Here is a 72,089-nt window from a genome sequence, read left to right as displayed (position 1 = left end):
ATTCCCCAAACCGAAAATGGCCATGGCGAAGTCATATTGTATAGCTTCGACGGTGGAATGTTCATGCGGTTTGCATGGATCTGACATTTGTGGCATCGCCAAACAAAGCTGATACAATCCTCTTCCATGGTAGACCAGTAGTAACCCTGTCTAAGGATCATCCGAGCCAACATCACCCCGTTCATGTGTGCACCACATTCCCCCCCATGAATGGCCACCATCAGGCGCTTCGATTCTTTGTCTTCAACGCACAGCTTATACATTTCCAAATGACCTCTTTTATACAATTTACCTCCGCAGATGATGAACTGAACGGCCATTCTTCTAATTGCCCTTTTATCTTTGGCATTTACCCCTGGTAGAAATGCTTCCTTCTCCAAGAAATTCCAAATATCGTAATACCAGGGGTTTTCATCCTGAACCTCATCTATAGCGGCAATCGACTTGTAAGCCGGCACAAATTTCTGGTCAATGATGACTAGACGCATCTGGACTCCAAAAGGGATGTCTATCATGGAAGATAGAGTTGCTAGTGAATCTGTGAACCTGTTGTTTTCTCTTAGTAGATAAGTGAAGTTTAGCTTTTCAAATCGAGGAATTAGCAAGTCCAAGTTCTGGTGGTACATTATCATCTTTTTCTCTTTGACTTTCCAGTCTCCTTTTGCTTGAGACACAACAAGGTTTGAGTCCCCGATGACGTCCAACCGTTTTGCCCCTAGTTCCAGGGCTGCTTCTAGACCGACAATGCATGCCTCATATTCTGCTTCGTTGTTCGAGACTTTGAATCGGAGTTTAAATGCTAAAGGGATACGGGAATTGTCGGGTGCTATCGGCAATACCCTTATCCCATATCCATACTGGTTCGATGCTCCGTCAAAGTACATCGTCCAAGACTCATCTTCAATATGCAAAATGGCCTCATCTGGGAATAAATACTCAACTGCTTCCCCTCCTTCCACGGGATGATCGGCCAAGAATTCTGCTACTGTCCTTCCCTTGACTGACTTGCGCGTCACATATTTCAGCTCGAATTCGGAAAGTAACAGTAACCAATGAGTGTAGACACCCCATTTTTGACCGACCTTGAGACTCAGACGTCACCAGTTGAGCACTTGGTGATATTGCATAATGTGCTCGTTCAGAAGTTTCAGAGTCTTGGCTGCGAGCCCCGCCTCCGGATTTCCGAACCCTCTTCTGTGCCTTGTCTCGGTTTGCGAACCAGACTCGGTTTTCTCTGTTTCTTTTCCTGAGGGAAGGGAGAGGTCCCGTAGACTATCTCTCAGTGCCCGTGGGCTACATTTGGTGGCCGTAGGCCATTTTTCCCATTTCGGAGCCCGGTTTCCGGTTTCCGGTTTTCGGAGCCGTCAGGCCGTGTGCCTCGGTTCGGGACCGCCTAACCATCTCCGTTTGCTCTGATTTTTGGCATACATCTTATTTTCTCCCTTTTGAGGGACACTGGGGTCTGAGAAACCCACTTCGTGGCCGAACGCCACTTTCGGTGTTTAACGGGCAGTTTCCGGGGCCCCGAACTGCGTGTTTTGGCCCCCGAACATTCGTTTTGCATCGGTTTTCGTTCATTTTTGGCAGGTACCTCTGTTTTATCACCAGGAAGGTCACTGAAGGGTGGGAGGCTAGTAATTGTTGCAGCAACCAGTTATCTCTCCTCCGGAGCCTCCCGGCGCCCGTTTTTCCAACTTCCGGGCTAATGTTGAACACCCTAGGGGTAGTGTTGCCAACTTTCAACCACATAACTGTGATCTACACACCTTGGAGGACCCAAAAAAGTCATGGCCGGCCATTAATTGTTATTTCCATTTTTGTCCCTCCTCTTCCGGGCCAATGTTGAACACCTTGGGCCCACTTTCTTGAACTTTGAACCAGATATATGTGATGTACACACTTGGGAGGACCCTAAACGTTTATGGCCGGCCATTAATTTTTCTTTCCATTTTTGCCCCTCCTCTTCAAATGCAATGTTGAACACCCTGGAGTCACTGTTGCCAACCCCAAACCACATATATGTGATCTACACACATGAGAGGACACCAAAAGTTGGTGGGAGGCTAGTAATTTTGCCGAAAAGCCAACTCCTTTTTGGTCAAAAGTGGTTCAGCATGAATCCGGGAAGGAGAAAAAGCTGCGCGGCTTCACCGAAACGGGCGTAACTCTTTGCACAAGAGGAATTAAGATATGAGGCCACCACCATTGGAAATCTTACTTCCGGGGCTTCATTTTGCACTCAAGAATCTCCCAAGTCCAAGTCCGGGGGGGAGAGATGTGGTTGGTTGAAGTCCGCTTGGACTGAATCTGCGCGGCTTCACGGAAAGGAGCATAACTTTTTCTACAGGAGGAATTTTAATGCAAGGTTTGCGCCATTGGAAAGCTAACTTCTGGGGCTTCATCCTAGGGGTTGACCGGCCATTTTTTCTGGCCGGCCGGCCATTTTTTTCTTTGACCTAGCCGGCCGGCTATGTTAAGTGGCCGGCCGGCCACCTGCAACAAAAGTGATAGGCCGGCCTGCTTCTTCAGGTTGAGTGCATTCCAGCTGTGCCTTGGTTTTCTCCCAAAAAATATCTACATCCGGGGGGACCCTTTTGGGGGAATTTTGCTCTCCTTTATGCCCCACCTTTACACCCTCCTTTTGGTCCATATAACCAGCTGCCAACATGCATTAGAGGGGTTAGAAAAACTCTCCTTCAAGCTTCCATAGCCAACTCCATCTTCTTCCTTCTCAATTCTTCAAAAAACCCTAAGCCCCTAACCATCATTCCTTCTACACCACCAAGCTCTACCACCACCATCTCATTTCCAGCAACAAGGAAGGATTCTTGAAGGCTAAAGAAGCTGCAAATCCATCCAAGAAGCAACAAAAGTTTGAATCTTCAAGGGTAAGTTACACTTTTAACCTTTTGACCCTTTTCCTTGATCTATTTCTAAGCCCCACTTCTTTTTGGTTTCAAGCTCCAGCCCTAACTGAAAAAGGCCATATTTTGAGCTCATCTTCACTTCTCATTAAGGGCTCAACCCTGTTTGAGCCCTCCATAATACACTTGCTTCATTGATCATCTTGTATGTCATGTTTTTGCATGCTATTTTTGGCCCATGAGCAATTTATTTTCGAGCATGTTGTAAACTGATATAAGGCTTATTTTGAGCCCCTCTTCAACATTGGAGAAGGGCTCAACATTGTTTGGTGACTCCATGTGTCACTTGTAGTTATACTCCTCTTTTCTTTCCCTTTCTTACATGCAATGGCAGCCTACCATGCTTAGGTTTTTGGCCATTTTACAGTTCTGAAAAGGTCCTTTTTTTGGCCCATTCTTCATGTTTTGTTTAGGGTCTTTCATGTTTTGGGACCTCCATAAGCCACTTCATGTTATATCTCACTTTCGGTTCGTTTTCTTGCATGTTTTGTTAGCCTACCATGCTTAGGTTTTTGGCCATTTTACAGTTCTGGAAAAGTTCTTATTTTGGTCCATTCTACATAGTTTATCAAGGGTCTTTGGCTGTTTGGTGATTATTTTGCATACTTCATGTTATGGCACCTTTTGAGCCTTGTTTTGCATCATATTTTTAGCATATTTTTATACTGATTTTGAGGCTGCCATATACTGTAAATGTTCATATTTTTGGTCCATCTTTAGTGTTGTAGAAGGAAATTTTCCAGTTTGGGTTTTGTTTATATCACTTGCTTCATTACCTCTTGAAAATACCGTATTCTTGCATGCTATTTTTCCCTACCTATATTTGCTGTTTGGCCATGTTTATAATTGTGAAAGTGCATCTTTTGGGACTGTCTAGCTTCTGTCTTTGCATTGCATGTCCATATTGTGCATGTTTGGCATAGCTATAGGCCATTTCGGGTGCCTAATGTCGCATTTCGGGACATTTCCTTTCATTTCATGTCATTTCGCTTCATTTCGGGACTGTTTTCCCCCATATTTTGTTGCTGAAATTCCATTAGTATGCTTGCATATCATTTTTGCCACATTTCATCACATTTTAGCATCGCCTCGGTTTGCGTGCCCGTGTGCACGCACTTCGAGGCACTTCATTTTCTGCCATCGGCATCTTATGTGAGTGTGGCTGAGGCCCTCTCATGTTAGTATAAGTCCATGTTGCATTTTCCATGTCATTCGCATCGCTTTTAGCATCGCCTCGGTTTGCGTGCCCGTGTGCACGCACTTCGAGGCACTTCATTTTCTGCCATCGGCATCTTATGTGAGTGTGGCTGAGGCCCTCTCATGTTAGTATAAGTCCATGTTGCATTTTCCATGTCATTCGCATCGCTTTTAGCGTCGCCTCAGTTTGCGTGCCCGTGTGCACGCATTTCGAGGCACTTCATTTTCTGCCATCGGCATCTTATGTGAGTGTGGCTGAGGCCCTCTCATGTTAGTATAAGTCCATGTTGCATTTTCCATGTCATTCGCATCGCTTTTAGCGTCGCCTCGGTTTGCGTGCCCGTGTGCACGCATTTCGAGGCACTTCATTTTTTGCCATCGGCATCTTATGTGAGCGTGGCTGAGACCCTCTCATGTTAGTATAAGTCCATGTTGCATTTTCCATGTCATTTCATCACATTTTATCATTGCCTCGGTTTGCGCGCCCGCGTGCACGCGTTTCGAGGCACTCCTTTTTTATCCGCCGGCATCCGATGTGAGTGTGGCTGAGGCTCACTCATGTTGGTATAAGCCCACTTGTCATTTCCATGTCATTACATTGCATTCCGCCATCGCCTCGGTTTGCGTGCCCGCGTGCACGCATTTCGAGACACATATCATCGCCTCGGTTTGTGTGCCCACGTGCACGCATTTCGAGACACATATCATCGCCTCAGTTTGCGTGCCCCTGTGCACGCATTTTGAGACACATATCATCGCCTCGGTTTGCGTGCCCCCGTGCACGCATTTCGAGACACATATCATCGCCTCGGTTTGCGTGCCCGCGTGCACGCATTTCGAGACACATATCATTTTTTCGGTTTGCGTGTCCGTGTGCGCGCACTTCGAGGCACTTCATTTTCATTGCATTCGTGTATTTTCTCGGTTTGTGTGCCCGTGTGCACGCACTTCGAGGCATCTCATTTTCATAGCATTATGTATGTTAGGATTGCATCTTGGTTGCATTTCATGCATATCATGCATATTGCATTATGTCCGGAGTAGGAGTTAGCCCGGGCACGGGAAACGAGGTACATTTCGTACTCCGAGTGACGGAATGTGTCTCAATTCCCCAGTCGCCGACACTCCGGATTATCCATGATGGAGTTAGGTTTTAGCTGTAGTTTCATGTGCATTCATCCTATATTGAGTTGTGCATTTCGACTCCTCTGCCATCATGCCTCGGTATGCGTGATTGGTGGCACGAGGATCGAGACATGCATATATTTGTGCAAATACATTGCTATGCCCCTTTCCTGCTCTCTGTTGCAGCAAAACCAGGAATCAGCAACTTTCCGGGACTTGGCACGCTTTTCAAGAATAACAGGTGTAAACATAGGCTAATTGGGGCATTCCGGTGGATTTCCGCGCAAGACAGTCCGGACATGCATCATCCACCAGAAGCAAGGCAGTCCCTGGCTTGCACGCCAGTTTATTTGCTTTCTAGTTAATTCATTAATTAATTAGAATTCTGTAATATTTTGGACTGTAATATTCTTTTATTTTGGGGACTGTAATATTTGGACTGTATTATTTATTCGGACCCTCCGAGTGAGGGCACAACTGTAATAAGTGTGCGTGAGTGTGTTGTATGTCTTCCAACCCCACGTCTTTCTCCCTTTTATTTATCCGCTTATGATGGTTAGATTAGGGCATGTTTAAATTAGCATACAGTATGACAGCATGTTTGCATTCATTCATCTGTATCACATGCACCAGGCTCGGCGCATCACACTAACTGCATCGTACTTTCAATTTCAAAGTTGAATACATGATAGTTGTAACATTTCATATGCCATCTTAGAATAGCCGAGCCTGCTATAAATTGCATTTTGCATGTGTTGCATTAGGCATTTCTGTACAGTTAGGATCATGCATGATTTCTAATGAATTCCTATTTTGGCTTGGAGTACTCGGTAAGTTTTATGCTTTAGCATCCTTACATGTGTGTGAGTGACTGCCATGAATAGCATGCTTACCATGAGGCTATGTGCTTATGTGAAATATCTGCCTGAATGCCTGTGGATGAAGGTTGGGTTACTTGAATTGGGACAATTCATCAAATGTTTGTTTTAAGCCCACTAGATAGTGGCAAAACCATCTTTTCCAAAAGCCCACCTGAGGGTGGCAAATCCGTGTCTTAGCCTACCTGCGGGTAGCACCATCAAAGCATTCTCAAATAAACAAGCATGAAATGTTTTGTTCCAATTCGGACGACCCAGTCTATATTTATATGCTGCGAGCATCACATAGTAACCTAGGCTAATAACCGAAATAAGAACTCACAATGTTTTCAAAAATTGATATCATGGTTAGTAGAGGCCGGTCTATGACCGGGCGAGCGGGGGTGCTCACGAAGTGACCTTCCCCAATCGTACCCAAGTTCCCGAGCCGAGGCAACTTTGGTAATGACGGACACGTGGCCTTTTGGCACCGAGTCAGGGTTTCCTAAATTTCCCAAAATAAAATATTTAGGTGGCGACTCTGTATCTGGCAAAGCAGTCCATGTTTGGCACTTCTTTCAAAAATCTGTTTTCTTAAAACGATTTGCCGGATTTGGACTCTTTGGTTCAGATTTAGAACCGTGACTACAAAGTCGAGTCCGAGCTGTAGCGAGGTCCCCCGCGGGCTTGTTACAATGAGCTAGCCTACCCGTAAGCGCCGGTTTCTAGAAAAGATATTTGATGGGATCCAGTTGTGAAACCAACATTACGGAGTGAGCTAACAGGTAGTGCCCGCTGCTTCCTGGTAGCCCATACCAAAGCTAAACAAGCTTTCTCCAACGATGTGTAGCAAGTCTCATACTCTAGCATCTTCTTGCTCAGATAGTAGATGGCTCTCTCCACTTTGTCCTTTGATTCTTGCGCGAGCATGCAGCCCATTATAGTCTCTGTTACTGAAAGGTACAACATCAACGGTCTCCCCGGTTCTGGCGGTGACAACACGGGTGGGTTCTGTAAGTATTATTTGATCTGTTCAAAAGAAGCTTGGCATCAGCCGTCCCACTGGAATTTCTTTCCTTTCTTCAGGAGGCCAAAAAGTGGTTCACAAGTCAAGGTTAATTTTGAGATAAACCGTTTTATGAATTGCACTTTACCCAGAAAGCCTCGCACCTCCTTTTCAGTCCTTGGTGGTGGCATTTCTAAGATGGCCTTGATTTTGGAAGGGTCAACTTCGATACCTCTCTGTGTAATCAGAAACCCCAGCATTTTTCCCGCTGTAACACCAAACATACACTTCTGAGGATTCAACCGCAACCGAAATTTTCTGATCCTTTGAAAGAACTTTTGTAAGGCAGTGTAGTGGCCCTCTCTTTCTTTGGATTTGACAATCATGTCATCCACGTACACCTCAACCTCTTTGTGGATCATGTCATGCAATATTGTGGTCGCAGCCCGTTGATATGTAGCTCCAGCATCCTTCAACCCAAACGGCATTACTCTGTAGCAGTAAGTCCCCCACGGGGTAGTGAAAGCAGTTGTAGACATCCCCGAACGCCCCGGGAGGGTGAGTCCCGTTCTGTTCATTTGGGGTCACTATAGCTCGGACTCGATTTGTGTCACGGTTCTTAATCTTGAACCAAAGAGTCCAAATTTGGCAAATCGTTTTGAGAAATAGATTTTTGGAAAGAAGTGCCAAACATGGACTGCTTTTCCAGATACAGAATCGCCACCTAAATATTTTTTATGGGGGAATTTAGGAAACCCTGACTCGGTGCCGAAGGCCACATGTCCGTCATCACCGGAGTTTCTCGGCTCGGGAGCTAGGGTATGATTGGGGAAGGTCAGCTATGAGCACCCCCTCTCGCCCGATCCGAAGATCGGCCTCTACTAACCGTGATATCCGTTTTTGAAAACATTATGTGTTCTTATTCCAATTGTTAGCCTAGAATTACTATGTTATGCGCACAGCAAACAAGTATAGACTAGATTGCCTAATTTGGAAAGAAACATTGCATATCCGTTTGTTTTGGAAAATGTTTTGGAATTTGCTACTCGCAAGTAGGCTAAAATGCGGATTTCAACGAGTTTTTCCAACTCAAACAATCCAACCTTCACCCATAGGCATTCAAACAGTTTATCACATAAGCATCTAGCCACATGGTAAGCATACTGTCATGATAGCATTCATACGCATGCGATGATGCTAAAGCGTAAATACTTACATCGTACTCCAAGCCAAAACAATAAACTGGTTAGCAAACATGCGTGATCCTAGTTCATGTTAAATTGACTAATGCAGCACATACAGGATGCAATTAGATAGGCTCGGCTAACCTAAACATGGTATGTGAAATGCTACAACTATCACGTATTCAATTTGAAATTGAAGTACAAATGCAGTTAGCGTGATGCGCCAAGCCCGGTGCATGCAAGGCAAATGTATGAATGCACGCATGCATTGCATAAGGTATGCTAAATTTAAAGATGCCCTAGTCTACCATCAAAAGCGGGTAAATAAAAGGGAAGAAAGACGTGGGGTTGGAAGACATACACCCACTCACGCACAGTTATTACACAATTGCCCTTACTCGGAGGGTACAAATAAATATTACGGTCCGAACAACAAATACATTAATTATTACAGAATTTCTAATTAATAGAAAGAATGCAAAAAAAGAAGGAAGGTGGCCACAGCCTCCGCCTCGGGATGCGCGAATGATGCATGCTCGAAACCCGGCTCGCCTGGAAAGCCCGTACCATACCACTGCCGCCTCTGTTTATACTGCCCTGTCTCTCTGAAAATTGCCAAAGCCCTAGGATAGGTTCCTTGCATGCTGCAGAATACCACCGGCTGGAGGAAATTCCCACCGGCCAAATGTAATTTCCATCGGCTGCTGTTGGAGTTATCGGCCATTCATACATGGCCGGTCGGCATTGGATGCTGCCGGTCGGCAGAAGATTCCTGCAGAGGACAGTTTTGACAGCAACAGAAGACAGACAGTATATGGCATGGGATTTCAGGCACATGTGAGCATGGTCATGTTTCCCATCACGCTTTGAACTCAGGGAAGCATGGCCCTCGATCCTCGAGCCATCAATGGTGCATGATAGCCCAAGAGATCAAGCTTGCCACTTGATGTAAAAATGCATGCAATCACACAAATGAGGACCAAGACCCTATCATACCGAAGTCAAGGACCCCGGTGACCGAGAGTCAAGGCACATTACATCACTTATAGTATGAATGCTCCTTGACCCTCACACTTGGTTTGACACCCCAAACCAAGTAATGCAATGCATGTTATGGGAACAATGACTCAAAGGTACAACATGAGATTGAAAATGCAAGGCATGCCAAATGTCATGCAACTAATATGGCAAGTATGCAATGCTAGGCATGCAAGATGCAAATGCAAATGCAATGCAAACATGGATAATTTAAGCAATAGGATCAACATATTACAACACTTAATGAAGCAATTATGCAATGGACATGAGACAAGCATGCAAAGGGGCCTTAAACCATAGAAGTGCAGACCTTGATCCACCCCAAAATAGTGGCCAAAAGTGCCCGAAAAGATGGACAAATACTCATGCCAACAAGCAAGCCAATGGTCCTAAGATTAAGGCACAAAAAGGGGCAATTTACTTCCACCAACATGACCACTCATGGCATGAATTAGGCAAGTAAAAACAGAAACTTAACATGCAAAAATAGACCCCAAAACCTACAAACATGGCAGCTAAAGTGGCTCCAATGAGATGCATGCACCAAAGCTCATTTCTAGGCATAAAAGGCACACCCTCAAAGCATGAAAGAGGTCACTTATGTACACATACAAACATGATTTATGGGCTGAAATATGATCCTAAATGATGCCAAATCATAAGGATGGTCATAGCTACGCATGCAAAATGCTCAAAGCTTACAAGCCAAAACATAAAGAGAGGACACCAAATAAGGCAAGCATGACTGAAATAGATGGCCAACAGACCTTAAACATGGTAAAATAATGCCAACACCTTCATGGGACTAAGCCAACACATGCAAGAATCATGGCCTAAACATGAGATGCATTTCTAAGCCAAATAGGGGGATGTAAAGCAAGTATGTTAAGCATGCAAAGGGGCACAAATCCGACCAAAAACAGAGATTACATATGACCTAAAAACACCCAAAAACCTCTGAAAAAGGGCCAAAACCAATCAAGCATGCATGTTACCCTTTAAGCCAAAATGCAAAGAAATAAGACAATAAAGGAAGAGGGGTGTCCCTCCCCTATGCAAGACTTCAAACCACCTTCTCACCACTGAAAATCCACTGGTTTTCAGTGGTGAAAAGACCAAAACACTCAAGCAAACAAGGCCTTACCAAGGAGGCAACAAAAGAGGCCAAATAAGGCCTAAGAGGGTGAGTTTGAACTCAAACCACAAAAGACCCTTAATGAAAGTTCTTAAGCATGAAAATATAAGCCTTTTTTATGTTATGCACAAAAACTAAATCAGCAAGCAAGATAGGTAAAAGACTAGTACAAGTTTGGAAAAACTAAAGCAAAGTGCTCACCCTTGAAGCACACCTCAAGAACAGCCAATGCAGCCCTCTTCTTTTGATCAAAAACAGCCCCAAAACTCAAGAATCAACCCTCAAAAGCCCTCAATCTCGGAGCAAGGTGTAATAGTGTGTGTATTAGTGCAAAAGTAAGGTAAAAACACACTTTTAGGCCAAGAAACACACACAAGGGAGGAGAGAGAGGGAAATATAGAGAGAGAGTGTATCTATATATATAAGCTCTAGTTTTTGCCTTCAAACTTGCTAACCTAGAACAAGGAGAAGACCTCTCCTCTTATAGAAGTCCCTCTTGCAAAGCTTACACAACAAGCTTGCTTAGAGGGAAATCCCTCCATACACGTGTATGGAGGGAAGCAGAGTTGGTGCCAGCTATCACAGCTGGCACAAAATATTTACATAAAGTAGATGAACAGTAGTCGGCTACTCAAAATTGCCATTTTGACAAAAAGGAGTGCCGACCGGCAATATATATTGCCGACGGAGACAAAAACTAGCCGGTGGCCTCTGGCCATGGCCGGTGGTGTGTGGGGATGCCTCACAAGGCATTCCCTGCCCCTCCAAGGCAAAATACAAGTGTTCGGTGCAAAACCAGACACTAAACAGTCGAGTTCGGAGATCCTGAGGCAAGGCGCATAGCCGAGACCTCCGGGAACTCCAAACGAACACAAACATGGATGATCACCGGGTGTTCAAATGGTAACGTCCAACTCTTGAGGACGGTCAAAAATGGGGTGTCTACAGCAGTCTTCTCCCGATCTTCAGGTGCCATCACTATCTGATTGTAGCCTGAGAAGCCATCCATGAACAAAAGCAAAGCATGCCCCGCTGTGAAGTCCACTAACTCATCGATATGCAGTAACGGAAAGTCGTCCTTCGGACTAGCTCTATTCAAATCCCTGAAATCCACGCATACCCTAATCCTACCATCCTTTTTTGGCACCGGAACGATGTTGGCCAACCAAGTCGGGTATTCGGAAACCAGTAGGAACCCTACGTCAATTTGCTTAGTGACCTTTTCCTTAATCGTGAGGGCCCAGTTCGGGCGGATCCTTCTGAGTTTCTGTTTGATGGGTTGGGCCTCGAGGTCAAAAGGGATCCGGTGCTGTACAATCTCAAGATCGATTCCAGGCATGTCTTCGTAGGACCACACGAAAACATCTTTGAAATCTTTTAATAAAGCGACTAAGCGCTCACGTTCCTCTGAAGACAACTTGGACCCGATCTGGACCAGTCGCGGGTCCTTCTCAGTACCAATATTCACAGTAGTGATTTCATCCACTAAAGGTTTAACAAATCTTTCCTACTCTTGATCAATTAATCGTTGCAAAACTGAAGGAATTTCTTCCTCGTCGTTTTTGTCAAAATTTTGAAAGTCCTGATTCAAGCAATAAATCAAAGGTATAGAAAAGTACTCAGAAACCACATCCACATCATTCTCATTAAGCACGTCCAAACCGTCCGATTCTTCTGTTACAACAGACTCAAAAGAGAAAGAAAAAGACGACCTGGACAGGACTGTGGCATCCTGGTTGTCACCCCCAGGAATACCGAACTCAGACTCAGTTGAGCTGGAACCTGATTCCAACTCACAAGACTTGGTGGAATCAGATTCCGGCTCACTACCTGACCCGTGCTGCTTGATAAAAATCCCCCTTCATACTGCCAAATGAGAGAGGGTGCGATGTATGCATCCAAAATGTTTCCTGGTAGGCCCGCAGCCATTTCATTCCCGATCATGGACACCGAGAAGTTTCCCCCAAGCACTTCTGTTCAATCGGAGGATCTGAAAGTAGACAAGCCAGTGCTACCCCCATTTCGATTTCAACATCCTCAGACTCCACTTTCTTGTTCTGCTCAGCCTCAGCTAATGGGTCTGTCTGCTCTTCGGTAACGTCACTCCCAGATAACTGCAGGTCGAAGAAGATCTCAAACCCCAGCACGTGCTTCCTCTCCGCATTCAACCATGGCTCTGGGAAGCCACAAAATGGAAAGTCCTCTCCTTCCCGGACGAAGCGTCCGTTTAGGGTACCCTGGATGGGTCGGTGCATTAACTCAAAAGGTTTCCCTGCCTGCTTTGCTCTGGCTCTCCCAGCCATCTCCTTGCCTTTCCTTATCCAATCCTCTTTAGTGGATGGATAATCCAAACCAAAGGTATGTGGCTTGTGTGGCACTTCGGCCAATGCTGCGATGCCCTGCCGGCCACTCTTTCCTAATCCCATCCCGGGGATGTGTTGAAGCTTATTCATGAGGTATACTGATTGAGCATTGACATACACCCCCTCATTAATAGCCAAAATGTTCTGCATGACCCGGGCCTCAGCCAGAGTGAAACCGGATAAGAACACATCCTCCATACCGTGCTCAATTTCTAGGACTGGTGTAGACACCTCCGGCGGTGGATGGATCGATGAATTTCCAAAAACAATGGCTACTCCCTTTCCATGGGGATATTTCACCATCTGATGCAAGGTAGAAGAAACTGCCTTCACTTGATGCAGCCACGGCGGCCCCAAGAGTAGATTGAAAGTGGCAGGAACCTCTAGGACGTGAAAGTCAATTTCATGTTGCCCCGGCCCAACCTTGGTCTGAATTTTCACTATCCCTATGACTTCTCTGCTTGTGTTGTCATATGCCCGAATCACCTGGGCTGTCGGCACAAAGTCCGCGGTCTTTAAACCGATTACATAGGCAGTCCTTGCTAGATACACATTGATGGCGGACCCTGTGTCGACAAGCACCACGGGTATCCATTTGTTTTTGCACTCCACAGGGATGTAGAGTGGCTTGTTATGGTTCGCACCCTCAGGTGGCAGTTCTTTGTCGGAGAAAGTTAACATTGGGGTAGCTCCTCCCGAAAAAACTAAGCCCACCAGCTGTTCGGGCGTGGTGTCTATTGAAAGCTTGGCCTTGTCCATGGCCGATAAGATAGCTTGTCGATGCACTCACGATGCCATAAGCAGTCCCCAAATAGAGATGTCTGCATGTATCTTTTTAAGCTGTTTGAGCACAGCCTCATCTTCAAGTAGCTTCTCCTTCTGTTTTTCAGCTTCCTTATCCTTCCCAGACACCTTTGGCTGATCTAGATGTGAAGGCTTGAAATATCGTCCACTCCTTGTTATATGATCAACCTCGCCGATGTACCAGGTATCATCCGGCTGGTTACTTCCCCAATCCTCATTCGTGTGGGCAAGACATAGATCGTCGTCTTCCCACCATATTCCATCGGCAGCCGACAGACACCTGTCCGGCTCTGGTATGATCACACTCGCAGTACTTTCCGTCCACATGCTCACAGCATTCTCCGTCCTTGTACACACAGCACTTTCAGTTCCCACATGGGCTTTAGCTTTCCTGATTCTCTCAAAATCCTCAAACCTTTCCTGTTCCGACTGTGTCAGTACAGCTGGCTATCCAATAATTCCCGTATTCAAAATGCTCCGATCCTGAGCGAAATTCTCGACACCGGTGCTCTCCGGCGATGTACTCTGCTCTTCGGCCCTTCCGGCCGTCACTAACATTCTCGCCCCTGTCGGGCCTCGTTCTGGTTGGAATTCTCCCACAACATCCGATTGATCATCCAACCACCCGGTAGCCTCTGCCGATTCCTCATAATCAAACCAGTTGACTGCTGCGTCCCTTGGGTCTTGGTCATTGAAAAACTGGAGGTTGGCAAGGTCCTCTTCCATAGCCGTCAAATTATCTGTCTCCTGCTCAAATCCATCCCCTCGGATCATACACAGCTCTGCCCTCTTCAGTAATTCTACAATGGGCCGAACCTGGCCTACTGACAGAATATAATCACTCGAATTGTAGGCTTCCTCAGTAGAATTCCCAGATTCCTCAAATTCTGGCTCAACAATCCCATTCTCCTCTGAAATCATCCCTGTCCCATCTTTGATGGTCATCACCGTTGGCTCTGGTTGGGTTTTGGAGATGTCCAACATGCACAAGTCAGTGCAGTCAGGAAAGAACACCTCCGGCTTAGGTAGATAGGAAGGAGTGATATATATGCTAGGATCGTAAGACACGACCCCAGTCTGGATAAAATTGATTCTTTTGGGAGGTGGAGCTTGGTTGTGTGGTGGGAGAGGGTTTGTTGTAACATTAGGTTTCTCGGGAGGCAAAATCACCCCGTTATCGATGAGATCTTGAACCTCATGACGTAATCGGAAGCACTGGTCGGTGTCATGACCATGCTGTTGGTGAAATGCGCAATATTTGGCTAGGTTGTGGGTAGGGGGAAGTCTTTCTGGTAATGGCCGCAGCTCTAGGGGCTTCAAGTGCCCTTTTCTAATTAAAACCCCCAGAGCTTTGGACAGGGGCATATATAGTGGAGCAAAGGTTCTTTGGTTTTTGGGTGGGTATCTGGCTGTTTGTGTATTGCTTCCAGACGCACCGGAGAAAGGCGTAGCTGCCATGGGTCTTGGAGGGGGAGGGGGGATAGTGGTGACCATGCTCACTTCTGGGGCTCTTGCAGTTGTAACGCCGCTCGGGCCTGCATTGGTGTTACGATTGAAAGTTCTTCTGGGTTGCTCCCGATCATTATCAATTAAGCCTTGCTTCAAGGCATCCTCAATCTGTACTCCCATCTCATACAGATCAACAAAGGTAGGGAAGGGGAGCACGATCATTTTCTGCATCAGCTTAGGCTGTAGATTGCACACAATCATCCGAATTTGATCTTTATCTGTGGGCCTTAGGGTCATCATTGAGGCCTTAGCCCTCCATCTGGTCACGAACTCCGAAAAGCTCTCTTTAGGCTCCTGTCTCGTTGTCTCAAGATCATGGGTCATAATCTCGATTTGCGTGTTATACGAGTATTGCGCAACGAAGGCCTCAACCATCTCGTCCCAGTTTCTCTTGACATCATCTTCTAATTTGGCATACCAGATGGCCGCCACACCCGATAGGGTCCAGCCGAATAGAGACAGCTTCTGCAGTCTGGTGAGGCCCATCGGCCTTAAGATGTCTGAAAACAAACGTAGGTGTACCATAGGATCCCGGGATCCATCAAACCGGTCAATGTGCGGCATCTTGAATCGGTCCGGCAACGTCACAGCTGCGTCGGTGTACCCATCTTCAATATCAGGGATGGTCTTGACTCCCTGGGATCTCTTGAACAGCTTTTCAAGCTTGCTCAACTTCAATGCGGTGGGATCTGTCTCAAACTCAAAGGGAGAGTCCGGTAGGTTGGTGGGTGTTTTGGATAACTTGGGTAGGATCTGGGGTAGGATTGGGGGCGGAGGTGGCCCTGTGGGAATGTCCGTATCATTCTGAACATTAGCTGTCTCCCCGAGTATTGGAACTCCTGGCGGGGGAGGAGCTTGATGCGAAGCAGATGCTCCGGCTTGCTGTTGTAGCCTCACGATAACTCTGCTTGTTCAGTCATAACCGTGGCCTATTGCTTGGCGAACTCCACCTATCGGACAGCGTCTTGCTGCATAGTTTTCATGCTCTCTTGGAGCTGGCGCACCGTCTCCTCTAAGCTTTCCATACTGCTCTGATCTGATTGAATTACTGGTATATATTCCCTCTCTGCGGGAGAAACAGAACCCTGATCTCTACTGTATTCAGGTGGGGTAGATAAAGCCCTCTGTACTGATCGCTGAACTGATATTCTCTGTCTGACTGCCCTCCGTCTATGAACCGGTGGTAATGAGTAGTACACTGGTTGTCCGTCTACCAGATCCTCAGATCGATGGAGTCGGTGACCTCTAATCCAGGGTGCTTGGGGAATATCTACTGGGTCAGAAGCAATCGTGCTACACTACCTAGCAAAAAGATAAATAAAGCATATAAGGAAATAAATAAACAGACAAACGGACAGCATAACGGCTTAAATAAACACACGACATGCAGTTGGGCACAACAACACGTAGTCGATAAGCTGAAAAGACTATTCTCAAATGCTAATTATTATCCCCCCCCAAGTCACTGTCCCTGAAAAAACTGAATCTGATACCCGCAGATAACTGATTCTCAAACACTGGTGTCCACAGATCTGATTCTCAAACTTGCAAACTGATTCGCGCATTCCCTGTAGAGATACACTCTAAAAGCACATAGCAAGTAAATGAGAGCCAATACGCCCCTATGTTGGGGTAGGGTGTCCCTGTCATATTTTGTCATGAGATAGGGTTTCACTACACACGCAGCGGTTTCAAACAACTTAACACCAGGTAAACAACCTGTCCTAGTTTGGAATGGTCACTGCGGATTCCAAATATGCACTAGGTCGAATGGTCAACAAGGTGCCCCGATAAAAACCGGGGTTTGTGTTCCCATACTGGCAGAGCCCGCAACCGGTCAGCCTTATGGTCATGCCTTGACAAGGCAAGCCTCCGGTAAACTGTTCAGGAATAGCAGATGGCCAACACGGTATCCTAGGCGCACCAATGCACATGCAATGCAAAGAAACACATAAGTGTAGTTAAAACAAGATATCATGAGTCCAAGTCAAGTTCTCTAAATCCCCAGCAGAGTCGCCAGAAACTGTAGACGTCCCCGAACGCCCCGGGAGGATGAGTCCCGTTCTGTTCGTTTTGGGCTCACTACAGTTCGGACTCTAATTGTCACGGTACTTAATCTAAACCAAAGAGTCCAAATCCGGCAAATCGTTTTGAAAAAAAAGATTTTTGTAAAGAAATGCCAAACATGGACTGCTTTGCCAAATACAGAGTCGCCACCTAAATATTTTATTCTAGGAGAATTTAGGAAACCCTGACTCGTTTGCCTAAGGCCACGTGTCCATCATCACCAGATTTGCCTCGGCTCGGGAACTTGGGTACGATTGGGGAAGGTCAACTATGAGCACCCCCTCTCATCCGATCCGAAGATCGGCCTCTACTAATCATGATATCTTGTTTTGAAAACATTATGCGTTCTTATTCTGGTTATTAGCCTAGATTTACTATGTGATGCGCACAGCATACAAGTATAGACTGAATCGCCTGAGTTAGAACAAAACATTTCATGTTTGTTTTCAAAAGCAGTTTGCTACTCGTAAGTAGGCTAAAATGCAAGTTTTTCCACCCTCAAGTGGGCTTTAGAAAAGATGGTTTTTGCCACTATCAAGTGGGCTTAAAACTCACGGTTTTAATGCATTATTCTAATTCGGGTAATTCAACCTCCATCCACAGGCATTCAAGTAGTTGTATCACATAAACAAATAGCCTCATGGTAATCATGCTGTCATGGCAACACTCACACGCATGCCAGGATGCTAAAGCGTAAAAGCTTACTGAGTACTCCAAGCCAAAACAAAAGCTATGTTAGAAATCCATGCATGATCCTAACTATATAGAACTGCCTAATGCAACACATGCAAGAATGTGAATACAATAGGCTCGACTATTCTAAAATGACATGCGAAATGCTACAACTAACACGTATTCAATTTGGAATTGAAACACGAATGCAGTTAGTATGATGCGCCGAGCCCGGTGCATGCAAGACAAATGTATGAATGCACGCATGCATAACATAAGGTATGCTAATTTAAATATGTCCTAATACTAACCATCAAAAGCTAGTAAATAAAAAGGAAGAAAGAAGTGGGGTTAGAAGACATACACACACTCACACACACTTATTACACAATTGCCCCCGCTCTGAGGGTCCAAAAGAATAATACAGTCCGAATAATGAATCAACTATCCTAGCTAATTAATTATTACAGACCCTCTTAATTAATCAACAAATTAATCACAAAAATAATTTAAATGTGAAGCTAAAGAGACTGCCGCAGCTCTACCTCGGAATGCGCGAATGATGCATGCTTGACTCGTTCCGCTCGAAAATTCACTGCCATAGCACTATTGCCTCTGTTTACACTGCCCTACTCCTCTGAAAATTTGCACAAGTCCCAAAGATGCTTCTCTAAACACTGGGGAGCGTCACTGACCAAGTGGGAACACCATCGGCCGAAGGGAATGGTCATTGACCACTGGTTGAGCCACCGGCTAATTGTATTTGGTCGGTCGGCACTCCAAGTAGCCAGCCGGCTATTTCTTCTTGCAGAATCCTGCAGTTGACAGCAACAAAGGGCAAGCAGTGTATGGCATGGAATTTTCAAGCAAATGTGAGGATGGCTACACTCCCCATCATGCAATGGACTCAAGGGAGCATGACCCTCGGCCTTCGGGCCATCAATTATGCATTTTGATGCATGATGGCCTAAGAGGCCAAGTTTGCCATTCAATGTAAAATGCATGCAACAAAAGAGATGAATGCCAACACCCTATCATATTGAGATCAAGGGCGTCGGCGACCGAGGATTGAGATGTGTTACGTCACTTGGAGTACGAATACTCTCAATCCTCATGCTTGGTTTGACACCCCAAACCAAGCAATGCAATGCATGTATACAAACATGGCTCAAGAATGCAACATGAGGCTAAGATGCAAAACATGCCAAATGCAATGCAATCTATTATGCAAGCATGCAATGTGCTAATTATGCAAGAAACAATACAATGCAATTTAACATGTGATGCAAACATGGTACAATGCAAGCATGCAACGAGAGGCAACAAGTCAAACATACAACTATGTACGAGAATGGACTTAGACTGAAATGGGCGGCCTCAGCCACACCCTAAAACAGTGGCCAAAGATGGTGTAAATGGTGGACAAATGTTCATGCAAACATGCACATCAATGAGCCTAAGACTAAGGCACAAAAAAAAGAGCATTCTACCACCACTATCATGACCACACATGGTACGAATTAAACAACCAAAAACAGAATTTCAACATGCAAAATGAGCCCCTAAAATCCACTGATATGGCAGCCCCAAAGATTTAAACACTTAAGCATGCACAATGCTCATTTCAAGGCACAACAAAACAACTCTTCAAGGCATGAAAGGGATGATAAATGCAATCATACGAGCATGGGTTATGGACTGAAATAGCATGGGAAATGACTCCAAACCACTGAAACGACCCAACTCAAGCATGCTCATGACTCACACCCTCAAGGCTCACAAGCCAAAATGCAAAGAGGCTATACCAAACATGGCAAATATGATCAAAATAGCACCCAACAAGCCTCAAGCATGGTAAGATATGGCTAAGAACTTCACAAAGTTAGGCCAAAACATGAGAGCATGGTAGGTTAAATGCATGATGCACTTCTAGGCTAAAGAGAGGAATGCAAAGCAAGTATATTAAAAATGAAAGGGACCATTAATCTGACCAAAAATAGAGGCATAATATGACCCAAAAACACCCAAAAAACTCTTAAATGAAGCCAAGAACAACTAATCATGCATGCTACCCTTATGAGCCAAAAACAAGGACAAAAGAAAGACAAAGGGAGAGGGGTGTCCCTCCCCTATGAAAGACCTCGAAACCCCTTCTTCACCACTGAAAATTCAATAGATTTTAGTGGTGAGAAGGCCAATACACAAAAGTCCCCAAAGCTTAACAAAGAGAGTACAAAAAGGGCCAAACAAGGCCTAAGAGGGAGAGATCGACCCCAAACAACAAAATGGCCTTAATGAAGTATCTTAAGCATGAAAATACAAGACTTTTTTCAGTTATACACGAAGCTCAAATCAATATGCAAAGCAGGTCAAAAGCTAGTACAAGATTGGGGAATCTAAAGCAAAAGTGTTACCCTTGAAGAACACCTCAAGAACAGCAAGTCCAGCCACCTTCTTCTGATCAAAACTAGCTCAAAACCTCAAGAATAAACCCTCAACACCTCCCAAAGTCAAAGTATGGTGTAATGGTGTGTGTTTTAGTGCAAAAGTAAGAACAAATCACCCTTTTAAGCCCTCAAACACACACAAATGAAGAGAGAGAGGGAGATATAGAGAGAGAAGATGTATATCAGATATATATATATGTATTTTGCTCTGGTTTTGCTGAACCTCAAACAAGGAGAGGGTTGGTCTCCTTATATAGACAAGGCAAAGGCTTGAAGCTTCTTAGAGAAGCTAAGTGAAAGGGTCAAAGGGACCAAGCTTCTAAGAGAAGCTATCCCAAAGGTCCAAGCTTCTTGAGGAAGCTTAGACAAAGGGTCAAGCTTCCTCAAGAAGCTTGAGAAAAGGGTGCAATCTTCTAGAAGAAGTTTGGATCAAAAAGGGTGCAAAGGGGCCAAAACAGCCACACACGTGTGTGGGGGTAGGGTCTGTGGCACAGCTGGCATGCACCATGCCTGAAAAAGGCAAAAAGGTGGTACCGGCCAGAAAAGGAGTCCATCGGGCAAACAGGTGGTCGGCCGGCTACACAAAATGCCGACCGGCCATTGGACTATTTCACCAATGGCCTGTAGCCTCAAAACACAGCCAATGGCCTCAAGGCATGGCCGGTGGGTATCAGGGGTAGCTAGCAAGCTATTCTCTACCCTTAGGTGCAAAAACAAACAAGTCCTTGGTGTAAAACCAAGCACAGAACAAGCAAGTCGAGAGATCCTGAGGCAAGGCGCGTAGCCAAGACCTCCGGGAACTCAAAACAAACATGAACATGGATGATCACCGAGTGCTCAAGCGGTGATGTCCAAGTCTTGAGGACGGTCAAAAATGGGGTGTCTACACTAAGAAATTAAATCTCCTACTCATTTAGTCACATAAGCATGTTATCTTATAGTATACTAGGTTTACTTCGAATATCATCTAGCCAGATAACCCATTGTGATAAAAACCACATCTCATGATCGCAAAGTATTCAATCCCGGTAGCTCTGATACCAAGTTGTAACGTCCCAAAATAATAGCAATAGCCCATCTCATAACATTCCTTACAACTGATCAATAACATCATATCTTATATTTCATTTATAAACTTGATAATAAAAAGATGACATATATGGTATACATTCATAAATCCTAGATCCTTAATCTATAACATATGGCATGGATACACGAATTAAAATAAATGAAAATTTCAAGTAGTTATATGCCCTAATGGCTACATCTTTCCAAGACAATACTTGGTTACATCAAAATGAGTTCAACTCAATACAATTAAAGCCCAAGGCTTATACAAAAATAAATACATCAAATTACAAAATGAAGCCCTTAGCTCCAAGTCCTCCTAAGCTATGTCTTTGATGGAAGCATATCATCATCATCTGAAAGTTGTTTTCCATATAGGGTGAAACAAAGCCCAGTAGAGATACTTTAACGCAATATATGAGTCTTATCGAAGTCATATGGTGAATGCACATGTATGCCATTTGTCAAACATTTTACATTTTCCATCTCAAAACAATGCAATGCCTGATTATATATAAATTCATGAAAATAATCATTTTATAACAGAAAATTAGGCAATGGATGCAAAACACTGGGAATTTATTGATACGTGCCTACCAATAGGCTATACAAACACTACCAAAGTCATTTTACTGGTATTAACTAAAAGGATCGGCACTTAATCATGCAAGTTTCTAGACTTTCACCAAGGACACATGCCAAGATAACAACCACAACCACAACCACACTCCCTAACTAGATTCACCAATATATTTACCCATTTTTCTTAAAATGAAACATTTTCAATGTTTAAGTATACAACAATGCTCAATGCAAGATGTATGAGTGATTAGTTTTAATTCACCTGATCCTCAAGCAATTTCTACAACAATCAAAGTTATCCTCCACTAATAGCCCAAAACAAATATTTCTATACAACAGATAATTTTCAACAAAAGATATGTTTGGTTTGGTTTTGAGAGAATAGTTTTTAAAAATTGTTTTGGGAAGAGAGTTTAGAAATTTTTTTGGTTTGTTTGGTTGTGTATTTTGAAAGTAGTTTTAAAGTTTGGGAATTTGGAATGATTTGATATTTTGTTGTAATTGAGTACATGTGTGTGAGAGAAAAAGTGATTGAGAAGGAGAGAAGGAGAGAGAGAAAAAGTGATTGATTGATGTGTAAGAGAGAAAAAGTGATTTTGGAAATTATTTTGGAAAAATTATAAACCAAACAAGTTTTTTAGAAAAATTTTCCAAAAACACTCTACAAATCCAAACCAAACATACCTATAATCTCTTCATTTTCAAAATGAGAGTGATATTTCATATCTAACTCTATCATCATCATCAACATATACATTGTTCCATTTTTCACAAAACATAACATCATTTCCATTCTGTTTCATAACCAATGTCAATGATTTTAGAACAAACCCCTTTTACTTTCAAAAAATCAATTTTAGGTAAAGAAATTCACTATTTCAACATATCTCAATCAACTCAAGAACCCATTTAGAAAACCCCTCTTTTCAATTCAAAATCAACCCTAGGTTCAACACAAAATTCCCAAATCACTCTATTCTACCAATAAGCAAATAACTAAAGTAAAAATCATACCAAATGTTGAAGTAATCCCTAACTCAAAGTAGAAGACAAAAAAGGACAAGCGTTGAGGTTGGAAGGAGCCAAAAAATAATAAGTCCTCCAATTAAAATGAAGCCCTCGACGTGCTCTACTTTTTTCTCCAAAGGGCTAGGGTATAGAAATCAATAGGTTGAGAGTTTTTTGGGCTTGAATGCAAGAATTAGAAAGAGAGAGAGAGAGAGAGAGAGAGAGAGAGAGAGAAGATTTAGGGCTTTTGAAATGTTTATAGAGGGAGAGAGAGAGAGAGGAATGAAAAAGTAACTCAAAATACACTTTTCTCGGATTGATATATACGTAGACCGTTCAAGTGACCAAAACACTGCTCGAGCATCAGACATAATAAGTGACACCGCTCAAGCAACCAAAAACACCACTCGGGTGTAGAATGACCCCCTTCCAGAAGTTTAGATTTGCAAAAGACTGCTCGAGCACAGATACCACACTTCCAAAAATTTTGTAGATTGTAAAAGATTGCTCGAGCTAACAGAAAAAAATTTGGGCAACAATTCTTTTCAAAAACTAACTCCAAACTTGTTGCAAACACAACCATAACTCCCAAATAATCAAACTTAACTAGCAACAAGAGAAAAAAAAAATGAGATGAACAATAGTTAAGGATATGGATTCCCAGATTCAAAAGGAAGAAATTGGTCGGGTCTAAACTGGAATCGTTATATTTTTAGTCAATTTAGTTTTTTGCCTTAGAGAGGCTGAGCAAGTCTTTCTTCTAATGACAGGACAGAAAGGTGTTCCATAGCATTAGGAGAAAACGAAAGAAGCAATCCAGTAAAAAATGTAGCAAACCTTAGATTTAAAAAAAAAATGCCAAAATTAACTTCGTTTTTTTTGGATAGGGTAAATGCCAAAATTAACTTGGTGGCTTGGTAATCAACTTTAGACTCAATTTAGGGGGGGGGAGGGAAACTTAATGAGTCTGTATTGGAAAATAAGTGTGCTTGGTTTGAGTTTTTTTGATTAAATTTTTTGAAAATTGAGTTTTTTGGTTTTCGTGTTTTTTTGTTTTTAGTGAATATTTTTCAAATTTTAAACATTTTTTTACTTTTTTAGATGCACCTTACTTAAATGTATTTAAAAAGTAAAAAATTTGTAAAAAAATATTTTCAAAAATTAATAAATACATCAAAATGCAAAAAAAAAAAAAATGTACTGAATTCTCGTGTTTTTTTGTACTTTTGGTATTTAGTGAATTTTTAAAAGGTTTTTTTTCACAATTTTTTTACTTTTTAAGTATATTTATGTTAGGTGTGTCTAAAAATTATAAAAAAAAAAAATTGCTTAAAATATTTTTAAAAATTCAGTAAAAACAAAAAACATGAAAAACAAGAAAGTAAAATTTTCTGAAAAGTGTTTTCTGAAAAACCTAACCAAGCAAGCTATACAATCCATATTAGCATTGTAACTAATTTTTAATTTATTATAAGAAAACACAAGAAAAAATTGAATGTGTAAGTTATCTATAACTATATTTTTAATTTTTTATAGCTTTTGTTTTACAAAATTTTTATCTTAATCAAATATTTGCAAGAAAATATATTTTTCTTTTATATTTCTTTTCTTTCACTTTCATCTTCTATCAAAACTTTTTTAAAACAAACGGAGCTTAATAAACTTTTAATCTTGGGTCTTGACATATTCATTTTGAGTTATGTTGGGGATTCTAAATAATCTATCAAATTTTTTACCAAACCTCTCATATGGGTGTGGGACCCACAAACATGTGAGTTTGTATGGGTCTTATACCCATGTGAAAGATTTGATAAAAAATTTAATAAATTATTTGAGATCTGTAACATTTTCTATTCATTTTAGCTTTGAAAGGCAATTGGTTGACAGCCCTTAAGTTACTTCATCTTTACGGACTTTGAAGGCTTGGGTTGAAAATGCATTATGTTTTGGGCCTTTGAAACAAAGTAGTAGGCTATAAAAAAAAAGAATAAATAAATAAATAAAAAAAGAGGCACTGACCGGTAGGTCCTATCTACACTGTTTAAAGCCCATCTAATTCTAAAATAAAGTATATGCTCTAATTAGTCCTATATATTTTTAATTATTATCAAAAAAAAATCTATTTTTTTTTAAATTTAAGGACGCTGCACATCTCACCGCCCTCGGACTTCCGCAAAAATTCCGTCAAATAGTCATTGGAGGCATGCCGGAATGTTCAACATCATCAGGAAGTCATCAGAGTATCGCCAAAGTGTTCTGAATGTCACCGGAAGTCATCAGAATGTCCATAATGTTGCTAGATGTCGAGAACATTATCAGAGACTCACCGAAATATCCAGAATATTGTTAGAAAAAAGAAGAAGAAAAAAGAATAAATTGAGAAATTAGAGTGAAAGCACATAACAAAATGTGCTAAATATTGACAATATGAAAAAAAAAATAGTAACAACAAGAAACAACAACAATAGGGAAAAAAATTAATTATTTTTCAATTTTTGTAGGGTTTAAGCAAATAATCTCATATATTGATCACATTGAAAAGCATTTCTCCTTATTAATCAAACAGAAAAATAAGTTATGAAACTGCAAAATTTTTCGAGAAAAACATGTTATGAAAATGTAAAATTTTACAATTTTAAAGCATGTTATGAAACTACACAAATTTTGCAATTTTAAAACATGATTCATTTCAGCATCTAAAAAAACTAAAACTGATAAATTTAACTGCCTGTGACTAAAAGTCAAAAAAAATTGTTTAGAATTTGAAAAAATTTTCCATTAAAACAAGAAAAGAGAAGTGTATAGCAGAGAAAAATAATAAAAACTGAGAGATTGGAGGAGAGAGATAGATATAGAGAGAGAATTGTACTCCGGTAACCATTTTTAGTTTAGATTTGGTCAAATTTGATATAGATCTACTCCAAATCTAAACATTCCAGTGAATTTTGTCATGTGATCTTGGCTAGATCTGAGTAGATCTATGTTAAGAACATCGCTGAAAACTCATCTCTTTCGTCATTGTTGAAGGCGAAGCAAGGAGACGGTGGTTGCCAGTGAACCTTAATCGATGATGGTCGTCAGTCATCGGTGAGTGTAGAAAGAGAAAGAGAAGAAGGAAGACGTGTAACACCCCAACTTTCAAGCTGTTAACAAATCAAATCAATCTCAAATTTAAAATTTTAGATAATTAATAACCTCAAAAATACAAATTGTCTCCAAAATAATTACACGAATGTCTACAATTTATACAAATCTCCCAAAAAAATATATAGTGATGGCCCCCAAATCTCTAACTTAATAAGTTCTTTAAATGCTTCAATTCTAGTCATCACTAAATTTGCTCCACACCTAAAACTAAATTAATTTGGGAAGTATATGATACAATATGAACAAAAATGCTCAGTGGAGAATAAATTAATAGAGATCCAATAAATTACGACATTGCACGAATGATTCAATTCGAAGTAATAAACAATTTACCAAACTGCATAAACAAATCAATTCAACATATAATAACTTGTCTAGGACCAAATACCTGGTCCTACTTAGTATATGACCACTGATCAGTCTCACCCACCTCACCCAAGAACAACCTCCTATCCGAGCATATTGGTGCAAGCTATTGGTAGGGTCCGCTCGATTCAACATTGTCAACACATAATAACTTCACAGAATTTAATCAAATGACCAAAGTAATCAAACAAAATAGTAGAGAATAATTTCACAGATTTTATTGAATGATTAGTATAAACAAATGGAATACAAATTGGATGTTATGAAAATAACACTCTTTGCAAAGAGATTCATAATAAGCATATTGTATACCACCCGAATTACCTCAAAACAATTCCTCTGTCACCAACACTTTAATCATCTGATATTTCTCCATAGATCTCCAAAGGTTTTGGATCAAAAAGGTATATAAAGTTTAACAAAATTTACAACTCTCCTATTAAATAAAATGATAACTCTCACTCTAAATACCCCCGATCCAAACTCAATATTTCTATACTTTGATATACATATATATATATATATATAGAGAGAGAGAGAGAGAGAGCCAAAGGCATGTGATGATGGGAAAAGGGTTTCAAATGGTAACTTAAATAATGAGAGGCTACTTAGCCTCCAAGAAAATTTGAAGCCAAAGAAAAGGAAATATATATATATATATATATATAATGAAAGGGAAAAAAAAAGGACAAGAAATGATGGCAAATAAAATAAGAAAAGATTATTTGCTTGGAGGGAAATAAAAGAGAATTTGCTTGGAGCACAAGAAAAGAAACATGGCAACCATATAGCATTTCTGGTTTAAACTCGACCCAATGTGTGCTTTGGATCCGAGTTTTGTTGTCTTTTATAGTTATCCATGTCTTGTTTCCCCTTATATCTCTTTGAGTTTGGCTTTTGGATTGTGTTGATTGCGTTCGGAACAGGTTGGTAGCTTGTTTTTCAAACTTTTGTTGCCCAAATTTTTGTTCCTTTACTAGAGCGAAGCTTCTTGCACTCAAGCGGTCTTTGTGAACGTCCAATATTTTTGCAAGTCTGCAAAACTACTAGGAGTTTATATTCTTCGCTCGAGTGAAGTTTCTTGCGCTCGAGCAACGACCTCTGTCTGCAAAACTACTAAGAGTGTGTATTTTGCGCTCAAGCGACGACCTTTGTCTGCCAAACTACTAGGAGTGTGTATTCTGCGCTCGAGCGAAGCTTCTTGCACTCGAGCAGAACAACTTATTGTGTCTGGTCGCCCGAGCGACAACATTTGCGCTCGAGTGAACTATGCGTATATTAGTTCGTAAATAGGTCATTTTACATCACTTTTTCATCTCCCTCTCTCTTTCTCTCTCTCTCTCTCTATATAACATTTCAAAACCCTAAGTTGAGACCCTCTCTCTCTAAAACTCATCTTCTCTCTACAAATATACCAAGATCTAGTGATTTCTTCACCCTACTCCCTTTGTTAAAAGGGTAGAGCTCACCTAGACTTTCGTTTTCATCCGAATAGAGTTGGGTTTCGACTTCATCAAAGTTTCATCCATGTTTATCTCGTCTTCTAGCTTTGAGGTAGGGATTTTCTACACTCTTTTATGATTGTTAACTTAGTTATTTGTCTTTATAAAACAATCTCATGATTTTGGAGGATTTTGAACAAATCTAGGATTTTGGTTTAAAATCAAAAGAGGGATTTTTAAATGGATGTATTGAAAATGGTTGTGGGAATGGAAATAAGGTTAAGTTATGATAAAATTATTGATTTAGATACTCGGAATATGTTTTGGAGGAAAATGAGATTTTGTCCTAAATGTCTCAAATATTTATTTTGTATAAATAAATGAAATTTATGTTAGAACTATGAAATTGGATTAGTATTGATGATGATGCTAGAGTAAGATATATATTATCACTCACCTCTTGAAATTTGGAAAGTTTATCTTTATGAAATATAAATTATCTGTTTAGAAATATTTATTTTGGGCTATCTGTGGAGAATAGCTATGATTGTTGTAGAAATTGCATGTGAATTAGGAGAATTGAAACTATTTTCTTATTCATTTGCATTGAGCATTATTTTACACTTATACATTGAAAATGTTTATCGTTTTGAGAAAAATGGTGAATCTGGGAAGCATGAATTATAATGTTGAACTAAGTTGGCTGGATTATCCAAGGTGAAAGCCCTGAAAACCGCACATATACATGGGTGTCGATCCCACAGACGAAATTTCAGTGAAATTGCAATAGTAGTACTTTTATAGTCTACGTTTATATGGGTCCCGATTTATGGTTTCCTCTGGATGAAATTTTCGGGAAAGTTTGAAATTCCCAAAGTGTGATTCACTACCCTATTTTCAATTGTAAAGGAAAGGATTCATGAACCATGATGTTAATTTAACATTACGTAGTTTTGGGAAGAGATATAAAAATGTTTGGCACGAGTATTGCATATGCATTCACCTTATAGCTTTGTTAAGATTCATATATTGTGATAGATTATTTTACTAGGTTTTGGCTCACTCTATGTGAGAAAAACATTTCAGGTGTTGATGATATACCACCGCCAAGGCAGTGGCTTGGGAGAATTTGGAGCAAGAGTTTCTTTTTGTGTATTCATTTTGTATAGCCAAGGGCTTTAAATGCATTGGATCTAAAGTTCACTTTTGTTGTAACCAAGAACTATCTTGGAAAGTTGTAAACTTGTAGGACATTTCTTATTTGTTTAACTTCCATTCTTTTTCTTTTGTTCGTAACATATGCTATAGATCCAGGGCCAAGTATTATGAATGTATACCGCATATGTTTCTTTTTTTGTAAATTCAATGAGATTTAATGGAAGATAATTACTTTATTGTTGTTGTCATTTATCGATATTGTGGATGGATTATTATTATAATTATTTCGGGGGCATTACAAACCATGTGGATTTTGTTTGAAGTTCAAGCAAATTAAAATAGAAGAAAAAACCTAAGAGATGAATAAAATAATGATAATAATGAGGTGGAGATAAAAAAATAAATAAATAAATAAAATATAAATTAAATAAATATGAAAAAATAAGTTAGGTTCTCATCTACAAATCTCATCACCAAACTACTATCACCAATACATCTTACTAAAATATTTAATACCTCAAAAAATACAGGATTTTACAAGGCATGGTCGTTTGTTACCGGTGAATATATCAGAAAGAGAAAGAGAAAGAGAAAGAAGGAAGACGCGCATTAGGATTTTTGAAACTGCAGAAAAGATTGTGGAACTAAATAGAGGACATGTCTTTCAAAGAGGACACACGGTTAATTTCCCCAAAATAAAATAAAATAATAATTAAAAAAATTAGAAGGCAAAAAATAATAAATAGATGTTTAGAGTTTGCTTATATATATATATATATATATTATTTGTTTGGCGTTCTTTAAGAGTTAAAAAAAGTTAATGTGTTCGTGAATTAATAAAAAAAAAAATTTGTGAGTGAAATAGTTAATGTTATATTTGATTTTTTTTTTTTAACTAATAATAAACAACTTAATGACTTTTTAAATTTAAATTTTTTACAAAAATATTTATAAAAAAAAAATGCTAGTTCTCAAACACCCTTAGGACAACTCTAACAATGCATCAATTTTTTTTAATTTAATTTGAGTAAAAGCTTCCTTTAATATCAAGTGTTCCAACGGAGAGTTCTATAGTTTCATCAAACTACCGGTTGACTAGCCAGTATAAATTTTTTACAAATTTTTGCCTTAAGGTGGTCATTTGGGGGACATTCGGTAGTGAAAATCTAACTGCAATGAACAGTAATTTAATGAAAGGCACATTAATTCTCAGTTTGATGAAAGAAAAGTGAAATTCTAAATTTGATACGTGTTTGATGAAACTATTAAATAAGAAAAGAAATTATTTTCGGAGCAGCTTGCCTCCAGTCCTTAATCAGACTGGATGGTGCTGTTCGACCCGTGGGGGTCCACCACATGTCTCATTTTGATAATTCCAGCTGTTCAATGTATAGAACTCGTCGAGTACTATATGTCTATAAAAATCACATTAATCGGATATCGATAGTTATGTGATCAAATCATTTTTGTATAAAAAAAAATGGACAGTGAACAAATTAACGGTTGACAAAAAAATTGATATGATCACATAGATATCAATATCCGATCAACATGATTTTTTACAGGCATATAGTACTTGGCGGGTTCTAGACATTGAACAGTTCGGATTATCAAAACGGGACTCGTAGTAGGCTCCAATGGGCCGAACAGCATTGTCCAGTCCGATTAACGACTGGAGGTAAGCTGCTCCCAATTACTTTTTGTCACGCCCCAAGTTTAATTACTCGAAATTATAACCAAAACCTTTAATACAAGTCCATTTAATTAACTACAATTATTATTACAAACACCCATTACATAGGGTAACAATAACAACATTGTTCTCTCTCGAATAATACAACAATAATACATGTACAAAATTCACATTTGAAATACACATGAATCTCTCATTTACAATAAGCATCTCTCATTTACACTATGACTAAATAATAGAAAATAAACACTGCAATTCTCAATCCGACGTTCCAAACTTTGTCCCTGAAAAATGGTTAAAATAATTAGGATGAACACGAAGTCCAATAGGAATCTTCCCTAATTCTAAAGAATATAGTCCTTAAATACATGAGATCATGAAGGGCTAAAGAGTGATATAAACATATATTCTTTGTGCTCTTTAATATACTCAAATTACAATACATATAGGCAACATCTTTCTCATAAAAGAAATTCATGAAAACTTTTCAAAAAAAAACCCTTTCATTTGTTTCTATATCAGTCAAATATATGTTTAAAAAAAAAGAGTCTTTTCAAGAATTCCTTGCTAACTTTATCTAGAATTATAAACATAGGAACGAGTCATACTCCTACATGTCACAACACATTATAACCCATTATAATCCACATAAAAGAACCTATACACTTCCATATATTCGATTTTGCCCAATCAAGATTACTCACTCTCAATTATCTCAAACCCATGTACAAATCTTATTATAATCATTCCACACAGTCCAAATTGGACACTGGCTCCATTACCAAGCCTTAACATCATACCACATGCTTTATCGGTCATAAGCCGGAAGGAATGTGGAACCTCACGCTTTACAGGTCACAAGCTGGAAGGAACGTGGAACCTTTACAAATTTCATCAATCCACATGCTTTATCGGGCGCTACTCCAAAAGGAAGGCGGAACCTTTATTAAGCACCACGCTTTGCTGGCTCAAATACGGCGGGAAACGGACCCCAAGGCTACATTACAATCCATCAATTTTCTTAAGTCATTGCTCATTATGAATTGTGGGCAAAGCCAACACATTCATTCATCATTTCCATTACTTATTAGCTCAAGAACACGTACTCATTATTTTCCACCATTCTCTAATATTCATCAAGTCATTCGTTGTTACAATCCCAACAAAACCAATAATAACATTCATTATTTTTATCACAAAATTCATCCAATAACACATCCACTAAGAGCATTTGGCGCATTTTTAGAAGCATTCTCAATTCTTATATTTCAAAGGTCTTTTAACTTTTCTACAAAATTATCAAATCTTCATACTCAATTTCATAACACAATAATCACCATAAATTATCCCCAATTAATTAATTTAATTACTCATCTTAATTTCTTCAAAATAACATTTCTATACAATAGTTATTTTCTAACCAATATTCATCATAATTTATTCTCATCTTCTACAAAACATGAACTCAATTCCATAAATCAAATGTAAATTAAAGCTTTCTTTATTCCCAACATAGATTCCATAACTAGGGTTGAACATAAATTAGGATTTTTTGCTATTTAACACAAAACCATATTCTCATGACCCAAACATTATATATCCCACTTAAATCATCAATTCAAATTTCATAAATCAAAAACCCTAGCTCCTTCACATGCCATTACTAAAAATCTCCTCAAAATGAGGGCTTTATGCAATAAAAAGTATCACCCATCTATCCACAAGACAATATTGAAGAGAAGCAAGGAAAATCCCTACCTTAAGCAAGGAGAGAGAGAAACCCGAAGTTCCAACTTCAACGAAAACACGATCCGCTTGGATAGATTAAAAGCCCTTGGCGCGCTCTACAACCTTCCTCAAGGGACCTAGGTGAGAAGATGCTTCTAGATGAGTAGATCTAGCAATCTAAGGGGAAAAAAGTTGGGTTTAGATAGAGATGAGAGAGGCTCACAGTTTAAGAGGAAAGGGGAGGAGAAAAGTGAAATGAAACCATGCTTGGGGCCTATTTATAGTAGTAGAGAAGTAGCCCTAAGGTCAATAAAATAATAGGCCCAAAACCCCTCAAAGGTAGGGCCCACTTGAACCCCAAAATCTGAAGAAAAAAAAACACGCAACGGTCGACCCTTTAGGTAAAAAAGACAATCTGGCACAAGTAGGAATGGCAATGGGGTGGGGCGGGGCGGGGCCGGGGATCACACTCCACGTCCTTCATCCCAATGGTGATAATTTCCCCGTCCTAAATCCTGATCCCCGACGAGGAACCTATCATCATCCCCATCCCCGCCCCCAACCGGGATCGGGTTTCCCCGACCTTGAAAACTCCCCGGTCCAAAAAAAAAAAATAGCAGATCATAAAATCATCAACAGATCAACTCAACAACAGATCAACAAAATCATCAACATCATCATACACAACAGATTAAAAAAAAGAAAAATCAGAGAGATGGTGTCGGTAGCGAGGCAACGACGTTGATGGTAGCGAAGGGAAAGGCGTCGCCACGATGTTCTTAAGGAGGGAGTTCGGCGAGTTCGGCGAGATCGGTGAGTTTGGCAAGATCGGAGATCAACTAGAGGGGAGGAGGGAGAGGACAGTGGAGGAGCCGGAGCCACCGACGCCGACGCCGACGCCGACACTGTGAGAAACACCTGCAGCAAAGAGAAAGAGAGAGAGTGAGGGAGAGGCTGAGAGGAGATAGGTTGAGAGATGAGTGTAAGTAAGTGAGAAAGATAGAGGCAACTCAACTCAACCCTAAGCATATACATTTATATATGGAATATTCAGGGAATCTTAAGGGAAATATTCAAGGATTATCCGGGCCGAGGCTGGGATGGGGGAAACCTATCCCCGTCCCCGGCCTGAAACCCGTCGGGGATTTAATTTTCAATACCATCCCCGGCCCTATGGGGATAATTTTCGGGGAAAACCCGCTCTAATCGAGGTAGGGGGATCAAGTCCCCATCGGGCAGGGTTTAAATTGCCATCCCTAGGCACAAGCAAGGGGGGTCGACCCTTAGACAAGAGGGGGTTGACCCTATTTTCCAGCAACCAACACACAAATTCTGCAACATAAGAGGTTCGACCCTTCCTAGACTGGTGTCGACTCTATAGAAAACCAGCAGAGGCCTTAAGAATTCAAACAGGTGTAACTCTCTCGTTCGGACTCCGTTATAGGTCGTTCTTGTATCCAAATCAAAGCCCTGGAAACAAGCTTTCCAATGGTTCTGGCCTCATATTCAAATTCAAAGTATGGATGGAGAAAAGAGCTAAAGAGTGAAGGTTGGTCAAAAACGAAAACTCAATTTTGGGGCTTTTAATCTAATCTTGCCTAAATACCTTGTTAAGGCTTCAATTAAGGTTCCAAACATCACCCAAGGGTCCTCAATTATAATATGTAAGGTTCTTTTGCCAACCCATCAATACCAAGAGTTCGACAACCACACAAGTTTTAAGGTGACGAGCACCACTTTACACCAATCCGATACGTATCAAAATCCTAGCCACTACACTTTTTATCAAATTTAAATTTGATGATTATTTTAAATAACCATTAAGACCATCTCCAACGTTGCATCAGATTTGAATTTGATGAAAAAAGTCACTTTTTCTTTTTCCAATGGTTTCACCAAACTGAGAACGGAGCAAAATTTTCATCAAACTGAGGATACGTATGAGATTTCACCATTTCACTATGCTGTAACATTGGAGGTAGGCCCACTGGACAACTGGCCGGATGTCCCACCGGTTGTCCCATGGGTCATTCCACGGTCGTCCCTTGCGGTCGACTATCAAAATAATAGAAGAAGGAAAAGAAGAATTGAGTGTAAGAAAGAAAAATTGTAAATTAAAAAATTTCACCTCCTCGATCAGCAAGAAGGAAGATCGGAAGACCACCAGGCTTGGATTTGAAGAAGAGATCAACATCACTGAAGCTCTTACATGCCTTTTGATTAGCCTTTGCATAAACCACAGTTCCAACCATTGTTCTTCCATATTGAGGAACCCCAAAATTCCCAATTGCAGATTCATAAACACCTTTCAAAGAGTCCGGTGAAGTCACCTTCAAGCTATTCCTCTCTACCACAAATCTACCCAAACAAGACCCATATAGAAGAAACCAAAAACACACAACGAATCCCACTTTTTCTCTCATGTTTTCTCTCACTTTCCTTAGAAAGAAAATGACCCCAGAACTGAGCAATCAAAACTCAAATCACTTTCTCGAAACAAACCCAAACCTAAACCCAAAAATCAATTCTTTACACGAATTTATTTCGAACGCGCAACATTATTTATCTAGAAATGACGTAATTCTTCTGGATTTTATTTTATTTTTTCTTTTTCAGCTGAATATGGATAGTTGGGTTGTTTGGAAGACAAGAATCTGCAAGAAAAAAGAAAAAGTTGAGGAATTGTAAAAAGCCTTGCTTATTGAATAAAAAAAAATGTAGACTTTGGATAATTTTTGGAAACAATTCACGACCCTTCTTCATGAAGTAAACATGAGATCTAAAACCGCTATTGATAAAAGATTTCAAAGCTTTATTTGTAAAATCAAGATAAGACAAAAATGAGGTTGCTTATCAAGATAAGACAGAACCGGTTGACTATCAAATTGAAAGAAAAAAAATTCAAGCCTAATCGGTCGACCATCCGGTCATCCCATCAGACGTCTCCCTTGTTTTGATGCATGCTACAGTGCAACGGTTGGAGCGGCTCGTATCAGATTGAGAAAATTATCTTCTTTTTACTCAAATTTGATAAAAAAAATTGTTAAACCATTAGCGATGCTCTAAAGATGGTCTCAGTAGGATTTATTTATTGGGGTTGTTTGGTAAAACTTTTTTTCAACTTAAATCAGCTTTTGGCTTAAATTAAGCTATATTGGTGTGTTTGGTACAACTTATGAGGCACAAAATATGACTTAATTTAAGCCATTTTTGGCTTAAATGTAAAAGTTGCTCCAAGGGTGCTTAATTTTACAGCTTAAGCGCGCAGCTATGTTTGAAGGGGCAAAATGACTTAAATGCCCCTCCAAAACTTAAGGAATAACGAAAATGCCACTATATAAACATACTTCTTCGTCTCATACCCAACTCTTCTTTTCTCCTCTCCTTTCAAACGACGCTCTACTCTTCTCCTCTCCTCTCGATGTCGAACGACGAAACTGCTCCACACATCGAAGATCGCCGGCGATCGTCCCTGTTTTCCGTAGATCTTTACCAAAAAGTAAGATTTGAAACCCTAAACCCTGTGTTTTGTTATATATAGATATACATATATTAGATAAACACATCGATTTAAGGTTTTTTTGGTTTTTCGTTGCTCTATGTTGAAATCCATTAAGATTTGTGTTTGTTTTTGGTTTCTGGTTGCTCTCTCGCTCTCTCTCGCTCTCATCGATTTTGGTTTCTAGTTCATGTAGGATTAGGATTTATGGGTTGATGAAGAGAAGTGGGTAGGGGGCCTTAACAGATTTAAAACGATTTTTTTTTTTTAATACTGTTTTTAGGTTCATGTTTTTAAAACTGTTTTTGGCCTTTTTTGTTGCTTCATTGGCTAGTTTTGATTGTAATATCATACATCAATCAAAGAAAAATGAAAAAAAAAAACTTACCACTCACCCAACTCCAGTTTTCATTACTTTATTCTGGTTGTGATGTTGTTGCTAGAATGAAAGGTATCAAGGAGAAAAAAAAAATTGGTTCAGACTCATTTTATTTTGCACCAAATGAGAATCATAAGCCATTTTATATTATTGATCTACTCTTGAGAATTAAAATACTGCCTAAACCCAATGGTTATAGAAATTTGTGGTAAATCTGTACAGTTTCTTTGTGGTAAATTTGTACAGTTCCTTTGTGGTAAATGAAATCTTAAATTTGTGGTTGTCCCTACTGGTTGTCCCTGATACTCCTAGATGCTTCTTGATAATTTTAAATGTCAATTGAATCAACAAATATTGAATTAGGATGGGGGTATATGTGTGATGGTAATGATGATGATGGTGAAGAATTTGAATAGAATTGGATAATGAATTCATTCTCATTGATAAGAGAGATTGTAGACGTCCCCGAACGTCCCGGGAGAGAATCCCGTTTTGTTCATTGGGGCTTACTACAGTTTGGACTCAATGTCACGGTCCTGTATCTAATCTCACGGGGTGTAATGCAAGACCGATGAATCATCAAAGAGTCCAAATCTGGCAAATCGTTTTGAAAAATTGATTTTTAGAAACAAGTGCCAAACATGGACTCCTTTGCCAGATACAGAGTCGCCACCTAAATATTTCATTTTGGGGGAATTTAGGAAACCCTGACTCGTGCCTAAGGCCACGTGTCCGTCGTCACCAAAGCGACAAATCGCTCGCGCTGAAGACAGTGTAGAACCAATCTGGATCAAGCCAGGGTCCTTCTCAGTACTCACATTAACAAACATGATTGCATTCATTAAGGGCTTAGCATGCCTCTCTTTCTCTCAATTGATCAAATTTTTGCAAAACCTGAGGAATTCCTTCCTCTTTGTTTTCAACACAATGTTCAAAAAGTTTTGAAAAACTTAGGTCAATGCAATAATTTCAAGGCATAGAAGAGCAGTTGAAATGTACTGCCATTTCATTCTAAACTTGCTGGCACAACAAGCTCAAATTAGAAATAAGCACAAAGTATGAAAACCACTGCTGTTTCATTCAGATCTTCTGGTGTAACTGGCTCCACGGCAGAAACAGACTCAAAAAGAAAGCAAAGAGACAAACACAAAACAAAATAGTGACATCCGAGGTAACATCCCCAGAATCACTCGACTCCTATACAACAGGACTGACTCGATACAACAAGACAGACCTTAACAAAAAGACTGACTCAAAACAAAGAGACAGACTCAAAACAACACAACTAAACTGACCTAAATACCCAAGTCAGAAACCACAAAAACTAGCATTCACAAATACTCAAAACAATGCGTGCTATACGCCATATTTCAGGTCAACCGAGCGCCACCTGCAGGTGGTTCATCCCCTGATCACATCACATTATCCTCTAGGTTCACTGATCCAGTGACAATAGACTTTGCTGAGCTTGGTGGGAGGACAACCCCGTTGTCAAACAAGTCCTGTACTTCATGGCGAAGACAGAAGCAATTGTTGGTGCTGTGACCAGTCTGTTGATGGTACGCACAGTACTGGGTAGTATCATGACCTGGTGGCAGATGAGTAGGGAGGGGCCGAGGCTCGAGGGGTTTAAGATGCCCCTTTTCAGCAAGGATCTGAAGCGCCTTAGACAAAGGCATATAGAGGGCATGGAAGACCCTGCGACCTCGGGGTAGATACTTTGAGGTTTGTGGACCTTTGCTGGATGCACTAGCAAAGGGGTCGGCAGGTGCTGACTTGGTTTTCTGATCTTTTCCGGGTGCAGGATTAGATCTAACAAGATCATTTCCAGTATGATAGCCCTTCTCCCGGTTCTCCCCTTGGCTTGAACTGCCCTCAGTCTGAGTGGAAAAGGTGTCATTCACAGTTTTTACAGCAACAACGAACACCTGCTGTTATTCAGTCCTCCGGCTTTCAAAGCCTCAACAGCCCATAGAGTTGTTCATAGGGATCGGTGTCTACCTTCACCTTGTTCTTACCACTCGCCTTGGCTTGGTGAAAGGTTTGGATTGCTACATAAGAGCAGAGCCCCATGGTTGTCGACATGCCATTGCTGGAACTTGGGATGGCTTCAGGTTGGCTGAGCTCAATTACAATTCGCCCCAATAGTGGGGGCTCTTCCGGCATGAAATTCCCAGCATACGATGCAGTCCGTGGTGGAGCCGACATTCCGTAGGCTAAATCAACCACAGATCTCTGAAGATCACCGATCATTCCCATCAGCTCAAAACTGGTGGGCTCATGGGTTTAAAATAATTGAGGTTCCAAGATTGGATGTGCAGCAGGTGACCTGGGCGGGTGTTGTATCTCAACATCAGTCTCACCCTGTATTGTGATTCCTTGGTTTAGTGCCGCTGCCATGACTAAAATTTCTTCTGAATTCTGTGTCATCACGAATCTGCTGAACTGAACAGAGGTGATGTGACTGGTGGCTGACGGATTTGATGAACCGGAGAGCCTTGACTGGCCCTTTTCTGCCTTGCCTCAGCGAAGGAGAACACTGGTTGCTCGAAACCGAATCTCTGAACCTTGAAAGAGAAAACAGGCATCATCTCAGCCCAATTTCACCAGAATAGACGTAAGCATAGCTGAATAACTGTATTCGACCACTGATCACTGTTCTCTAAATTATTACCCCAAAACTGAATCTGATACCCGCAAATATAACTAATTCTCAAATACCGATGCCCGCAGGCCTGATACCTAGACTTGCAAACTGATATATGCATTCCTGTAGAGGCACACTCTAAAAGCACATAGCAAGTAAATGAGAGCCAAAACATCCCTATGTTGGGGTAGGATTTCTCTGTCCTATTTTGTCAAGAACTAGGGTTTCACTACGCACATAGCGGCTTCAAACAACCTATAATCGGGTAAGCAACCTGTCCTAGTTTGGAATAGTCACTATGGATTCCAAATATGCACTAGGTCGAATGGTCAAAAAGGGTGCCCCGATAAAAACTGGGGTTTGTGTTCCCATCGTGGCAGAGCCCGTAACCGGTCAGCCTTATGGCACACTTCTCAAAGCGAGCCTCCAGCAAATCGTTCAGGAATAGCAGATGGCAAACATGGTGTCCTAGGTGCACCAATGCAAATGCAATGCAAAGAAACACATAAGTGTGAACAAAACATGATATCATGAGTTCGAGTCAAGTTCTCTAAATCCCCAGCAGAGTCACCAAAAACTGTAGATGTCCCCGAATGTCCTGGGAGGGAATCCCGTTTTGTTCATTGGGGCTTACTACAGTTTGGACTCAATGTCACGGTCCTGTATCTAATCTCACGGAGTGCAATGCAAGACTGATGAATCATCAAAGAGTCCAAATCCGGCAAATCGTTTTGAAAAACTGATTTTTAGAAAAAAAGTGCCAAACATGGACAGCTTTGCCAGATAAAGAGTCGCCACCTAAATATTTCATTTTGGGAGAATTTAAGAAACCCTGGCTCGTGCCTACGGCCACGTGTCCGTCATCACCAAAGTTGCCTCGGCTTAGGAACTTGGGTACGATTGGGGAAGGTCACTTCGTGAGCACCCCCGCTCGCCCGATCAAAGATCGGCCTCTACTAACCATGATATCGAGTTTCGAAAACATTATGTGCTCTTATTTCGGTTATTAGCCTAGAATTACTATGTGATGCACACAACATACAAGTATAGACTGGATCGTTTGAGTTGGAACAAAACATTTCATGTTTGTTTATTTGAAAGATGGTTTGATGGTGCTACTCGCAAGTAGGCTAAGACGTGGATTTGCCACCCTCAAGTGGGCTTAAGAAAGCATGATTTTGCCACTCTCAAGTGGGCTTAAAACTCTCAATTGGTGAATTGTTCCAATTCAAATAACCCAACCTTCACCCACAGGCATTCAGGCAGTTATATCACATAAGCAAATCGCCTCATGGTAAGCATGCTATCATGGCAGTCACTCACACGCATGTAAGGATGCTAAAGCATAAACACTCACCGAGTACTCCGAGCCAAAACAGAAACTAGTTAGTAATTAATGCATGATCCTAGTTCATGTTAAGATGGCTAATGCAACACATGCAAAAATGCAACTAAGATAGGGTCGGCTATTCTAAAATGGCATATGAAATGCAACAACTGATACATGTATTCAACTCGGAATTGAAATACAATGCAGTTAGTATGATGCGCCGAGCCCGGTGCATGCAAGACAGATAAATGGATGCAAACATGCGAGCATAAGTATGCTAATTGAAACGTGCCCTAAACTAACCATCATAAGCTGGTAAATAAAAGGGAGAAAGACGTGGGGTTGGAAGGCATACATCACACACACACGCACACTTATTACAACATTGCCCTCCTCGGAGGTCCGGATGAATAGTACAGAATAAACTAGCTAATCTAAGCTAATTAAACTAATTATTACACAACATTAATTAATTAACGAATTAACTAAGTAAGTAAGGAAACTAGCACGCAAATTAAATAAAATGGACTGCCTCAACTCTGTTCCGAATGATGGGAATGCATGCATGCTCAAGTCGCCTTGTCGGGAAATCCATCGCGATGCCCCAATTTGCCTCTGTTTGCAACTGGTCCCAAAACACTGTACAAAGCTCCAGAAGGCTGCTGACCAGTTTTTGCTGCTGGTTTCCGGTTTGCTGCAACAAAGAGCGAGAAAGGCGCATGGCAAAGTATTTTCAACATATGTGTGCATGACCACTCTCCCCATTATTGCACAAGCTCCAGGGAGTATAGTCCTCGATCGTCGAGATGCATGATGGCCGAGGAGTCGGATTGCACGACTCAATGGGACATGAATGCACATATAAACAACTAAAACCAACAACTCCATCATGGATGGTCAAGAGTGTCAGTGACCGGGAATCAAGGCACATTTGATCACTTGGAGTATGAAACATTCCTTGTTTCTCGTGTTTGGACTAAACCCTACTCCAAACACAATGCAACAAATAGAATGGCATGGCATATACAAAATGCAACTCTAGTATGCAATCCTAAATGTAATGCGACTAAATGATGTAAACATGCAAAGGATGACATGCAAGCATGCAAATGGCATACACAATGCTATGAACTAATCAATGGCATACTCAATGCACATGGATTATATGCCATGCATACACAATGCACTAACATACGCGATGTTATGAACGAGGCATACTCAATGCGATGATCAAACATGCAACAACATGGATTATATGGCATACACAATGCAAGATGGACTTAAACCAAGATGGATGGGCCTCGGCCACACCCAAATCAATGGCCAAACATGATGAAAATGAAGCAACAACACACATGCAAACATGCACAAATGCAAGGGACCAAACCTAAGGCACAAAGTGGAACTCCACCAAAGCATGGTAAGCATGAAATATGGCATACAATCACATATTTTCCCGCTCTGAAATGACATGCAAGATGGTCCCGAATCATGCAAACACCTCACACAATGCATGCTAGATGGCCCAAATACCGAAACTAGTGAAGTGGATTACACTATAGGCATGCAAAGCAATACTCAAATGGCCAAACCAGCCCCAAACAGTCCCTATCTAGGCCAAAACAGTAGCAACTATGGACTAAAATGATGGCTCACAAAGCATGGAAATGAAGCTCATGCAATGGTCCAAAATGAGGTATTCATGCACAACTCTCAAACACATTTAAAGAATGGAAGACATGAGAATATGGCATACATATAAGCTCTAAAATATGATTCACAATTATGCAAAAATATGGAAACACCTCAAAATACGCATGCAATAGGCTTCAAAACTCAAAGCTAGGCAAGGGTATTGAACTACAACCATGCGTAGAAAACACCATTCAACAGTGAGGCCCAAAAACAGAGCTAAGGCAGTCCAAAACATACACAAAATCAATTTAAGGCATGGCCAAAAAGTGCTAGAATCAAAGGCCAAAATAGCATGCAATGTAAGCTAGTAAAGAGGATTTGCATTACAAGCATGTGAGGCAATCAAGAGGCCACTAAACCAGAAATATTCAGAGGTATGACATGCCAAATAAAGCCCAAAAACCCACTGAACATGGTTAATGCATGCAAGAATGAGATGCTCCTTTGATATGCTATGAAGAGGGTTATTCTACACATGCAAGATGGACATCAATTATGGAAAAACAAGCTCTGGATAGAGCCTATGCAGGTCCAAAAACTCATCAAAAATGGCCTGAAACATGGCTTGGAAGCATGCAAATAAGGGCTCCTTTGAAAGGCCAAAAATGCTAGAAAACAAAACAAGGAGAGAGAGGGTCACCCCTCTCTGATTTTGGCACTCAAAACAGCATGCTAGCCACTGAAAATCCACTGGATTTCAGTGGCTAAAAGGACAAACAAAGGCCAACCAAATGCTCTAAGGCATGGCTCAAAACAAGGTAAAATGAAGCATGCAAGGGGGTAGATAACCCCCAAGAGAAAAATGATCTTAAACAAACATGTTAAAGGCCTCAAAATAAGAATTTTTTCAGTTTACACCAAAGCTCAAATATGCTTGAAAGTATGGCTAAAAGATGGAGCAAAATAATGCTTAAAAGAGGGAAAATGTGTGTTACCCTTGAAGCTCAGCAAGACAGCAACTCTAAGGCCAAAAACTCAGACCTTCAACCTCTGAAAATGGCCTCCAAGGACCTCAAAGCAATGGTGGAGGTGTTAGGCTAGGTGGTGGTGTGCAATAGGCCAAGAACCAAGCAACTTTTGGGCCAAAGTATAGAGATGTGGGAAGAGATGTATGGTATGCCTTCAAACAAAATCTGAACCTTTACCAATGAGGGAAAGGGTCTCTCTTATAGCTAAAGGGGGCCAAAGCTTCCCAAAGAAGTTAAAAAACAAGTTTGAAGATCCTCCATACATGTGTATGGAAGATCCATTCTGTGCCTTCCAGCTGGCACAGCTGGCAACAACTCACAGAGACAGAACTGAGGGAGGCAGGCCGACCAGTTCAGGTGGTCAGCCGACCAGTTCAGGTGGTCAGCCGACCACTTCCCCTAGTTGGCCGACCAGTTCAAAAGGTTCAAGTCAGCAAAAAGTGGTTGGCCATCCCATTTGGTGGTCTCCACATTGAATGCAAGCTAGTGGTGTGGTGAGAGACTAGCAATTGTGGCCCAAAAATGAGGGAGACCAGTTACCTGTCAAGAAAACTGGCCGGCAATAGAAAAGTGGTCTCCAAGGAGAAAATGTGGTCTTCCACCCTTGTACCACCTTCCAAACAATGAAAACAAGGTACACGCCAAAAATGAACCAAGACGGATGCAAAACGAAGGTTCGGAGGTCAAAACGCGCAACCGGTTGCCCAGAAAACAGGCTGTTAAGCATCGAAAGTGGCGTGCGACCACAAAGGTGGTCTCCTGGGCCACAGTGTTCCTCTAGAGAGAGGAAACAAGGTGTGTGCCAAAAACCGGAGCAAACGGAGAAAGTTATGCGGTCCCGAACCGAGGCGCACGGCCGACGGCTCCAAAAACTGGAAACTGGTCTCCAAACGAGAACAGTGGTCTACGACCACGAAATGTAGCCTACGGCCACTGAGAGATGGTCTACGAGACCTCTCCCTCCCTTCGGGAAGAGAAAACAAGACCTGGTTCGCAAACCGAGGCAAAACACAAAAGGGTCCCGAGGTCCGGGGGTAAGGCTCTCAGCCGAAACTCTGAAACCTCAGAACGAGCACAACATGCACCATTATCGAGCGCTTAATCGATGACGTCTGAGTCTTAAGGTCAGTCAAAAATGGAGTGTCTACAGTTGCCCCTCTTTGACAGAACTCAAAAGTCATAAGTGACGGGAGTGAATATCAAAGCTCACAGACGACCCATTTTTGACAAGGCCGAAGACTTAGACAAACAGGTGAAATAAACAAAGAGATGTGCCCACTGGCAGGGGCAAAATGCAAAGGGGTATGCACAAAGCCGAACATAACTTATGATCATGCAATGCACGCTGTAATGAAGCAAATATTCATAATAAATGTAACAGTTTTAAGCAAGAATGCCATTCAAAGCAAACTACATTTCATGCAGTAAGAAACATGCAAAGAAAGCTGTAATGAAGCAAATATTCACAATAAATGTGACAGTTTTAAGCAAGAAGGCAAATCAAACTACATTTCATGCAGTTATGATGTAGGAGCATTATACAACTCTCATTACGTCTCACACGGAGAATACAATACCGTCTGGTTCGTCTGGTCGCACCAGCTTCAAATGAACCGTACATACAATATCGTGCCTGTAAAACAAAGAAACTCAACAGGTACAATATTCATTAGAGATATGCATGGCAATGCAAATGAAAAGTGCGTGATGACGCAAGCGAAGTGTGGGTGCATGACAATGCAACCTAAGTGTAACGCATAACAATGCGAGAAGGGGTGCATAACAATACAACCTAAGTGTGATACATAACAATGCGATAGGGATGCAAAACAATGCAATGCACTAACAAATGCAGATGAGGTGCGCAAGATAGTGCGAATGATGCAGTGCACAAAACAGCGCGATGCGCAAAATAGCGCGAATGATATGCAATGCACAAGACAATGCGATGCACAAGATAGCGCAATGCACAAAATAGCGCGAATGATATGCAATATTAGAAAGCAATGTATTAATATACAATGTATCGAAACAATACAAATGACATGCAATGTATGTGAGATGATCAAACCACAAGCAGTACAAAACCACACAAATATCATAAAGGGATGGAGATGCAAAATCAAACTACTTTTAACACAGAAAATGCAGTGGGCACGAGCCGAACAACGCCTAACACAAGCTAAGTGCCTGCTTCCTAGTACTGGCCACAACTCAGCATGGATGCTTACACATAACAGAACCGTGTTTCAACGTGAAAGGGGTGCGAGCACATGCAAAACTATGTGTTTTGCAGAGAGACCACAAAGTACAAGTAATTGGGTGGCATGATATAAGTGGGGAATGATCTGCTGAGGAAAGATCGTAATCCTAAATGCTGAATGTAACAAACTAAAACACGATGACATGGATGCAATGGATGAATTGAATAAAGCGCGCGGCCAAACCACATTTTGCTTAGAAAAGGCATGGACGCAAACAAACCACATCTAACACAGAAATGGTGCCATCACCCTCAAACCACAATTCCCTTAGTGGAATAGGCGTGTACACATAATCACATAACCATGCTTTAATGCGAAAAGTATGGGCACAAGCCAGACTAAGCTTAACATAGAAAAGCGTAAGTGATACAATGGATATGTAGTAAATGCATGCAACATATTCTATATGCAATGCAATAGACACACTAGATGATGTAGTAGTTAGGAAGCGAAGGTACCTTACAGGGGCAATTGGTAATGACCTACCTCATGCTGCTGGGGACCTTCCCCTTCTTTTCGGTTGAACCGCAGGTATTGCTTTCCTCCCTGACTATGGTCGCAGCTTTCCCTATTCTCCAACAGGGTGACAGACTAGGTTGGTTTAGTATCCAAAATTGAGGCGCATACACATGCTATCTCAATCTATGGGGCTGCCATACAGATTTCAAGCCGAGGATATACCCCTGGGTATTTAAACTAGACTTTAGTCTCGGAAATTCCGAACCTTTGCGTTCTAGGCATGAACCATTCAAACTCTAGTTTCCACCGTCTCAGTTGGTCTCCTAGGAACTCACTGCAAACACGGGCAGGTGGCTATACCAGACCACCGAAAGTCGTTCGGGCATGGCAAACACCAAAGGAATTGCACCTTTAGAGGATTTAAGGTCTCCTAGACCGGAGAGTGCACAAGACAGTGCGAATGAAGATGCAAGATTTAAGGTCTCCTAGACCAGAGGATGTGAGGTCTCCTAGACCAGGGAGTGCACAAGACAATGCGAATGATACAAAAAACAATGTGCACAAGACAATGCGAGTGAAAGTGAATGCACAAGACAGTGCGACGCAGAGGGAATGCACAAAACAGTGCTATACAGGTGCACAAGACAGTGCGATGCAGCGTGGATGCACAAGACAGTGCAATATGAGTGTGTGCACAAGATAGTGCTAAGACAAAGGATGCGCAAGACAGCGTGAGCAATGCGATGTACTAACAAGTGCAGGTAAGGAGCGCAAGACAGCGCGACGCAAGTTCAATGCAAAAGATATAAGCATTTTTTTATGGAAGATGAGAGTATGTAATGAGATGCACAGGATAGTGCGATGCGCAAGAAAGCGCGTGTATAAACTGCACAAAACAGTGCGATGCGCAAGAAAGCGCGAGTGATAAACTGCACAAAACAGTACGATGCGCAAAATAGCGAGATAAGATGCATGCACCATGCAAGACTTAGCACACAGTTTACGACATAGCATTCCATTCATTTGGGCACACGGCTCACAACACAGCACTTTGTTTGTTTGGAACGCGGCTCACAACATAATATTCTATTCATTTGGCACGCAGCTCAAAGCACAGCACTCTGTTTATCACAGCTCTTTTGGGCACACAGCTCATTCAGGCACACAGCTCATTTCGGGCACGCAGCTCATTTCGGGCACACAGCTCATTTTGGGGGCACACAGCTCATTTTTCGGGCACATGGCTCATTTCAGGGCACACAGCTCATTGTTCAGGCACACAGCACATTTTTTGGGCACAAGACAGATCTCGGGCACACAGCTCGTTTGGGGGCACACAGCTCGTTTTTGGGCACACGACTCATTTTTCGGGCACACAGCTCATTTTTCGAGCACAAAGCTCATTTTGGGAGTACGCAGCTCATTTTTCGGGCACAGGGCTTATTTCGAGCACACAGCTCATTACAGGGCACACAGCTCATTTTTTGGGCACACAGCTCATTTTTCGGGCACACAGCTCGTTTGTGGGCACACAGCTCATTTTTCGAGCACACAACACATTTTTCGGGCACACGGCAGATCTAGGGCACACAGCTCATTTGAGGGCACACAGCTCATTTGAGGGCACACGGCTCATTTTTCGAGCACACAGCTCATTTTGGGAGTACATGGCTCATTTTGGGGCACACGGCTTATCTTTCGGGCACACAGCTCATTTTTCGGGCATACGGCAGATCTCGGGTACATAGCTCGTTTAGGGGTACACAGCTCGTTTGGGGGCACACTGCTCGTTTTGGGGGCACACTGCTCATTTTGGGGGCACACTGCTCATTTTTCAGGCACACGGCTCATTTCGGGCACACAGCTCATTTTAGGGCACATAGCTCATTTTTCGGGCACACAGCTCATTTCGGGCACAGCTCGTTTGGGGGCACACAGCTCATTTTTGGGCACACGGCTCATTCACTTCATTTTGAACACGCAGCTCACACATTTTAATTCTGAACACGCAGCTCATACATTTTCATTTGCACGCAGCTTATTCTAAATTCTAAACACGCAGCTCATAAATTTTCATTCCTGAACACACAGCTCATTCACTTCATTTTGAACACGCAGCTCACACATTTCAATTTTGAACACGCAGCTCATACATTTTCATTTGCACGCAGCTCATTCTAAATTCTGAACATGCAGCTCATAAATTTTCATTTCTGAACACACAGCTCATTGAACACACAGCTCATTCACATCATTTTGAACACGCAGCTCACACATTTCAATTTTGAACACGCAGCTCATACATTTTCATTTGCACGCAGCTCATTCTAAATTCTGAACACGCAGCTCATAAATTTTTATTTCTGAACACACAGCTCATTCACTTTATTTTGAACACGCAACTCACACATTTCAATTTTGAACACGCAGCTCATACATTTTCATTTGCACGCAACTCATTCTAAATTCTGAACACGCAGCTAACACATTTTCATTTGCACGCAGCTCATTCTAAATTCTGAACACACAGCTCATAAATTTTCATTCCTGAACACACAGCTCATTCACTTCATTTTGAACACGCAGCTCACACATTTCAATTCTGAGCACGCAGCTAACACATTTCAATTTTGAACACGCAACTCATAACATAACACTGCTTGATCTGAACACACGGCTCATAACACAGTATTCTTTTAATTTTTGAACACACAGCTCATTCTGAACATATAGGATGCAATGACGGAACTTGCAGAAGTTGAAACAAACTCAGATGCCCGACATTTTCCTTTTTTTCTTTTGCTTCAAAGTCTAGAACCTATATAGCTTCAGATAGGTCATGGTTTTACTGTTCCCACATGACCCGGGTTGAACCCTACGGTTTTTGAAAGAACAAAATCTTGTTTTGCACAAATGTGGAGAACGGCACGGCACTCTGAGCACAAAATGATTTTTTTTTTTTTGAAATTGTAATAAGAAAAGGGTTCTCAATCGGGTATTGAGCCAACGACTGAACACAGTGCACCACGACTCAATAAAGGAAAAGAAAAGGGCAAACAACCTAAACACGTCGAGACACACTCGAAACGACTCAAAAACGAGAATCGAGACAAACAAAACAAAAGACACAACACTCAAACGTGTTACAAAGGCGAGAGACCTCTAAGTTCGCGAGGAGCCAGTTTCTTCGGGTATTATTCCCCACCCTTTCTTATTTGTGATTCTCATATCACTCGGCCCTCAAGCTCGGTTTTTCTCTCAAAACCCTTTTCTCGCTTTTCCTCTCAACGCACATCTCTCTATTCTTTAATCTCTCATTTTTCAATCCCTCCCCAAAAATGGTTGATAGATAAATTGAAGATTATGGACTCATGCCCAGCATATTCAACTCACAGCTATTTCTTCTGGCGACGTCTAGTAGATGCCCCCAGATAAGGGAATGGAGTATCTTGATCCATTCCAGTTCATGCTTCGCACTTGGCTCGATACCTCGTTACTTGGAGGATGTTGAGAGCTTTTAGCCCTTTGTTGTTAGCTTTAGTTATGCCCTTTTCTGGCAGGTAGAGTGACCTTTTCGGCAAGTATGGTGCCTTTTCTGGCAAGTGCATTGACAACGGGAGAAAAACAGGAAGCCTGACTCAACTGTGCCTCTAGTTCATCATTTTGACCAATTTTTTGTTTTGGCTTTCTACTAAAACAATTTTCACCAACATGAGAGTTAGATTAACATGCTTGTTCACTTTTGATTCGAAATCATGCAAGTTAGCCTATAAGCACTGAAAATTTTCCTTTTTTGGGTCCAAAAAATGGTCTAGTTTTGGAAAAATAGAATAATTTTCGAGAGAAAATTAGTCAACCTTATTAAAAATTCTCAAAACTTGTTTTTACAAACGGCCACTACTCAACCAACACGGAACTTACTCTTGAGATGCACAACCTCAGATCCAAAACAATGGAAAATCGCCCCTTGTCTAAATGGCACTGCACGGCAACGGAAAGTTGCCCCTAGTCTGAATAGCGCCGTAGCACACGGCAACCAGTCCTCACAATGACAATTACAAATGAATTCTCGGATACAGAGAAGACAAAGATGACCAGAACCATCACATGGACACAGTCAAATTTGGAAGTGTTTGTGGCTGGACTTCAAAATGAAGTTGCCTACATATCCCAAACTTGGGAATCAAGCCTTACGTAGTTCGGGGTTAAGGTACACTCAGGTATTTAACCTCTCCTTTTACGCTCTAACTTTGGCCAAAGCCGTCCTTCCGGGTTTTCAACCTTGCGAGCTATGTTCTTCTTCTTCTTTTTTTCAATTCTTTTTATTTTTCTTTTGTTTTCTTTTTCGTCTTTTTCTTGCTCTAACTTTTGCCTAGGTCGCCCTTTTAGGTTTTCGGCCCAGCGAGCCTCTCAAGGCTAAAAGTGTAGCTTTGTCCATGTCAAATGGTTTTGAGATCCTGAAGTCATCTAAATCCAGGAGAATGGCTGTTGTTCGCTGACGATGCAAGAGTCCATCCAATGGGGGGACTGAACTTGCCCCTAGTGTTGTGGATAGGAACTCGGTTATCCTTCAGCAATACTTTCTTCTTTCCTCCCTTCCGGGATTTGGCATTCTTGCCGATCTTCATTAGCTTGAGAAATGTCCCAATTTTTGACTCTTTGAGCACATCTAACATTTTTGCCCTTAGTTCAAGGGTTGTTTCTCATCCAGCTTTTGACGACGTCTGACCTTCTTGATCTGACTTTCTTGCCCCTAGTTCATGGGCTGCTTCAAATCTGGCCACACAGGCCTCCTTTGATGGTTGACCATTGAACATTCTGAATTTAAGTCAAGGGTTTGAAAATGAGGAGTCGAGTCTTGAGGCTGAGAGCGATCCTAGGCTGCACAATCTCAAGAGCGATTCCACACAAGTCTTCGCAGGACCGCGCAAAACATTTTTTTGAAATATTTTTAAGAAGCAACAAATCGCTCGCGCTGAAGACAATGTAGAACCAATCTGGATCAAGCCAGGGTCCTTCTCAGTACTCACATTAACAAACATGATTTCATTCATTAAGGGCTTAGCATGTCTCTCTTTCTCTCAATTGATCAAATTTCTGCAAAACCTGAGGAATTCCTTCCTCTTTGTTTTCAACACAATGTTCAAAAAGTTTTGAAAAACTTAGGTTAATGCAATAATTTCAAGGCACAGAAGAGTGGGTGAAATGTACTGCCATTTCATTCTAAACTTGCTGGCGCAATAGGCTCAAATTAGAAATAAGCACAAAGTATAAAAACCACTGCTGCTTCATTCAGATCTTCTGGTGTAACTGGCTCAATGGCAGAAACAGACTCAAAAAGAAAGCAAAGAGACAAACACAAAATAAAATAGTGACATCCGAGGTAACATCCCCAAAATCACTCGACTCCTATACAACAGGACTGACTCGATACAACAAGACAGACCTTAACAAAAAGACAGACTCAAAACAACACAACTGAACTGACCTAAATACCCAAGTCAGAAACCACAAAAACTAGCATTCGCAAATGCTCAAAACAGTGCGTGCCATACGCCATATTTGAGGTAAACCGAGCGCCGCCTGCAGGTGGTTCATCCCCTGATCACATCACATTATCCTCCAGGTTCACTGATCCAGTGACAATAGACTTTGCTGAGCTTGGTGGGAGGACGACCCCGTTGTCAAACAAGTCCTGTACTTCATGGCGAAGACGGAAGCAATTGTTGGTGCTGTGACCGGTCTGTTGATGGTACGCACAATACTGGGTAGTATCATGACCTGGTGGAAGATGAGCAGGAAGGGGCCGAGGCTCGAGGGGTTTAAGATGCCCCTTTTTAGCAAGGATCTGAAGCGCCTTAGACAAAGGCATATAGAGGGCATGGAAGACCCTGCGACCTCGGGATAGATACTTCGAGATTTGTGGACCTTTGCTGGACGCACTAGCAAAGGGGTCGGCAGGTGCTGACTTGGTTTTCTGATCTTTTCCAGGTGCAAGATTAGATCTAACAAGATCGTTTCCAGTATGACGGCCCTTCTCCCGGTTCTCCCCTTGGCTTGAACTGCCCTCAGTCTGAGTGGGAAAAGTGTCATTCACAGTTTTTACAGCAACAATGAACACCTGTTGTTTATTCAGTCCTCCGGCTTTCAAAGCCTCAACAGCCCACAGGAGTTGTTCATAGGGATCGGTGTCTACCTTCACCTTGTTCTTACCACTCGCCTCAGCTTGGTGGAAGGTTTGGATTGCTACATAAAAGCGAACCCCATTGTTGTCGACATGTCATTGCCGAAACTTGGGATGGCTTCAGGTTGGCTGAGCTCAATTACAATTCGCCCCAATAGCGGGGGCTCTTCCGACATGAAATTCCCGGCATACGATGCAGTCAGTGGCGGAGCCGACATTCCGTAGGCTAAATCAGCCACAGATATCTGAAGATCATCGATCATTCCCATCAGCTCAAAAGTGATGGGCTCACGGGTTTGAAATAATTAAGGTTCCCAGATTAGATGCGCGATAGGTGACCTGGGCGGGTGTTGCATCTCAACATCGGTCTCACCTTGTATTGTGATTCCTTGGTTTAGTGCCGCTGCCATGACTACAATTTCTTCTAAATTTTGTGTCATCACGAATCTGCTGAACTGAACAGAGGTGATGTGACTGGTGGCTAACGAATCTGATGAATCAGAGAGCCTTGACTGGCCCTTTTCTGCCTTGCCTCAGCGAAGGAGAACACTGGTTGCTCATAACCGAATCTCTGAACCTTGAAAGAGAAAACACGCAACATCTCAGCCCAATTTCACCAAAATAGGCATAAGCATAGCTGAATAACTGTATTCGACCACTGATCACTGTTCTCCAAATTATTACCCCAAAACTGAATCTGATACCCGCAGATATAACTAATTCTCAAATACCGATGCCTGCAGGCCTGATACCCAGACTTGCAAACTGATATATGCATTCCTGTAGAGGCACACTCTAAAAGCACATAGCAAGTAAATGAGAGCCAAAACATCCCTATGTTGGGGTAGGATTTCCCTGTCCTATTTTGTCAAGAACTAGGGTTTCACTACGCACATAGTGGCTTCAAACAACCTATAATCGGGTAAGCAACCTGTCCTAGTTTGGAATAGTCACTATGGATTCTGAATATGCACTAGGTTGAATGGTCAAAAAGGGTGCCCCGATAAAAATCGGGGCTTGTGTTCCCATCGTGGCAGAGCCCATAACCGGTCAGCCTTATGGCACGCTTCTCAAAGCGAGCCTCCAACAAACCATTCAGGAATAGCATATTGCAAACACGGTGTCCTAGGCGCACCGATGCAAATGCAATGCAAAGAAACACATAAGTGTGAACAAAACACGATATCATGAGTTTGAGTCAAGTTCTCTAAATCCCCAGCAGAGTCGCCAGAAACTGTAGACGTCCCCGAACATCCCAGGAGGGAATCCCGTTTTGTTCATTGGGGCTTACTACAGTTTGGACTCAATGTCACGGTCCTGTATCTAATCTCACGGAGTGCAATGCAAGACTGATGAATTATCAAAGAGTCCAAATCCGGCAAATCGTTTTGAAAAACTAATTTTTAGAAAGAAGTGCCAAACATGGACTGCTTTGTTAGATAAAGAGTCGCCACCTAAATATTTCATTTTGGGAGAATTTAGGAAACCTTGACTCGTGCCTAAGGCCACGTGTCCGTCATCACCAAAGTTGCCTCGGCTCGGGAACTTGGGTACGATTGGGGAAGGTCACTTCGTGAGCAACCCCGCTCGCTCGATCAAAGATCGGCCTCTACTAACCATGATATTGAGTTTTGAAAACATTATGTGCTCTTATTTTGGTTATTAGCCTAAAATTACTATGTGATGCACACAACATACAAGTATAGACTGGATCGTTTGAGTTGGAACAAAACATTTCATGTTTGTTTATTTGAAAGATGGTTTGATGGTGCTACTCGCAAGTAGGCTAAGACGTGGATTTGCCACCCTCAAGTGGGCTTAAGAAAGCATGATTTTGCCACTCTCAAGTGGGCTTAAAACTCTCAATTGGTGAATTGTTCCAATTCAAATAACCCAACCTTCACCCACAGGCATTCAGGCAGTTATATCACATAAGCAAATCGCCTCATGGTAAGCATGCTATCATGGCAGTCACTCACACGCATGTAAGGATGCTAAAGCATAAACACTCACCGAGTACTCCGAGCCAAAACAGAAACTAGTTAGTTATCAATGCATGATCCTAGTTCATGTTAAGATGGCTAATGCAACACATGCAAAAATGCAACTAAGATAGGGTCGGCTATTCTAAAATGGCATATGAAATGCAACAACTGATACACGTATTCAACTCGGAATTGAAATACAATGCAGTTAGTATGATGCGCCGAGCCCGGTGCATGCAAGACAGATAAATGGATGCAAACATGCGAGCATAAGTATGCTAATTGAAACGTGCCCTAAACTAACCATCATAAGCTGGTAAATAAAAGGGAGAAAGACGTGGGGTTGGAAGGCATACATCACACACACACGCACACTTATTACAACATTGCCCTCCTCGGAGGTCCGGATGAATAGTACAAAATAAACTAGCTAATCTAAGCTAATTAAACTAATTATTACACAACATTAATTAATTAACGAATTAACTAAGTAAGTAAGGAAACTAGCACGCAAATTAAATAAAATGGACTGCCTCAACTCTGTTCCGAATGATGGGGATGCAAGCATGCTTAAGTCGCCTTGTCGGGAAATCCATCGCAATGTCCCGATTTGCCTCTGTTTGCAACTAGTCCCAGAACACTGTACAAAGCTCCAGAAGGCTGTTGACCAGTTTTTGCTGCTGGTTTCCTGTTTGCTGCAACAAAGAGCAAGAAAGGGACATGGCAAAGTATTTTCAACATATGTGTGCATGACCACTCTCCCCATCATTGCACAAGCTCCAGGGAGTCTTGTCCTCGATCCTCGTGCCACCAATCATGCATCTCGATGCATGATGGCCGAGGAGTCGAATTGCACGACTCAATGGGACATGAATGCACATATAAACAACTAAAACCAACAACTCCATCATGGATGGTCAAGAGTGTTGGTGACCGGGAATCGAGGCACGTTTGATCACTTGGAGTATGAAACATTCCTCGTTTCCCGTGTTTGGACTAAACCCTACTCCAAACACAATGCAACAAATAGAATGGCGTGGCATGTACAAAATGCAACTCTAGTATGCAATCCTAAATATAATACGGCTAAGTGATGTAAACATGCAAAGGATGACATGCAAGCATGCAAATGGCATACACAATGCTATGAACTAATCAATGGCATACTCAATGCACATGGATTATATGGCATGCATACACAATGCACTAACATACGTGATGTTATGAACGAGGCATACTCAATGCGGTGATCAAACATGCAACAACATGGATTATATGGCATACACAATGCAAGATGGACTTAAACCAAGATGGATGGGCCTCGGCCACACCCAAATTAGTGGCCAAACATGATGAAAATGAAGCAACAACACACATGCAAACATGCACAAATGCAAGGGACCAAACCTAAGGCACAAAGTGCAACACCACCAAAGCATGGTAAGCATGAAATATGGCATACAATCACATATTTTCCAACTCTGAAATGACATGCAAGATGGTCCCGAATCATGCAAACACTTCACACAATGCATGTTAAATGGCCCAAATACCGAAACTAGTGAAGTGGATTACACTATAGGCATGCAAAGCAATACTCAAATGGCCAAACCAGCCCCAAACAGTCCCTATCTAGGCCAAAACAGTAGCAAATATGGACTAAAATGATGGCTCGCAAAGCATGGAAATGAAGCTCATGCAATGGTCCAAAAATGAGGTATTCATGCACAACTCTCAAACACATTTAAAGAGTGGAAAACATGGGAATATGGCATACATATAAGCTCTAAAATATGATTCACAATGATGCAAAAACATGGAAACACCTCAAAATACGCATGCAATAGGCTTCAAAACTCAAAGCTAGGCAAGGGTATTGAACTACAACCATGCATAGAAAACATCATTCAACCATGAGGCCCAAAAACAGAGCTAAGGCAGTCCAAAACATGCACAAAATCAATTTAAGGCATGGTCAAAAAGTGCTAGAATCAAAGGCCAAAATAGCATGCAATGTAAGCTAGTAAAGATGATTTGCACTACAAGCATGTGAGGCAATCAAGAGGCCACTAAACCAGAAAAATTCAGAGGTATGACATGCCAAATAAAGCCCAAAAACCCACTAAACATGGTTAATGCATGCAAGAATGAGATGCTCCTTTGATATGCTATGAAGAGGGTTATTCTACACATGCAAGATGGACATCGAATATGGAAAAACAAGCTCTGGATAGAGCCTATGCAGGTCCTAAAACTCATCAAAAATGGCCTGAAACATGGCTTGGAAGCATGCAAATAAGGGCTCCTTTGTAAAGCCAAAAATGCTAGAAAACAAAACAATGAGAGAAAGGGTCACCCCTTTCTGATTTTGGAACTCAAAACAGCATGCTAGCCACTGAAAATCCACTGGATTTCAGTGGCTAAAAGGCCAAACAAAGGCCAACCAAATGCTTTAAGGCATGGCTCAAAACAAGGTAAAATGAAGCACGCAAGAGGGTAGATGACCCCCAAGAGAAAAATGATCTTAAACAAACATGTTAAAGGCCTCAAAATAAGAATTTTTTCAGTTTACACCAAAGCTCAAATATCCTTGAAAGTATGGCTAAAAGATGGAGCAAAATAATGCTTAAAAGGGGGAAAATGTGTGTTACCCTTGAAGCTCAGCAAGACAGCAACTTTAAGGCCAAAAACTCAGACCTTCAACCTCTGAAAATGGCCTCCAAGGACCTCAAAGCAATGGTGGAGGTGTTAGGCTAGGAGGTGGTGTGCAATAGGCCAAGAACCAAGCAACTTTTGAGCCAAAGTGTAGAGATGTAGGGAGAGATGTATGGAATGCCTTCAAACAAAATCTAAACCTTGACCAATGAGGGAAAGGGTCTCTCTTATAGCCAAAGGGGGCCAAAGCTTCCCAAAGAAGCTAAAAAACAAGTTTGAAGATCCTCCATACACGTGGTCGGCAAAAAGTGAGGGAGACCACCAAATGGGATGGCCGACCACTTTTTGCTGACTTGAACCTTTTGAACTGGTTAGCCGACTAGGGGAAGTGGTCGGCCGACCACCTGAACTGGTCGGCCTGCCTTCCTCAGTTCTGTCTCTGTGAGTTGTTGCCAGCTAGTGGTGTGGTGGGAGACTAGCAATTGTGGCCCAAAAATGAGGGAGACCAGTTACCTGTCAAGAAAACTGGCCGGCAGTAGAAAAGTGGTCTCCAAGGAGAAAAGGTGGTCTCCCACCCTTGTACCACCTTCCAAACAATGAAAACAAGGTACATGCCAAAAATGAATCAAGACGGATGCAAAACGAGGGTTTGGAGGTCAAAACGCGCAATCGGGTGCCCTGAAAACAGGCTGTTAAGCATCGAAAGTGGCGTGCAACCACAAAGGTGGTCTCCCGGGCCACAGTGTTCCTCTAGAGAGAGGAAACAAGGTGTGTGCCAAAAACCGGAGCAAACGGAGAAAGTTATGCGGTCCCGAATCGAGGCGCACGGCCGACGGCTCCGAAAATCGAAAACTGGTCTCTAAACGGGAACAGTGATCTACGACCACGAAATGTAGCCTACGGCCACTGAGAGATGGTCTACGAGACCTCTCCCTCCCTTCGGGAAGAGAAAACAAGACCTAGTTCGCAAACCGAGGCAAAACACAAAAGGGTCCCGAGGTCCGGGGGTAAGGCTCTCAGTCGAAACTCCGAAACCTCAGAACGAGCACAACATGCACCATTATCGAGCGCTCAATCGATGACGTCTGAGTCTTAAGGTCAGTCAAAAATGGAGTGTCTACAGAGATGTCTATAGATCTAATCTGTTGAATATACTATAGATCTGATCTATTGAATGTACTACAGATCAAATCTGTTTTAACAAAAAAAAAAAATTGAATTGTTATTTTAACAAATAAAAAAATTAAATAGATAAAAATTGAACTTCAAGAAGGTGAATCCCAACCGCAAGATAAAAATTAAATAGATAAAAATTGCAAAAGGCAGATTGAAACATGGAGAAACTGTTGAATGGAATACAAGGATTTACTTAGGGGCTTGGAAGAGTTTGTGCCAAACATCCTTTATCTTTGGCATTTTTACCCTGTCAAAAAAACAGAAAGGAAGTTCAAAATATGGGCTTGAAAGGCATTGGATTATCTCAAACTTCTTGGCATTGGTTTCTTGGAATTGGAAACATTTTGGATGTTTTGATGGAAACAAATGGAAGTTTTTTCCATGACATTCAGACTACCCGATGTCGATCCTCATCCGTGGGGGGTGCTGGAAGGGATACTACTTAATAGATCTAACCTTTGAATTATTTGTGGGTAGGGGCTGCCCAGACCTGAACATGCATTCTCATGCTTGACAGTATGAACTTCTAACACTGCGAAGCAATGTCCATGACAAAAAGTTTTCATTGTTTGCAATTCATTAACTGACTTTACAAACATATTTGAGTCCATCAACAAGGTTCTAACGATGGCTTATTAAGTGCCTGACTGCCTATATATTTTATTATGATTAGTGAACCTCAATAAATTTTAGTTTGTGAAGACAAGGAAAGGCTATCATGCATTAGTTTGGGAGAGCTTAAGTTTGAGGATAATTTTAATAATTTTTTGCTTTTTCAGGGATGGACATGAACATCCCAGTGGGATGGAAGTTGATGATGGATGGTACTCTCAACCGTGCCGCCAATGCAGAAGCTCAAGCAACTAGCATTAGCAGTGAAAAGCAAGTAGGCACTATTGATGCAAATAATTTGCAGCATCAACAACTGCATGATGAGCTGGAGGATCAATTGTCAGATTTTGGGAATGCAGCATGGGGTTATTTTATTTCATTGTTGTTCCCATTTTAGTTTTTTGGCTTGGATGTGATCAAATATGATGTAGATGTTGCACATAGAAGAATATTATTCAAGTGCCTATGATGGCTTTTGTAAGAGAAGTGCTACATTGTGTTATTCGCTCGGGCTCTTAGTCAATCAGATTGAGTCATCTTAAAGATTAAAGATTACTTGAACATTGTATATGAAGAGCATGACTCATTGGATTCTTTTGCTAAATCCTTGCCTAATTATATTAATTTAATTTGATATGGAAAATTTTTGCTGAATGTCACAATCACAATTTGCTAAACTAAATCTTTGGACTATTCTGTTATGGGCTAAACTAAATCACAATTTGCTAAACTATGGCTTTCAGTAGAAACAGCAACCCAAGTTTAGTTTCTTTTTTATTTTTTGGTCCGATTACATGGTAGAATAATCAGGTATTGGAATTATAGAGAGCAATGGGCTAAATTGTATTATCTAAATAGTAATTTTTAAATTAATTCAATTCAATCGACTGAGAATGATTTAACTATAAATTGAGATCACAAAAAACCTAAATTAATTTTGCTATTTGGAGAAAGTGTTATGATTTTGAATCTGCCACTCACTATGTAATTGAGATTTGTCGAACTAACTTTTAAAAATTATTAGTTTAGATAATGAGATGTACCAAATTAGGCACTAATTAATCAACTTCCATTAATGAAATAACTTTTTCAAAATTTAAAGAGAAGAAAATGACAAAATTACAAATTTTCTGTTCATAAGGGCAAAAATGACAATTATACAGTAAAAAGCTATTTTACAGCTTATTTACCAAACACTACTCTGCTGCTTAAATTTATAATTCTACAGTTATACCAAACAGGTTACCAACTTATACTCACAGCTATAAGTTATAATCTGTTAAATTATAATGTATAATCACTTTTCTACAACTCTACTAAACGGGCCATTGAAGTACACTCGCACGGTTGGATAGCTTGGAATGTAGTAAAAATTCATTTATTGAAGTACACTCACACGTTTGCCGAAAGGAAAATATGTGGTGGTCACAAATTCTGTAGTTCAAATAGTCTGAAAATGTCAAAATGATGTCGTTTTGGCATTTTCAGAATTGTTTTGTACCCAAAACGATGTCGTTTTGGCATTTTCAGACCATTTGAACTACAAAATTTGTGACCACCAATCATTGCCCTTTGCCGAAAAACAAAAAAAAACAAAACAAAGTACACCCACACGCAGTAGTTTTAAAAAGAAGAAAAAAAAAACAAAACAAAACAAAGTACGCTCACACAGGTGTTCAAAAATAAATAAATAAAAATTGCACTCACACGGTTAGATAGCTACGAATATAAAACAAAATTTTCATTTAGGAAACTCATTGAAAATTAGATAAGTTATAAATAACCTCTTAAAATTTAGTTAAAATATAAATTATTTTTTATAATTTAAAAAATTATAAATATTCAATTGTTAGAATTTTTTATTTAATAAAATTAATTAAAAACAAAAAATTTCTAAATGTTCTCTTATATAATAATAAAATTACCTGAATTATTAATTGAAATATATTTCTGATATCATTAAAAATTATTAATTGGTTTGATAATTTATTAATAAAATAAGCCATTTATTATGAATTAAAAAACTTTCAAGGGATAGAATGTAATTTACAGAGCATAGAGAACGATTCGTATTTTAAGTAAATTTCAAAAAATATATTTGTAATTTATCCTTGAAAAATTGAAAATAAATAGAAACATAATTTAATGTAAAATTTAAGGAAAAATTAGTGAAATGTCCCTCTACAACTTTGTGTAGTAGGAGAGGTCCAAGATTTTTTTTTTTTATTAGCTGAGGTCTTTCAATTTCATAGAGAAAATTTAACTCAAAGAAATTTTGCCCGACTTAGAAACATTTCGTCCGGCTTAAAAAAAATATATTTTTCTAAGTCAAAACCAAATTTCTCTGAGTCGGGCTAAATTTCTCTGAGTCAAATTTTTTGTGTAAAAACGTTGAGAGATCTTAACTACTATGACAATATTATATATTATTTATCTTATAATATCAGGACCTTAAAAAATATTTCCCAAAATTTAAATACCCATGGTTATTTTAAACTGAAAAAAAGTTAGCCCACTAAAATCACTCACAATGATTTTTTTTAAAACCACTATTTTAATTTTGTCGGCATGATCATTAGTAAGGCCTCGTTTGGCAAGTGACTTTTTTAGCCAAAAAATTAAAAAATCACTAAAACTACCAAAAAGTCAACAACGCATACCAAAAAGTCAAAAATTCTTTTTTCTTTCTATTTTTTGCACATCTTTTCGTAAAAAGTCAAAAAATCATCCCAAACTTTATTTTGGCTAGTCATTTTCAACATTTTAACATCAGGCCTCATTTGGGAACAGGCTAACTTTTTAGCTATTTGGCTAAAATATAAGCTAAAAAAACTAGTATGTTTGGAATGACTTTTTGACTTTTTACGAAAAGATGTGTAAAAAGTAGAGAGAAAAGAGAATCTTTGACATTTTAGTATAAATTGTTGACTTTTTAACTTTTTAACTAAAAAAGTCACTTGCCAAACGAGGCCTTAAAAATACTTGATTCTTCGATTTTTATTTTTGTTGAGAAAAGTTATAAAGCAATTGTATTAAAATAAAAGTAAACTATATACAGAGTAAGAAAAATAAAAACAACAAAATCATAAAGTGCCAACACAACAATCTAACAAGAGCGATAAATAACAAATTAAAACGCAGCCAAAAAAAATAAAGAAGTTACAATTTAGAAAAATTATCAATCGTCTCATAGTTGTAGTTTGAAAAAGGAAGATCTGTATCAGAATAAAGTTTAAATTTGCCATTGCCGTTGACGCCATCCCTGCCACCGTTGTCGCCATCCCTACCACCGTTGTCCAACTCCACCGCCGTTGTATTACTATCACCACAACTTTGTTTTGAGAATTAATTATTTAGTTAATTTTTTAATTTTTTACAAAACGATATACCGAACAGTAGAAATAATGGTTGACTTTTTTATAAAGACTTTTAAACGTTTTAGCTAAATTTTCAAAACAATAAAAAACATCTTCAACTATCATGTTAAAAGGACGATGTCAAAACTAAAGTTTAGTTTGTTATTCAACACTTCAATTTTAAATGTCTAGGAAAATTTATATTTCAACAAAGACATTCTTAAACATATTCAAAAGTGAGAATTTTGCCCTCAATGTCTTTCAATTTCAAAAACTATTCTTACCCACAATTTTATACGTCTATGATTCTATGCCTTGAGTCTAATGCAATTATGAATCATTTAAGTATTGGTTCGTGTTTTAGAAGGTTAAGATGATTATTATTATTATTATTTTAAAATTACATTTATGCATCTTTTATAAGAGCTAAGCTTAAAGATCCTCTAGTGATTAGTGTTAAAATAACAATGTTTAAAAAAAAATTAGAATCAATTTATACGAGATTTTGCCTTCATATTTCTGGAAACAAATTTTTTTTGTGATTAGTTATGTAGTTTGTTACGTTGTCTGGCAATGTAAATAAAAATATCTCTATATTTTTCTTGTAATAATAAAATAGTTTCTTTTAAACTATGAAAATTTTAAGACAAAGAATATTTTTTTTTATTGAAACTTATAAATTGGCTTATTTTTAAAGATTAAATTATAAACACATTACTTAAGATTTGTTTAAAATATAGATTGTCCACTTATGATTTAAAAAATTACACTTTTACTGGTGACTTGTTTAGAAGAATTTGATAAATAACAATAAGTGAAGAACAATTTCAGAATCTGAATTTCATTAAGTAAAATGAAAACTTACAATGATCTGACCCAGCCTCATAGAGGTTTACAGTAACAAACTATTTGAAACTACTCCTAAGAAACAAAGTGCAATACTGGAATTGAAATGCAGAAATGTAAAGAACTGGAAGAAATATGAAGTAAATAAACTAATTTTTTTATCTAAGTTTGGATCTTTCATTTTGGGGTCTTCTCTGCTATTTATACTTTTCAATGATAACCGTCGAAGTGAGCTTCTAACCATCGAAATATCCTCCCATGATTGCTGAACATGCTCTCTCACAGTTAGTCTCACTACGCCATTCTTGCAGTTAGGCTTCCCTCCTGATTTTAAATTTAAATTTTATGAGTAACCGTTAGGCCACATCACCTTGTATCCCTTGATTGTTCTAGTGTTACGCAGATCCATTATTACCAATACGGACTGACACGTGTTTAACTTTGGTTGGCAACTTGTATTAACTCCCTAAATTGCCCACTCGTGTCACGTGTTGAATTGTGATTGGCTTTTACAAATTATACAGCTAATAGCCAAACAACAATCTAACTATAATGTTAAATAACAAATTAAAAAGCACCGGAAAAAAAAAAAAAAAAAAAAAAAGTTACAATTTAGAAAAACCATGAATCTTCTCATAGATGTAATTTGAAAAAAGAAGATCTATATCAGAATAAAGTTCAAATCTGCTATCGCCATGGACGGCATGCCTACCACCATTGTCCAGCTCCACTGCCATTGTATTACAATCACCACAGTTTTGTTTTGGGAATTAATATTTTAGTTGACTTTTTAACTTTTTATAAAAAAGTCGATCATTCTCTTTTATAAAAAGATATACAGAAAAATAAAAGAGAATGATTAACTTTTTATAATGACTTTTAAACTTTTTGATTAAATTTTCAAAACAAGAAAAAACATCTTCAACTATCAATGTTAAAAAGGCAACGTCAAAACTAAAGTTTAGTTTGTTATTCAACACTTCAACTTTAAATGACTATGAAATTTTATATTTCAACAAAGACATTCTTAAACATATATATAAGTGAGAATTTTTCCCTCAATGTCTTTCAATTTCAAAAGCTAGATTCTTACCCACAATTTTACACTTCTATGATTCTATGTCTTGAGTCTAATGCAATTATGAACCATTTAAGTATTGGTTCATGTTTTAGAAGGTTAAGATTATTATTATTGATAATACAGTTCGTGATGGTTGGGTGGGTCAGACTGATCCACGCTCCTCAAGCCTATGTCCGAATTACCAAGCCCACCGTAAGACCTGCACAAGAGTTCAACGGGGAACGGGGAGTCCCCCAGTGAACCCTCCGACGAGCAAGTTAGAGAGAGAAGTAGAGAATGTAGATAGATTAGAGATAGAAAAGCTTAACATTCTTCTTGTCTTCAACATCTGCTTATATTCTCTGGTAATCATTTCGTTGTCCCTTCCAACCTGTCATCTTGGCCGAAAGTCTATGTTGTAGCTTACCTTGTTCAGGGTGAGGGCGTGCTGTCCCGACGGAGAGGGGTTATCGCAATAAATGTTGTAAGGGCCCTCATTAATGGCGATATGGCGTAGCAATAACTTTGTAGATCTTTGTCTGCTGATGTGGCTTACCCTTCTCTTGCCACGTGTCTTGATGTCATTGGTTCTTATTGTTATATGGGGCTTTAGCAGTGCTGGACTTTAGTATTTGAGATATGTATTGGGCCCTAAACGGTGGGCTATAATCTTTATGGGCTTACCTATGTCAGTAGTCCCCCATTCCCAAGTGCAGCTTTAGTCCAACGAAGGGAATAATGAAGAAAATGAGGGTTGTGAGGGACCGGCAGGGTCAAGGACGACCGAGAAGGGTGGCCGACCATGAGGGAGACCGACCGCGAAGGGTGGCCGAGTGAAGGGACCGACCAAGAGGAAGGCCGACCGCGAAGGGCGGCCGAGTGGAGGGACCGACCAAGAGGGGAGCCGACCGCGAAGGGCGGTCAAGTGGAGGGACCAACCATGAAGAAGGCCGACCGCGAAAGGTGGCCGAGTGGTGTGGCGCGGGGCTCGAGAGGCCACGTGGCACGTGCTGAGAGCCGGCGCGGCACGTGCTGAAGTGAAGTGGAATAGGCAGGGAAGGGAAAGAGGCAGTGGATCGTGGTCGTACACATGGCGGAATCGCGTAGTGGGGGAGGTTAGGCGTTGGGCAATAAGTGAAACGATAAGTCATTATAGGGTGCTGAAAAGACGATTTTGGCGGATTTTTGAAAATTTTTAATTGTGACCCTTGGAATACGGGCAAACCTTGGGCTTTTGGTATTATCCGTTTTACGTACCTTTTTGCAAACAACCAAAATATTCTAAGTGTAAACTCCTTCGTTGCTAGCGATACACCCCTGTAACACTTTGTGAGTTTTCTTGCACCCGCATCCGAAGCCATTTGCAGATACACGACAGGCATGGCCCAGAAAGAAGCTGGAACCACCAGAGTTGATCCACGTAGGGACAACGATGCGGTGGAGTTGACGGAGCAGTACAGGATGGAGCAGCAAGTGAAGAGGTTAGGGGAACCGGCGGGGCGACCTCATTCATTGACAATGATAGCGGCTCCGAAGCCAATCAGCCAGGCAGAGCCAGATCACTGGCATACGAAGGCCGACGAGTTAACCGTTACCGCGGAGGAGTTGGAGGGTATGCGCAAAAAATACCAAGTTCCCGCAGAAATAGAGTTAATGTTACCAACACCAACGGAGAGGCCATCCGACGCCCGACCGGGGGAGTTCGCCCTCTACGAGGAGGCGTTGAAGGGAGGGTTGAGGTTGCCGCTTCCGCAGATAGTAGTAGATGTCCTAAACTGACTAGAAGTGGCGCCGGGCCAACTAATGCCCAATGCGTGTAAGATTGTACTGGCCTATGCAAGTGCGTGGCCGAGGGCGAACGAGGGGGAGGCTATGACGGTGGACGAGTTTTTTGCCTGCTACAAGGCTTCAGGCCAGCAAGAAACTTGGGTCACGTTGCAGGTGGCGGCAGGAAGGGGTCTGGTGGCGGGGCTGCCGTCATCAATTAAGGGGTGGAGGCTGCTGTGGTTCTTCGTGTCCGCAAACGGGGGAGTAGGGATGCGTACGGTGTGGAGAGTGCTCACCAAGTCTATGGAGCCGAAGCTGGGGGCTGCAGCGGAGAAGAGGGTGAAAAAGGTAAAGGCATAGAGAGAGAAGAAGGGCGTCAAATGGGACGATCTCGTTCAACCGTCAGCTTTGTTTGCCGCAGGATTAGGCCCTCGGCCGACCGGTAAAGATTTGGCACCGGCGAAACTAGAGGCGAGAAGGAAAGCACAGGAGGCGGAGGATCGGACCATTTTTGCTAAAGCCCAAAAGTTCAAGGAAGCGCAGTTAGGCCTACCACCAAAACCAGTCGCGAGGGAAAGAATTCGACCGCGCCCCAAGCCGCTGGGGGAAAAAGACTTGGGCAGCTTTGAGCCACAACCGCCCCCAGTTGATCCAGTGAAGGAAAGGGCAAACAAGGAGGCGGAGGCTTTAAAGAAGAAGAAGATGAAGAAGAGAAGGGTTCCCCCTGAGAGGGCCTCAGATGTGCCTGGGTTGAAGAGGGTAAGGGTTGGGGGGGAGGTTACCCCCATGGTGGAGGAGGCAAGGAAAAAGGGAGTGGAAGCGACCCTAGAAAGGGTGGTTGTCCTAGACGTGCAAGGGGACAAAGGTCAAGGGGGCCAGGAGGAAGAAGAGCACCTGAGTGCCGTGCCCAAGGTGCTAGTGGAGAGTGGGTCAGCTGGTCCTGTACAGGGGGTGGGGCAGCAATCCAAGGGGGGTCCTGCGCTCCAAGGAGAGGGAGTCAGGCTGACGACTGCTATCTACCATGCTCACGTAGTGTTTGGGCGACTGGAGGGAGAAGAAGGCCCAGCCAGGGCAGCTGCAGATCGCCTTGTAGGGGTAGTGGACGAAGCAGCCGTGCGCTTGGTGGCCAGGTTCAATGAGGCTGAGCTGTTGAGGGGGTTGTGCTCTACCCAAATGGAGGTAACCACCTTAGCAGGGGCTTTGCTGAGAAAGGCGGCGACTGTGAAGGCCAAGTTGAAAGAGGCGAAGGCCCAACTTGCAAGTTTCAAGAATGAGAGTGCAGGCTGGAAGAAGGCTGCGCGAAACGCGTGTGCCAGGGGTTGGGAGAAGGTTGAGAAGGCTAAAAAGATAGGGGTGTTGGCGGGCGTACAAAAGAATGTTGTCGATCGTGCCCACTCTGAGCTGCAAACGGTCAAGTTGGAGCTAGAGGATGAACGCCGCAAGGTGGTGTCGCTCGAGTTCTAGCTAGCTGGCGAGCGGAAGAAGGTGGAAGAGGCGCAGAAAGCCTGCACCATCGCCAACGAGCGGTGGGATGAAGCGATGGTCAGCAATGAAGAGCTTCGTACTCAGTCAATCAAAGAGAAAGAAGAGTTAGATCGCAAGATTGCTAAGTTAGAATGAGATATTGCAGACGAGTGCGCCAAGGCTGCGGCAGAAAAGGCAACGCTGGAGAAGGAGTTGGCAGACGAGCGAGCCAAGGCGATGGCAGAGAAGGTTAGGCTAGAGAAGGGGTTGGAGGAAGAAAAAACCAAAGCAGCATTTGAAAGGGCAGCATACCCTGGCTTATGCGTCGCAGCAGTAGAGCAATTCATGGGGTCTCCTGACTTCCAGATGGCGATTGATGCTGTGATCCCTAGTAACTTGGCAAAGGAGGCGTCTGAGGGGGCTGGCCCGTCGGGGGCGACCGCTGGGAGCAGGAGTGAAGAAGAAGTAATCCAGAGCTTCCAGCGGTCAGACTTCTACAAACACAAAATCGCTGAGTTCTGGACAGTGGCTAGAAGATGTTCAAACGCAAAGCAGAAGAGTTGTTCCCAGGCTTAGACTTCAGCAGTGTGCGAATTGACGAAGACGACGTGACGCAGACCCCTTTAGATGAAGGTGTGGAAGAAGAAGACCTCGTTTCAAGTGAGGAGGAATAATTGAAGTGAACAAAATTTGTACTTAGAGTTGTTTTTGTGTGTTTGTTTTGTTTTGTTTTTTTTTTTTTTTTTGTTGAAATGTTGTAATAAACTTATGTACAAGGTGTGAATGAATAAAATTATGAGTTATATTTGCGTTTGTCTGAAATGAATTGTTGAATTGCTATAATTGTTGAATTGTTGTCTTCATTTTTGTGAGTCTGAAATGAATGAAGAATGGTTTATTGAAATTAGGCTTGACTTGTAAGGAAAGAGGCTAACTTGCAAAAGTTGATAAGTACGAAAACAATCTGACTTGTAAGAATGTCAAAAATGTGAAGTTTCAAATTACGCCCAAAAATATTTTGCAAGAGTGTTAAGAAATGATAGGTTGGTTTGGGAAGTGCAAGTCAAAAAGTAAAAACGTAAAGAGTGTCGTAGGAACATGGACCTGGAATTTGACTAAGTATGGTTAGTATGCCACAACCATGAAGTTTACGTGAATGTCCTCGACCGAGCTCTACATCCATGCTTAGTTTGGGAGAAGCTATGCTTAACTGACCCTTCAAGTAATTCAGTAGCTTCAAGTAACTCAGTCTGGCCGAGCTCTTCGGGCTCAGTCTGGCTGAGGCCTTAAGGAACTCAGGCTGGCTGAGCTTGTCATGCTTGGTCTGACTGAGGCTTGTTATGCTCAGTCTGGCCGAGGCTTGTTATGCTCAGTCTGGCTGAGGCTTGTTACGCTCCGTCTGGCTGAGGCTTGTGGTGCTCAGTCTGGCTGAGGCTTGTCGTGCTCAGTCTGGCTGAGGCTTTGTATGCTCGGTCCGGCCAACGTTTTTATTCTCAGTCTGGCTGAGGCTTGTTATGCTCAGTCTGGCCGAGGCTTGTTATGCTCAGTCTAGCTGAGGCTTGTTATGCTCAGTCTGGTTAAGGCTTTGTATACTTGGTTCGACCGACGCTTTTATGCTCAGTCTAGCTGAGGCTTGTTACGCTCAGTCTGGATGAGGCTTGTCATGCTCAGTCCGGCTGAGGCTTGTCATGCTTAGTCTGGCTAAGACTTGTTGTGCTCAGTCTAGCTGAGGCTTTGTATGCTCTGTCCAGCCGACACTTTTATGTTCAGTCTGGCTGAGGCTTGTTATGTTCAGTCTGGCTGAGGCTTGTCCTACTCAGTCTGGCTGAGGCTACAATCAAAGTGTTATTTAAAAGATTACACGGATATTTGAGATATAAGCTTGTTGTCATTAAAATGTAGCCCATTGGATCGGAAATTTACATCACATGAGAGGAGAATAAGAACAATAAAGTGTGCAAATGGCCAAAAAGGAAAGACAGCAAAAGATTGATACAAGAATTGGACTTTTATTGAAAATAGCGCTTCAAGTGCTCGGCGTTCCATGGGTAGGGGAGATCTCGGCCTTCCATGTCCTGAAGTCGGTAGGTGCCTGGACAAGGTCTGGCTTTAACAACGTAAGGTCCTTCCCACTTGGCTGCCAGTTTGCCCTCAGTCGGATTTTTGGTGGCAAGAGTTACTTCTCGCAAAACAAGGTCCCCCATGGTGAATTCCCTCGGTTTGACTTTGCGGTTGTAGTGTGTTCTCATTTTCTGTTGGTATGAGGCCCGTCTGACAACGGTGGTTTCGTGGCGTTCTTCGATCAGATCTAGGTCTGCCCGACGCAGCTCTTCAGTTAGTTCTGGATTTGGATGTAGAACCCTTGGGGTAGGCAGACCGATTTCCACCGGGATGACTGCCTCAGCGCGGTATGTCAAGCGAAAGGGGGTCTCCCCAGTGGGAGTTCGGGCAGTAGTGCGGTAGGCCCAAAGTACATTCGGTAATTCCTCAACCCAGAGTCCCTTAGCAGCTTCCAGTTTAGTTTTGATAATCTTCAGAAGAGAACGGTTGGTGACCTCAACTTGGCCATTGGCTTGGGGGTGGCCGGGAGAGGAGAAACATGGCTGGATTTAGAACTCTATACAAAATTTCCTGAACTTGACATTGTCAAAATGTTTACCGTTGTCGGAGACGATGGCTTGAGGAATGCCAAATCTACAGACAATCAACTGCCAGATGAATCTGGTTGTGTTCCGCTCGGTAATTGTGGCAAGGGGTTCTGCTTACACCCATTTGGTGAAGTAGTCGATGGCGACAATGGCGAATTTGGTTTGGCCTCGGCCCGTGGGCAATGGGCCGACCAGGTCGATTACCCACTTGGGGAACGGGTAGGGACTGCAGAGTGTGATCAATTCTGTAGGATGAGCATGGAGGATGTTGGCAAAGCGTTGGCACTTATCACATTTGAGCACGAAGTCTGTCGCATCTTGATTAAGAGTGGGCCAGAAATAACCAGTGCGAAGTATTTTGTGGACTAGGGACCTGCCACCCGAATGATTTCCACATACGCCCTCATGGATTTCTCTCATCACGTAAGTCGCCTGAGCAGGATTGAGGCATCTGAGGTATGTGCGTGAAAAGCCCCTCTTGTACAAAAAACCATCGACGAGAATGTAATTGGACGACCAGACCCTGACTTTGGCGGCCTGCTGTTTGTCATCTGGTAGTTTCCCCGTTGTCAAAAATAGAAAGATGTCGGACGCCCATGGGATAAGTTCATTTTGGAGGAAGTGGAACGCTTTCTGGTCGGGGGAGATGGCAGGGTGGGTCAGGTATTCGAGGCGGACACCGTGGTTGAGATCTGACTGGTCTGCAGAGGCTAATTGAGCCATCTCATCTGCCTTGGAGTTTTCCGCCCGAGGGATGTGTTGGATTTGGAAACTATTGAAGAGACGAGCAATGGGGGGTGCAAGATCCCTATAAGCCCGCATTGTGTCGTCATTGGCATCGAATTCCCCTGTAATTTGTCCGACAATAAGCTGGGAGTCACTAAACACTCGGATGTGGCTGACACCAATGTCTCTGGCTAGACGGAAACCTGCGATCAATGCCTCATACTCGGCTTCATTATTGCTTGCATCGAACAGGAAGCAGAGAGCACATTTGAAATAACCACCGTCAGGGGCGGTGAAGGATGAGACCAGCTCCACTGCCTTCTTTGCGACATGATCCGTCGACATTGAGGGTCCAAGAGTGGGGGTCTTCTGGCTCGGTAGGGTTTGGTGGGGGTGGAGGAGTTGTGGTTGGGGTGAGGTTAGTGAATTCCAGGATGAAGTCGGCAACAGCCTGTCCTTTAATTGCTGTCCGAGGCCGGTAGGAGATATCAAACTGACTGAGTTCGACCGACCATTGCATAAGCCTGCCGGAGAGCTCTGGTTGTTGCATTATCTTCTTCAACGGTTGGTCAGTGAGGACAACTATGGAATGGGCTTGGAAGTAAGGGCGGAGTCGTCTGGAGGCGGTGACCAAGGCCAAGGACATTTTTTCTAACAATGGGTAGTTCTGTTTCACCCCCCGAAGAGCCCGACTTATGTAGTAGACTGGTCATTGGACAGATCTGTCTTCCTTGACGAGTGCTGCACTGACTACAATGTAAGACACGGCTAGATAGAGAAAGAGGGGTTCGCCTGTGATGGCTTGAGAAAGTAGGGGGTTAGCCATGCACTGTTTCAACTGTTGAAAGGCCTCTTCAAACTATGCCATCCACTCAAAAGTTTGACGAAGGACTTTAAAGAAGGGGAGGCACTTATCCGTTGCTCGGGAAATGAAGCAGTTGAGGGCGGCCACTCGGCCATTAAGCCTCTGAACCTCCTTGACCGTTCTGGGTGACTACATTTCAATTAAGGCCTTGATCTTTTCAGGGTTAGCCTTGATGCCCTGCTGACTGACCATGAACCCCAAAAACTTCCTAGATCCTACGCCGAAAGCACATTTTTCTGGATTGAGCTTCATCTGGTACTTTCGTAGGGTGTCGAAGGTTTCTCGTAAGTCGGCTAGATGATCGGTGGAGAGTTTGCTCTTAACCAACATGTCATCGACATATACTTCCATGTTCTGGCCTATCTGATAATGGAAGACGGCATTGACCAACCGTTGGTAAGTGGCCCCAACATTCTTTAACCCAAATGGCATCACACGGTAATGGTAGGTGCCTCGGTCAGTGATGAAGGAGATGTGCCCCTAGTCAGATGGGTGCATCAAGATTTGGTTGTATCCAGAGAAGGCATCCACGAAACTGAGCATTTGATGACCGGTCGTGGTGTCGACCAGCAGATCTATGCGAGGGAGAGGGTAGTTGTCCTTGGGGCAAGCTCGGTTGAGGTCGGAGTAGTCGACACAGAGTCGCCATTTACCATTGTTTTTACAAACCAGAACCATATTCGACAGCCATCTGGAGTAGTCCACATTAGTGATAAACTGTGCCTCAAGGAGTTTGTCTACTTCAGAAGCAATAAGGTTATTGCGTTCTAGGTGAAAAATGCGCTGCTTCTGGCCAATAGGTCGGAAATGGGGTTCAACACTGAGACGGTGGCTGATGAAGGAGGGATCAATTCCTGGCATATCGGAGTGAGTCCAAGCAAACACGTTGTTGTGTTCAACCAGGAGGGCAGTGAGGTCGGCCTTGGCTTGGGGGGATAGTTGGCTGCTGATCTTGACGGTTTTGGCCGAGTCGGTGGGGTCGAG

Source organism: Camellia sinensis, chromosome 3, assembly GCF_055761805.1.
Source record: "Camellia sinensis isolate YWXY chromosome 3, ASM5576180v1, whole genome shotgun sequence".
NCBI classification, from domain to species: Eukaryota; Viridiplantae; Streptophyta; class Magnoliopsida; order Ericales; family Theaceae; genus Camellia; species Camellia sinensis.
This window is presented reverse-complemented; position numbering follows the sequence as displayed.